A 72,089-nucleotide genomic window follows, 5' to 3' on the forward strand; every position below is an offset into this window, starting at 1 on the left:
GACTAAAAGGCTAAAAAAAAGTTTATGAAGAAAAATAAAGAGAATTTGCATTTTCAAATATCAATTCTAACCAATAATAATTAAAATGGTATGATCTCTTCACGGGTCTATACCAATTTATCATTAGACTAAAATCCAGAATCCAGAATTGAATTACTAATCAGTACTAAATTGCATATCATTTGGAAAAGTAATTAGATCCCTGTTTTTGGCCACATACAAATAAATTATATTTAAATTAATAATATAAAAACAGGAAAAGCAAGTCAAAAATTTTGGGGAAATATAAGGGAACATTTTTATGCATTTGATGGGAAAGAGTAGGGGAGAATTTTATGCAGCTATATGAGAAATGTAGGGCAGTATTGCCTGAACAAGACACACACAAAAATAAATGACATCATTAACTTAAAATATATATTCTGTACAATAATAATCACTAAAGCAAAGTTAAAGATGATTCTCTTTTTGGGAAAATATATTTTAATGACAACAATTGACATAGAATTAGTCTCCACAGGAAGAACCTCTTACAAATAAATTAGAAAAATGCAAATATGCCAATAAAATTAAAGATCAAAAAGTATAACTTGGCAGATCACACAGAGCAAACTTGAAGCCAGGTACACATAAAATCTATTAACCATATCAGGGATCAACTGAGTGAAGGACTTGGGTTCTGAAATCAGACTTTATAATTTCCAAAGATGTTCAACCACTTATTAGCTATGTATATTTTGGCATGTTGCTTCCATTTCTCAGGATCCTCTTTACCAAAAATGAGAATAATAATAATTCCATAAAACTTACATATTTATTGGAAGAACTAAGTGTTGTAGAATAGGCAAAAGATGAGAAAGAACAGCACTTGGCACAAGGAGGCAACTCAATAAATGGTGCCAGTTATTTCATTGTCAGGGAGGTAGGAACCACAGGAACAAAGCCTTCAAAAAGGTAAACTATGGAAATTCCAACCAAGACGGAGGCATAGATAGAAACCCTTCATTTCCTCATACAACTAAAAGATGGATAACAATCATTCTAAAATCAGTAAACTACCAGGAGTGCCAGAAAGTCAAACTGCATGGAATTCCAACAACCAAGGAATTAAAGAAACAGTCAACCAGCCCAAACAGACCTGTAAGACTGTGGACGAGGAGAACCCTCGGCCAGGTGGTGGACTGCACAGGCAAAACTGACTGAATGAGAAACTGGAACTCAGAGCTGACTATGGTGGGGGTTGCTGTGGTGGAAGAAACTCCCAGTCTCATAAGAGGGTTTGTTGGAAACTGTGCTAGAGCCCAGCAGGCGAGCTGCATTGTTCCCTGTCTGGCCCCTCCCCCACAGACAGAGCAGCAGAACAGCTAGGAGGTTTGCCCTGCCTGGGTGAATACCTAAAGCCTCACCCCCTTATAACTTAACAGGTATGCACAAAGAAATATGACCCAAATGAAGGAACAGAACAAAACTTCAGAAAGAGAGCTAAGCAGTGAGGAAAAAGCAAACCTATCTAATGGAGAATTTAAAGCCCTGGTAATCAAAATGCTCACAGAACTGATTGAGCTTGGTCGAAAAATGAAAGAACAAATGAAAGATACCCAAAATGAAATAAAGCAAAATATTCAGGAAACTAAAAATGACAGGAAAAAAAGACTCAAATCAATGATTTGGAACAAAGGGAAGAAATAAACATCTAACTGGAACAGAATGAAGAAACAAGAATTCAAAAAAATTAAGAAAGACATAGGAACCTCTGGGACAACTTGAAACATTCCAATATCTGAATTATAGGGGTGCCAGAAGGAGAAGGACAGCAAGAAATTGAAAACTTAATTGAGCAAATAATGAAGGAAAACTTCCCAAATCTGGCAAAGATAATAGACTTCCAGGAAGTCCAGGAAGCCCAGAGAGTCCCAAAGAAGTTAGACCCAAAGAGGAACACACCAAGGCACAACATCATTAAGTTAACCAAGATTAAAGATAAAGAGAGAATCTTAAAAGCAGCAAGAGGAAAGGAGACAGTTACCTACAAAGAAGTGCCCTTTGTAGGTATCAGCTGATTTCTCAAAAGAAACCTTGCAGGCAAGAAGAGGTTGGTAACAAGAATACAAAGTCATGAAAGGCGAGGACCTACATCCAGGATTACTGGATGTAATTACTCTATCCAGCAAAGCTTTCATTTAGAATGGAAGGGCAGATAAAGTGCTTCCCAGATAAGGTCAAGTTAAAGGAGTTCATCATCACCAAGCCATTACTATATGAAACATTAAAGAGACTTAACTAAGAAAAGAAGATCAAAAATATGAACAGTAAAATGACAACAAACTCACAAATGAACTTAAAAGAAAAGAAAAAAAACAATTAAGCAAACAACTACATCACCTGGAGGGTTTTCAGTGGGGAGAGGGAAGGGAGGAATATCATGAAAAAGGTACAGAAAAAAGAAGCATAATTGGTAGGCATAAAATGGATGGGGAGAGGTCAAAATGGTATAGAAAACAGGGAACTCAAAGAACTTATATGTACAAACCATGTACATGAACTGAGGGGGGATGATGGAGGGTTGAGGGAGTACAGGGCAGAGAGGGGTAAAGGGAGAAAATTGGAAAAATTGTAATAGCATAACCAATAAAATATACTTAAAAAATATAAAGTATACATTTAACCAAAAGTATATTTAATAGAATACAACACATTGGTGAGGAATGGAAAACTTGTTTGGAGGAACAATAGTCTAGGAAAAAAACATGAAAACAATATATGAAAGATATCATTCATTTAAAAATTTTAAATACATAAAACTTTATGTTGTGTTGGAGGATACATACCAACTTCAGGATAGCAGCTATCTCTGAGAAAGAGTGGAGATGAATGGGTTAGGGAATAAAATTCAATTGTATTTCTAAAAAAATAAAAATAAAAAGACTTACGATAAATAAGTCAAAGTGTCAACATTTGCTAAATCTAGATGATGGAAACACAAATGCTTATTATTCATTGAAATATTCTGTGTATTTTAAAATATTTCATAATTTCAAAAATATTAATGGGTTGAGGATAGAGCATTATTTTTATATGCCAGTTGGAGATATTCTTGCTTTATTTTATAGTTATTTATGTACATATTTTAACTCTGCTACTAAATATAATCCCTTGACAACACAAGCAATTTCTTTTCTAAATTTTATCCCTTAACTATGAACACAGTGTTTGATACATAACAAACATGCAATAAAACTTTGATGAATAAATGACTGAATGTTTTACTGGGCACTCTGGCATTTTAAATTTTCAGTACAGACATCTATAAATAATTCACAGAAAAACCTACAAAGTGCCTTATTTAACACCAAATCAAAATTTTAATTATTGAAAATTTAGTTATAATATTGGAAGAAAAATAATTGTGTATCCAAGTGACTTCTCTTCACTTGCTTTTTATTTTAAAAGAAAAACTAAAGGTTTTTAAAATTTATTCATTAAACTCTGTATCATACTTTGTAAATTCTGACTCACAAAATTACTAGTTGTATTATGGATATATGCTCATAATTCTCCAGCCCTATCCACAAGTAATCACAGGAAAACAAATTAGATGCTGACAACAATAAAATGTTTTTTAATTCTTTAGTGAATAATTTATATTTTTCTCTGAACAGAAGCAAAGAATGTAGCATTTTATCCCAGGATCAGTCAGTTAATTATTTTTTACTCAAAGATACTTGCTCAGTATTATATTTTACTGTATGCTCATTTGTTCAATTTTGGGAGGTATGCTCCCATGGTATAATCATGAAAAACTAATCAAATGGAAAAATATCTTCCAAAATGAACCAGAGCAGGAGTAAGGACTATTCTTGGAAAATACATATTCCATGTTGGCTAAACACACACACACATGCATGTACACACACACACACTTAATTTAATGAGAGACACAAAACAATTGGACCTGACCTAAAGATTTGTTTGAGGAATAAGGAGTTAAGCTAATTCCTTTCTATTTTAATTCAGAGTATGTGTTCTCATTCAAGTCAAATATATGAAATAATCACTTTAGCACTAAACATCTTGCACGCAATCTTATTTCATCTTTTAATTTCTTCTTAGTGAATACATGAACTGATTTCTCTCAACTTCTTTCTTGCTATTCCCTTTCTTCACTTGTTCCGCCATAATATGTAGAAATTCTGTACATTTTTTATCTTTTGCATAATTTTATTTACTTATTTATTTTTATTTTGCCTTTTTAAAATTGATGTTCAAATACAGTTGTCTCCATTTTCTCACCACCACTTTCTCCCTCCCTACCCATGTCTACCCCCTACCCTCAATCCCACCCCGCCTTGGCTCCATCCATGGGTTCCTCATTCATGTTTATTTACATCCCTTTGCCTTCTTTCCCACATTATTTCCATCTTCCCTCCCCTCTGATTACTGTCCAAAATCCTGTATATTTCTGCATAATTTCTATTAATGTTATCCTTCATTTACTTTAGCATCACCTAAATTTTGATATTTCTTATCCCCCAAATTATCAATATTATTAAGAAAAACATTAAATTTAATTAACACACTGTTACTGATGACCTCATAAGTTGTTTGTTTGTTGTTGTTGAAACAAACAACATGCATGTGTAGTCTCATAAAAAAAGCAAAACTATATCAAAGTATTTTTAGTAAATCTACAGGAAAAATTCAAAGAAAGATTAAAAGATCAATCTTACAAAGATTATATCTTACATAGAAATTTTCTCCATTATTTTGTTTGAAGATTTTATTTATTTATTTTTAAAGAGAGGGGAATGGAAGGAAAAAGAAAGGGAGAGAAGCATTAACATGTGATTGCCTCTTACCTGGCCCCCACTGGCAGCCTGGCCCACAACCCAGGCATATGCCATGGCTGGGATCAAACAAGCAATCCTTTGGTTTGAAGCCCATGCTCAATCCACTGATCCACACCAGCCAGGGCTTCATTCTTTTTTTTTTTTTTTATCTTTAGAGGGGAAGGGAAGGAGAGAGGGAGAGAAATATCAATGTATGGTTGCCTCTCATGAGTCCCCTGCTGGGAACTGGCCTGCAACCCAGGCATGTGCCCTGACTGGGAATCGAACCGTGATACTCTGGTTCGCAAGCCCGAGCTCAATCCATTGAGCTACACCAGCCAGGGCTTCATTCTTTAGTAATAAGTTGCAAATTGCCAAAGGCAAATCTGAATTCAGGAAAGGTATATGAAAAAATAATATAATTCATGTTGTTTCTAATGTAATCATAAAATATACTCTACTTTAAATCTGTAGCTTTATTTTACATACATAATTCAATTTATACTTTTATTCAGTGAATAAATACTGTATGTATTTAGCATACGTGATGTGCAAGTCACTGCTAGACCTGGAATAAGAAGACTTCAACCCTGTCTCTACTTCAAAGAAAGGACAAACAAGCAGGATGTAACACTATAAACTGGAAGAGGGCAAGGACTCTGTGTATCTTCTTCATTCACTACTACTTACCCATGCCTACCATATACCTGACACAGTTGATATAGGTACTTGGTGAATTAAAAGAACAAAACATCTAGTAAGATAATGTCAAAGCAATATAAACAGAGAGAAGAGAATGATTAATTCTGTCTATGGTTGTCAAGAAGTGACATTAAATTAAACCAAAGGAGAGTTTCATATCACAAATCAGTTGAAGAAGACAGCTCATTTTTCTTTGGAAATAATGCATATCCCCCTTACCATGTGATTTTATTGGGTATACCAATCATAAGAATTTGATAACCTCTTAACATACATACCTAACCATCCACAAATGGACACTTGTTCCAAAATCAAGTAATCAAACGCAGTTTGGAAAATTGACCCTATGGAAGGCAGGTAAAACTGACATTAAAAAGTGATATTTTGACTTACAGAAATTTTGGTTTTGATCAACTAAATTAGGGACACAGTAGCAGAGAAAAGACGTGGCAGCATCACCAGAAATTCTAACAAGTCTGTTTTATCTTCTTTTTGGACACTATCTCATGATAAATTTTAATGTTAGGACATCATAATAAAACTTAATTAAGTGATTTATGGATTAAAAGCCCTTTGCATTTATTACCTCAAGGAATCTTTGAAAACATTTATGATATATTTCTAACAGCCCTCGAAGATACAATCTCTGTTGTTTATTCAAGTGTCCTTGGCCTGAGCTGTGGAAATAGTCCCCCTAGCCATCTGCCTTCATGATTCCAGCCCTCCCTTCCAAATTCCATTTCTTGAGCATTACCAAATTCTCAAACACAACTTATATCAAATTGTTTGATGAATACTCATTGACTACAGGTAAAGTCTATATGATTTAGAAAAAGCATCATCTCTCTAACTTCTGCTATAAAATTCAAGTGTCATATATTCTGAATTTTTTTTAAAAATTTTATTTATTTATTTATTTATCTTTTAGAGGGGAAGGAGAGAGGGAGAGAAACATCAATGTATGGTTGCCTTTTGTGTTTCCCCTGCTGGTAGTTAGCCTGCAAGGAACTGGCCTGCAACCCAGGCATGTGCCCTGACTGGGAATCGAACCACGATCGTCTGGTTCGCAGGCCCGCGCTCAATCCACTGAGCTACGCCAGCCAGGGCCTGAATTATTTTTAAAAAAGAATTTCACAAGCATACTATGTTTTTAAAAATTTAATTTCTCTGCATTTTTATGGATTGTATTTTCTCTGCCCAGAACACTTAATATTTGTCACAGGGTAGTGTAATCATTTATTCACTTGTTTAACTATGATACTGGATGGAACAGCTTGAGGATGAAACTATGTCTTACCTCCTAATGCCTGAACACAATGATAGTTGTGTCCAACAGATGATGCTTTATACATGTTTATCAATTATGGCTTGTTTTCCTTCATGATGAGTTTCAGGGAGATGAGATAACTTGTTCAAGTCTCCATAAATGAGGAAACAAATATTAGAACACAAGACTTATGATTCCTCATTGAAACTTTACTTCCCAAACATTAGGGGGCCAGAGGGAGGCCTCAGAAACTAAGGCAAAGAGAACTGGGAATAGCTTCTGAGGAGTTTAACAGACTCAAGTCATTTGTCACCAGGGTGGAGGGAAGGACTGAAGAAGGAAAATGACCAAAGTTGTGGCTCATTGTGTCATCAGTTTCTGTCTAGCATTTATATCAGTAGATTTATATTAATTATGAACAAATAAATATAAACTCATTTTTAAATTAGCTTATAGTGCAATAGATGAATACAAATGCCAGACAGTGAAATTAACCTTATTTTTTCCCCATTGACCCAAGCTTCACTATTTCTTTATTGCATTTTTCTTATAAATAAGGTTTGTGGGTCTTAACAATTTAACTCATATGTCCTACATAATATCTGAATGCTGATATTAATTGTCAGTAGAATGACCTGGATTGAGTTTATATAGAAACACATACCAATTATGTACAGATTCTTTGGATCAGGAGATCTTGATCTCCTTTGTCAGATTTATTTTTGTCCTTGGCAAATTTTGAGTCTACAGTTTTTCTTGGATATTATGTACCCAATTGCCATTCTTAATTCAAATGAAAATAAAACAAACAACCTTGAAAAGACTAACTAAAAAGTATCTTAGTTTTAATTTAGTTGTAATAATTCCTGAACAGTGAAAATTAAAATATATTAAATTTATTGACAACAGAATGACTTATAAAGACATTCTAAGTTTAAGCATTTTAATAAATTTCTGCATTTTACAGATCTTGATGGCATGATTATTAACAGAATCCAATGCATGTTATGATGCACAAGAACATAATTCATTGCAGAGATAAACAGGAAATGATACTGTTGGGGATTATATTGACTATGGTTTCTTATTTCTGTATTCTTGATATTCTGGCATTTAAGGCCTTGATCTTGAAGAGACTACCTCTCTGACTGCTAGTTAATTTAGAGATAGCAAACAAACCCCCTGCCTGCACACCTATGGTAAACCGACAACCTCACTCACAGCCCATATCCCAACTATCTCCTTTATGAAATCCTCACATACACCAAGCCTTAAATATTCCCCTGCCCTAAATCACCCCAGGACCAGTTATGAGGCAACTAGAGACAATCCTAAAGGACTAGAGGCTGCTGAAACTATTCAAACTATCCAACTCTAAACATATTCCACATATCTGCTCATCTTGCCTTCCTCCTTAAAACTACCATAAAGAGCTATAGGCTGTGTTTTCTTCCCTCACACTTCTACCTACTGACCATTCTTTGTCCTTCTCCATGTGACCATGCATGGTGAATCATGCCTCCTGTTTCTAAGGACCTGTGAGTATAAACTTATTCATTCATTACAGTCATTTCTGTGTCTGTGTGTCTTGTCAAACATGATTTAAATGAATCTTGGTTACCATTAAAACAGGGATGCTTATTAAAGGAAACCTGTGGTAGTTTAGCTAGTATTCTAACAGGTGTGGGATGATATTTCTTTGCAGTTTTGATTTTCATTTTCCTGATGACTAGTAATGGTGATCATTTTTCATATACTTATTGCCATTTGTATATTGTCTTTGAAAAAATGTCTATTCAAGTCCTTCACCCATTTATAATGGAATTATTAATTTAGTTATTGAATTATACTAATGCCTTCTATATTTTGATAATTGATCCTGTATCAGGTACATGGTTTGCAAATATTTTTCCTACTCTGTAGGAAATAATAAATATTTACACTGTTGATTGTTTTCTTTGCTGTGCATACGTTTTTTTTTTATTTTGATATAGTTTTTAGTTCAATATTGGCTTGGAGGAAAAGTGCTTTTGGTCATCTGGGTGAAGTAGAGGAGGTTATTTTTGTAATCTTCTCACCTCCACTGATTCCCACAACACACTCTACCTTACAGCTTCCCCACCACTGTCAGCAGAAAAGACTGCAGAGGGACTCAGATGTCGAGATCCCCATCCCCTCAGTTCTTGCGCTCCCAAACAGGTCCAGAGTTCACAAGCCAAGTCACCCTGTCTCACACATCCTTTTCTTTGTCCCCAAAGTGACACAAACATCATGAGTTCCTACTATGTCTTTTGTAGAAAGAATTTAAAAAAGAGGCCTTTGGGGACAAACAGTCTTTAGTAGAAGAAGTTTGATGTTTAACCTTAGTGTGATTTTGTGGATAGTTTTATACTGAGCAACAATTGTCTACATCTACTCTTGAGATAATTAAATTAAAACTGTATCAGTTAATAGAAGACCCAGGTATTTCTTGGGACATATAATGTTAAAATTGACATTACATTGAAATTTTATCAGATATTTACTAAACATATCACCAAATCAAGATAACTTTCAATTTATAAATAGATATATCTGTTATGATTATGAGTGAAAAGACTCTAAGAGACTTCCACCAAGATGGAGGCATAGGTGGAAACACTGTGCCTTCTCCCAAAGCCAAGTTTGAATACAACAAAGGTTTGGAGAACAAAGACACACCCAAAGACCAGAAAATTGAATTATACGGAAGTCTGACAACAATGAACCATTCAACCGGGACGGTAAGAGGGGTGGAGCCAGCAGCGGAGCAGGGTCAGGCAGGACAGATCCCCCGACCTAGGCGCATAGGCAGCCCGGAACCAGTCAGGGTGTGGGGCAGACTGACCGCAGTCACACATTCAGGCACAGTGAGATGGACCACGCAGGCCCAAGGGGGTGAACCCAGTGGTGGAGGGCTGACGGCAGTGGCACACTCGAGTGTAGTGGAACGAAATGCATGGGCCTGTTGACTGTGGCAGCTGCAGCGCTGGTGGGGGCCGAGGCAGCAGGTGGCAGACGGGACACAATTGTTCCTCTTTGACCCCACCCCCACATACAGCATCACAACCCAGCAACTTAGTTGCCCTGCTCTGGTGAACACCTTAGGGCTCCGATCCTGCTACAGAACAGGCAGGAACAGCCCAAAAGATGGCTCAAGAAGAACTCAAAGTCCCAGAGCCAATAACTCTCAGCGACCGAGAAATTGCCAGCCTCTCAGAAGCACAATTAAAAACACTGTTTATCAGGATGCTCACACAACTGGTTGTTTATAGTCACAAATTAGAGGAACATATGAAGGCTAAACTAATTGAAATGCAGGGAAATGCACAGGAAACCAATAGTGATGGAAAGGAAACTGGGACTCAAATCAATGGAATGGACCAGAAGGAAGAACGAAACATCCGACCAGAAAGGAATGAAGAAATGAGAATTCAAAAAAATGAGGAGAGGCTTAGGAACCTCCAGGACATCTTTAAACGTTCCAACATCCAAATTATAGGGGTTCCAGAAGGAGGAAAGAAACAGCCATGAGTGGAAAACTTATTGGAACAAATAATAAAGGAGAACTTCCCCAGTCTGGCAAATGAAATAGACTTCCAGGAAATTCAGGAAGCTCAGAGAGTCCCAAAGAAGTTGGACCCAAGAAGAAACACACCAAGGCACATCATAATTACATTAGCCAAGACTAAAATGAAGGAGAGAATCCTAGAAGCAGCAAGAGATAAGGGGACAGTCACCTACAAAGGAGTACCCATCAGACTGTCAGCTGATTTCTCAAAAGAGACCTTACAGGCAAGAAGGGGCTGGAAAGAAGTATTCCAAGTCATGAAATGCAAAGACTTACAGCCAAGATTGCTTTATCCAGCAAAACTTTCATTTAGAATGGAAGGATAGATAAAGTGCTTCTCAGATAAGGTCAAGTTCAAGGAGTTCATCATCACCAAGCCCTTATTATATGAAATGCTAAAGGGACTTGTATAAAAAAGGAATATGAAAAATATGAACAGTGAAAGGACAGCAAACTCACAGTTATTAACAACCACACCTAAAACAAAAGCAAACCAAGAGGACAGCTAGATCAGGAGTGGAACCATAGAAATGAAGAACACATGGAGGGTTAGAAACAGGGGAGTGGGAGGAGGAGAAGGGGGGAGAAGGCACAGAAAATAGCATAGATGGTAGGTAGAAAATAGATAGAGGGAGGGCAAGAATAGTGGGGGAAATATAGAATCTAAAGAACTTGAGACATGTGGTTATAAACTAAGGGGGGGAGAATGGTGGGGGAGGGAGGGTGCGGGTGGAGGGGAATGAAGGGGGGGAATAGAACAACTGTAATGGTATAATCAATAAAATATATTTTAAAAAATAAACTGAAATGTTATAATACCTAAAAAAAAAGACTCTAAGAGATTTTACTACTTTAATGACTGCATATAGCATTGTACTACAACAAATTGAATCATATTAGCATTTATACCTAAGTTGTTATTTGGAAATAAAAGAGAGAAAGAGAGAGAGAAAATGAGCACTATTCTGTTCCAACCCAGCTGTTTCTCATCCAAACACACCATACTGTAAGTCCACATAGTTTTGGGCACCATGTACATCCAGGATAAACATCTGACACTGGAGATATGTAACAAATAACCCATAAGCTTGGTTTAGCTCTCAAATTTTGATTTCAGGGACATTATAAAATGTATTTTATGAGATTCAAGTTAACCAAAAAGAATACACAGTGGATCTTGGATTCTGAAATAAACATACAATAGGCTAGACAGAAATTGTCAGTCTGTCATTATAATACTGGCTGTTAACAACCACAATTAAGGCAGACTGCATATCAATTATTATTTGTCTGGAACTTCAACTTCCTTAAGCACAAAAGGAAGGAAGGCAGTCTGCATTACTGTCTCCCCTCTTCAGCTAATTAGTACCGTTTGTAATGGCTTCATCTGTCCAGGATCAGTTGTCTAACAGGAACAGAGTTCTGTCAGTTAATAAGGTGAGGAACTGTAGAATGTGATTATGTCTGCCTCCAAAATAGCACTTCAAACAACACTAAAATAATCATGTGAGAGAATAAATAGACTAATGGCCCCAAGTTGTATTTTTAGTCTAACTCTTGTACAAGCAGTATTCCATCCAGTAAAATTCATGAAAAAATTAAAAAGAAAAAAATGGGAATGAAGGGAGACTACAAGACAAACACAAGAATATGCACATGTAAATGTTCACACACACACTCTAAAAATTTAGCTGAGAAAGCAGAAGTTGCATAAACCGGCATTTAATGAGCATTACCATAAAAAATGTTGATGTGGTAATGAACCTTATTTTCCAAAAATGCTTTTTGTAAAGTAAACCATTCTGTGTTTGTGCTGATTGTAACCTAAGCTATGTTCATTTTCCAGTCACAAAATACAAGTCAGTGAAGAAATGGGTAGTTACAGAATTTATTTGCACTCAATTGGCATTTAGCACCTCTTATCAGACTTATATAACAACTTTCATTTGAGTAAAGGTACTAATCAATAAACTGCCCAATAAAAACATCTGTGAATATGATGCATGATACATTTCCTAACAGATGCAGGCTTGACTCACAGAATGAGATAAATGACAGAAAGCAGTTGTGATCCTGACAGGTAGTGTGTACAGTGGGGTCAGAACATGGTATCAGGACTCTTGAGCTTAAATCCCAACACCACATCCTGCTAGCTTGCATAACTTGGGTGAGTTACTTTACATTTCTGTGACTCACTTCCTTATTTGTAGAATGGGAATGATCAGAAATAGGATTTTTATGAAGATTAAGTAAATAACTCAGAAACTGAGAGCACAATCTGGCACAGTAAAAGCATTATAGAGACTTCAGTTATTATTAGAATTACTAAAAATAGTTTATTTTGAGTTGAACAGACCGACACAGACCAAAGTCTTTCTTAACCCAGTCACGCCCATCATGCTGCCTCTGACAGCTTACCAACAATGCAAGAACAGTCTGATTGACTCTAAACATTTTACACCTTGAAATACATCAATTTTCAAGAACTGTGTTTTTCAAAGTGTTTTCCCCAAAGTAGAGTATCTGCATTACTTAGGAACTTTTTTTATACATGCAAATTATCAAGCCCCAATGAGGTTCTACTGAATCAAAAACTTCAAGGATGGAAACTAGCCGTCTGCTTTCTTCCATATGATTCTGTTGCTCACAAAGATTCTAGAATTATTGGGCTAATAAACCCCCAAACTCCAGATGTGTTCCCCCTCATGGAGAAATTGATAATTTCTAAACTACTGAAAATAGTTTGAGTTATTCCTCAAAATAACTGAGATCTAACCATGAATTCATGTTAATGTTATATATTTTTTAAATTCTAAAAATAATACAAAGTTATTAACTAAAACCCCTAGCTTCAGTTTGAAAAAAATAACATCATGAAGAAAAAATGTTTAGAAAAAAGGAAAGAGCTAGTTAAATTATGAAGAAATAAGACATTAAAGGTGAGAATCATGAAAAATACTACTTATTTTTACTTTGAAAGCTTGCAAGAGATAAATTATTCTATATAAATTGGTTTAAATAATTCTCATACCTAAGATTTTCTTAGCTTTTATGAAGGTATTTAACACAGCTTTTAGAATGGTATGATATAATATACACATGTCTGTGACAACTCAATACTTATTGACCATATCTGCAATTGTTTTACTTAGTCTGAAAAATGTTTTGAAATAAAAGAAAATTCTTATAAAAATTGGAAATACCTGCTTCTCTCGAAAAACTGTAAGATCCAGCAATATTGGTACTAAGCTCCTCTAGGGCTCTAGTAGTGACTACTCTCTTGGATTTTGAGTTTGATTGCTGTTAGCTCAGTTGACTACACTCAACTTACCTATATGGGTACTGCAGGCATCTGATGTACATCATCCTAAAACAAGCCTGGCACAAAAAATATTCTCAGCAAATGTTATATCTCTTCCCAGGCCATCAATCTTTCCCATTTCTCCACTTGTGAAATAGCAAAATCAATCACAGTGGAATTCCAATGGCTTTTTGGGAGTGGGAAGTACAATGTGTGGATACATTTTTAAACCTATGTATTTTCATTCTCATTTTGTATATAGTCAACTAGTGAAGCTATTATATCTCTTTAGATAGCTTTGAGCCTAGCAGAAAAGAGAGAATTGGTGCACAACTGAAAGTCTCTTACTAGAGTTAATGTCAATGTGGGGATTCATTTCTTCAGAGTGAAGTCCTAGATTTTACACTTCAAAGCTAGAATTTTAAAAATGAGTTCCTTCAAAAAGATAAGTTAAATCCAAATGTGTTAAGTGTAATGCACAAAATAGATTTTTGTCAAGACTTTTTTTAAGCAAACAGAATTATTTGCTAGAAATAACGATTTAGATAGCTCTGGAAACCTTGGTCTTAATACTGATCCAGCTGTGAGTGGCTCTGTGGATTTGAGCTAGTCATTTAACCTCTCAGGCCCTCAGAGTACTCTTCTATAAAATGAGGAGGCTGGGCTCAGGTACCTTCCAGCTCTTGAAGCCTATTCTGTGATTCTAGGATGCTGGGTACAGACAATTCATTTCAGGGTTTTTTATTTTTTATTTTTTTGTATAAATGACATCCAATGTCATAAAATAATGTATCAAGAGCAGCAGCAGGGCCTTTCTATCCTGAATTTGATTTGAAGCCAGCCGATAGGGTTGCTCGAATTCATTTTCTTCCTTTGGTGAGGGGATAGGTTTGATGACCTAATAAGGCCTTTTCCATCTCTTGTATCTTTGATGAGGCTACCAGGCCTCTGTGTTGGAAACTGCAAAGAGTTACTGTGGTGCATTCTCCTTTGTAGTGATTTTCTCTTTTTCATCATGTTTGACATTTTTGCAATTGTACTTTGATTCAGGTTATATCCACTACATAGCTCAGTGTGCTAGTGAGCTGAGACCTTGCTAAGATATAGATGCCTAAGTACAGAAATTAAAAATGACAAGCTCAACTATTGCTGCATGCTGTTTAGATATATTATTTGAAGTAACAGGTTGTGGTTCAGTGAGTTCCACAGTGGTCATAAGGACTACAACAAATTATAGTTATGTATATATATACATTTTTCTGTGAAGCATTTACTAATAAATTACTACAATGTCACTTTTCCTCTTTTTCTTTCAACAATTCCAGAGATGTATATTTCCTTACAATTATCCCATAAAATAAAAATAAATGTTTTATTAAAATTGACCATAGTTGTCAAAATGATTTTTAATTAAGGCAAAAGAAAGGAAAATGATTCTTAATTCAGTACTTCCAGGAAATAAAGTTCAGGAAGAAAGCAATAAAATTTGCTTTATACACTTCACTGTTAAAACTCACCTTCTATAGCATTCTAAACAGTGGAGAATGAGAAATCCCACAAAGATGGGCAATTGTCTAGAAGCTAGAGTAGAATCTCATATAAAAGTTCTGACATTGTCTATCAATTTTGAAAATTATACATATACATTTGTACCAAACCCATTATGCAGGCTTGAATTTTACATATTGTTATAAACTTTGTAATTTATAAAAATATTAAATTTCTCCCATATTTCAATCATTTTCAAAAACCAAATGCAATGCATAAAAGTTGAAATTGAAAGAATAAGAACACAAAAGGGGACACTTTAAAGAAAACAAGAAAGATTGAAAAGTTATTAGTACCTATTCTCTTAAATGACTCAAAATTAGGACTTCCAGCCAAGATGGAACCTTAGGTAGATACACTGTACCTTCTTGCACAACCAAGAGAAGGAAAATAACGAATTTAAAAACAAAAAATAACAATAACTGCCAGAAAATTAAACTGTATGGAAGTCTGACAACCAAGGAGTTAAAGAAGAAACATTCACCCAGACCAGTAGGAGGGGCAGAGATGGGCAGCCAGGGTGGAGAGGACTTGGGGCAAGGCAGCAGCTGGAGGAATCAGGTTGGGCAAGGTGGTGGCTGGTGGACTGGCAATCCCACATTTGTGTACAGATAAACTGGGAGAAACAACTAGGGAGCGAGACAGACCATGCAACCCAGGGTTCTAGCGCTGGAAAATAAAGCCTCAAAACCTCTGACTGTAAATACCTATGGAGGCTGTGGCAATAGGAGAAACAACCAGTCTCACAGGAAAGTTTGTTGGAAAGATCCACAGGGTCCTAGAACCTACACAAGCTTACTTACCTGGGAATTAGCACCAGAAGGGCCCAATTTGCTTGTGGGTTGTGGTGGAAGTGACTGAAAGCCAGCCAAGAGCCAAACAAGCAGCAATGTTCTCTCTAGGACCTCTCACCCACATACAGTAACACAACCCAACATGTGGGTTTTTCTGCCCAACACCTAAAGTTTTGCCCTTTACTACATAGCAGGTGCACTGAGACAAAGAAAATATGGCCCAAATGAAAGAACAAATCAAAGCTCAAAAAATAGTACTAAGCAATGAAGAGATAGCCAACCTATCAGGTGCAGAGTTCAAAACACTGGTAATCAGGACACTCACAAAAATGGTTCAGTATGGTCACAAAATAGAAAAAATAGAGAAGGCTATATGAAGTGACATAAAAGAAAATGTACTGGGAACCAATAGTGACAGGAAGGAAACTGGGACTCAAATCAATGATTTGGAACAAAAGAAAGAAAGAAATATTCAACCAGAACAGAAGGAAGAAACAAGAATTCAAAAAATGAGCAGAGGCTTAGAAATGTCCAGGACAACTTGAAACATTCCAACATCCAAATCGTAGGGGTGCCAGAGGGAGAAAAGGAAGAGCAAGAAAATTGAAAAGAAAGAAATTGAAGAGCAAGAAATTGAAAAGTTATTTGAAAGCATAATGAAGGAGAACTTCTCCAATCTGGCAAAGGAAAAAGACTTCCAGGAAGTCCAGGATGTTCAGAGAGTCCTGAAGAAGTTGGATCCAAGGAGAAAAACACCAAGACACATCATAATTATATTACCCAAGACTGAAAATAAGGAAAAAATCTTAGAAGCAGCAAGAGAAAAGGAGGCAGTTACTTACAAAGGAGTTCCCATAAGACTATCAGCTGATTTCTAAAAAGAAACCTTTTAGGCAAGAAGAGGATGGAAATAAGAATTCAAAATCATGAAAGGCAAGTTATAAAAAATAAATTCTAAGGCACTCCAAAACCAATAGATTTGAAAGCAAACGTACTAAAAAGTATAGAATAAAAATAATAAAACTATCAAAAGAATAAAAATAAAATAAAGTAGTTTAAGAGAAAATGGCTAAAATATAGTGTAACCAAAAAAGTATATACAATGAAAGATCTTGAAAGAGAAAAACAAAACAATGGGAGAGAAATAATATTTTTAAACTATAATCCAACTATATTTTCTGTAAATAAAATGAGAAATAAGTCAAATATTGAAAGGGCCATATTGGTATCTATGCTATATAATAAATTAGCACAAAATTAGCCACTTAAAACAACACCCAGTTATTGTCTCGCAATTTCTGTGGGTCAAGATTCCAAACATAGCTTAGCTAGGCCTTGAGTCAGGGTCTCCCAAGGCTGTAACAAAAGCTGAGTTGTATTACTTGTTGCTATGACAGTGTCCCAGCTTTTTCATTGCTAGCAGAGGGAGTCTACTCTAGGTTTTAGAGACCACTCACAGTTGCTGCAAATGATATTTCCATAGGCATTTCATAGTATGACAAGAAATACTAACAAGGTTGCATCTTATATACCACAGCAAAATCATGGCAGTGACGTGTTGTCAAGTTCACAATATTCAGTTGATTAGAAGAAAGTCGCAGATCGCACCCACATTCAATGCGCATAAATATTAGAAGGCAGGGGTCATACGGGTGGGGTTGCCTTAGGGCCTGTCACAAAAGCCAATTGAGTCTAAGAGATTGAAACAATAATCTGAATTAAGCTAAAAGTTCCTTTTAACTTTGTCTTTGTAATTCATAGTTTCTTCATAAGAGAGATGTTATTCAAATAACTATAAAATATAAATAAATCAAGGATTCAAAAGTGAAGTTAAGTAAAAAATAAAATAAAACTGAAAAATAAAAACATTAGAATTAAAAATAAAATTATATATCATAGTATTAGGACATATAGGTAATAACTTTTAACCTTTTTGTTATAACCAGAATTGCCATTCTTCTTTCCACCATATTTTCTACTTTCAATTTTTCTGTTACTTAAATAATGCTTAATCAGCAAATATATGTTAAATATTTGCTATGATTCACTATGTAATGGGCACTGTACTAGCCATGACTTCATGATGAAGTTTTAAAAATACAGTATCTCTATAGACCTAGAACCCTCCATTTTTAACTGAAAGTACATTCCACACTCACATTTAAGTAAAAATAGAAATTTTAGGAAAGCAATCTAACATTCAGCCCTTTGTATTTGTTACACTCGTATTCTTTGCATTGTTTGGTGACTTTGATACCTGTTTGCAACCCGCCCTACACTCCACCACCTCATCATTCAACTCTCATTTTTCACCCTATAATCTCTATTTCTAATCCATCTTTTATCTTTGCTCTCTACTCTGGATTTGCCATATACCTAGAGCCATGGGGAAAAAACTTTTCCAACCCAGCCTTTTCAAAACCTCATTAGAATGGGAAAGCCTCCTCCTCAACTCCTATTATGGGGAAAGGAAGATTAATTTTAGCCTGAGCAAAGCTAGCCTAGCTTATCAACATCTCCAATGCATTTCTTACTGCTTCAATCAAAATCACCTTCATTATCATTTTCCCCATCATCCTCATCAATACCATTGAACATTTGTCATGCAATCCCAAATATTTACATCAAATTAAATGCTAAGTACTTTGTGTACATTAAACTATCCAGCTAATTAAAAAATTTATCCAACTAATCAGATAATTATCTCTTGAGAATTTATTACCACAACTTGAGAACAATTGAACAGCTTCAGTGACACAGAGATTAAATGACTTGTCCAATATGTGGTTAGAGTCAGAGCTGGGTTTCAAACACTAGACAGACAGTTAACCACTGTGCCCAACTCCCTCCCATTATAAATTTTTATTGAGGACATAGAATGTGTTACAAGCTTAAAATTCCACTTGTTCCATGCGATAGTTATAACAATTTACTGCAATTTATAGATATATATATATATAAGGTTTAGTATATACATTATTGATTTAAGAACACTCCCCTTATTTTAAAGTGGAACTGATTTCTGAAACATTTATAGAAAGCATTCAACTCATAAAAGCTTAAGAGTCACAAGGTTGTAGATAACAGAGGAAAATAAAATGTCACTGCCACCCTTATTGAAAAAAGTTAAATCAGTATATAAATCTGGAAATCTATGATGATAGAAACTGAAACTATTTTATTATTAAAAGTAGTTGCTTTCCTGAAATTATAGAAGGCTGTGAAATAGGCAAAATTATTTAAAAACTGATACAATTTGATGTCATAGAAAACTCTTTGGCCTCTAAAATAATAAAGAGCAGAAGTAAAAGATAGTTTTAAAGCTCAATTGAAGATTTCAACTCAGTGAATAATCAAATGAGAATAGCTATGTGCCATGCACATTCAAAGTGAATGAGTCATTCCTCAATGATAGCAGTTTGTTGACGTGAGATAACCACTGGATAAAAAAATGGGTATCCCAGAACTAGCCATGAAATAACTCAACTTCTTTCTTTCAAAGGAAATTTGATCATCCTACTAAAGGAAAACCAAAGAGGAAACCCAGATATTTAGAGTAAATGATATATGGCAACTTGGCCTAACAATTACCAACATGACAGTCCATATGGAGATTTCTCCAGATGCTAACACTCAGACCACACTGGATCCAATGTTCTATGATCATAGGCAGAGGAATATCCAATCCACAGGTTAACTTTAGTATGTTGTATATTTTATAGATTGTATAAACTTATTGTTTAAGTCACTAATGATTAATATGAAGCTATGTATACACCTGTGTTCTTAATACTAAGAGGCCAGTCTAAAAAATAAAGACAGGTCAAAGAGAAAAGGGGTATAGATTAGAGAAGCATATATAAGCAAGCAAAGAAGTTAATGTGTATTTGTCAGGTGACCCTTATGCCCCAGATGGCTAAAGTGTTGAAGTAACATGGTTCTGGACAATCCTGCAGGACAGGACAAGTGGCGAGCAGTGAGGATGCAGGGCCTTTAAGTGGTGATCTTCTAGTAGTCAGATAGTATGTTGAATATGCTATGTGAGATAAGGCCTTGATTAAGTATGTAAGCAAATACAAACCAAAACTAGAATGATAACTGAAATTATTTAATGATTGAGATTATGGAAAAATTTAGAGCATAGATACACTAATAGTATATTTTGTGGCTTCATTTCCTAGGCCTCCTTCAGAGACAGATAGCTGGGTTATCTATTTTTCTCTCTTTCTTAGTATATATCAATTATAAGCATAACATTTTTTACTTGAAATCCTTATTGTACAATGTAAAAACTAGCAAGTAATAACCATTCAATAATTTTTTACTATGAATAAGATTATGGCTTAACACATGATGAATAAGCAATACTAAGGTTTTGCTGTAGAACATCAGATTGTATCCACCAACACACAACTTCAACTGAGCTATATCAGAACATTTATGAGGCTGCCCAACTGCAGGAGTGCAGGACAGAAAGCACCCCTGAGCACATGTGGGCTTAGAGCAGTGAGGCTTAGGAGAACTAAGCTATGCATACCCATTTCTTCTCTCAGGCTCACCAACATACTAGGTCATTATTCATTTCATGGGGAAAAACAGAAATTGGTAGAAAGGTAAATCATATGTTGTTACTCTAGCCATGAGAATATGAGGAGAGGAAAATGTAGGTTTACCTTTAATTTTTACCACTAGATGTTGAGGCAAAGCCAGAAAATGAAGTGAGATCCAGCTGTGTTTTTTCTTCTGTCCACCTGATTCCCTTACACATTGAATGGAAAAGATTTTTTTAAAAGGTACAGGAATTGGATTAAAAAGAGAAGCTCAAAAGCAGAGATGTATAATTGCATTCTGATTTCAATTTAGTAAATTCCCAGACCTACAAAAGCACTGCTGAAGCAACTGTAAAATATCACCATGTTAATCCAGCACCAGTCCACAGTAAGAAAGGCTTAAGTGCCCTTTCATACAGCAAACAGCCCAAAGTCTCCCGTATTATAGAGGACAAGAATATGTACTGTATGCCTAATAAACTGATCTCACAGCATAAGTGACTAAGAAATTCCTGCTCTTACCAGCACTAATATAGTTAGTACTATTAAACTCATGTCAAAAAAAGAAATATGTCAGCAAACATTAATCACCATAATTAATATAAGGGAGCAAGAGATGGGTGAAAAAATAAAGGAAATTTAAAAGAACAAATTTTCAGTTAAAATAAATAAGTCATGGAGATTTAATGTGCAGAATAGGTAATATGGTCAATAATATTACAATAACATGTTATGATGTCAAAGGTTACCAGAATGGTGATAAAATCACTATGTTGTATACTTGAAACTAATAATATTGCATATAACTGTAATTTTAAAAGGAACCAAAATTCTCATCTTACTAAAAACTGATGAAACTGATCTCATCTAGTTTGTGATTTTTACAAATATTTGAGGATGGGAACAGTGAGGGGTGGGAAAGATATATTTTGGCTTCTAGGACTGTAATGGGTTGCCGAGTGTGTATCCTCTGAAAGTAGGGGAACAACTCTCACAGGCATAACTGAGTGAAAGGGGAAGAGTGGAAGGTGCAGCATTTAGGCACATGGCATAACAGCAGGCAAGTTAATAGCTGTGCCTTCCTGAAATGAAGATCTTGGAAGCAGCAGAGTTGTGTATTCAACTGGAAGAATGTGCGGGACTCAAGATGTAGCCGGGGGAAAGCTCATACATCACCTGTGCAAGAGGGAATGGGTGGATGCCAGCCCCAGAGACTGCTGCATCACTGGGAACTCTTGCCCTGACTAAAAAGGACAGTCAAAAGAAGAGCCACTGGGGCACTGGTAAAACTGTCAGACACTAATGCACTATAGGAAGGGCTGAATAGGAAATCACAGAGGAAGTTCTGAGCCAAGCATTTAAATGAGGGGGGCTAAAGGTCAGGGGAGAGCCTTGGGGGTCTACAGTGAGAAAGGGGGTCTGCCAGAAGGTCTGAAAGTCAGAACAGGGAGAGACAAAATGTCAGAAATGTCTGCAGAGGAGGTCTTCCAGAAGGTTTGAAGGTTAGTGAGTCTGCCACAGGTTGGGAAGTCTGCCTGGAGAGGATGGGGGCAGAGCTGCAGGGAACCTACCTAACCACCCAGATTCATGAGAGGTGCTTGGAGCTGCACTTTGACTGAGAATGCTGAACAGCAGACTTCCTGCTTTTTTGAAAGATGGTAGGTACCTCCAAGTGGCATGTTCTGGAGCTTGCCTGGTTTGACAGAGGTAGGCAGGACTATCCTTTTGGAGTGTTTTTAAAGGAAGTGGGACTTAACAGCAGAAATCTGCCGCTGTTCTAAATCTGTGTAATTTTTAAATAACCCCTTTCCTTTTTCCACTTAATTCCTTCATTGGGAGTCACACTTCTGGGCAGCGGGCAGTTGAATCCCACAGATGATCCAGAATACCAGTGGCTGTTCTGTAATAGGACTACAGTCTCTAACTCCAGTTCAAATGAGAGATGACATTTACACTTACCCCCATCCCTGTCACTATAAACTGCTGACTTCAATTCTGGCTAAATATCTCTGAACCCAACTAACCAGGAAAGTCAAAAGCTTCCTTAAATAACAGAACATTGACAAAAGACAGATTTTGTTTCTTTTGGAAGTCAATTAGTAAAACAAATAAACTATAAACTTTGTGAGAAATGATTAACTAAAAGGCAGTATATAATTTCTCAAGTTAAAATGACCAAGAAAACAGTTACATACATTTCTCTTCAAATATAGACATTATATATATATATCTCGATTGTATATGTCTATATTTGAAGAGCAATGTGTATATAGTATATATATTTGAATATAGTATATATATGAAACATGCATATAGTTCTTTTTTAAAATACTATTATTTATTTTTAGACAGAGGAGAAGGGAGAGAGGAAGAGGGAAAGAGAAACATCAATGTGTGGTTGCCTCTCACATGCCCCCTACTGGGGACCTGGCCTACAGCACACATATGTGCCCTGACTGGGAATCAAACAACTGACCCTTTGGTTCACAGGCTGACACTCAATCCACTGAGCCACAGCAACCAGGGCTATAGTTCCATTTTTATCAAGTGTCACTTTAAACAACTATACTTTAAATATTGTCATATTGATGAATACCTTTAAATGGGAGCATGTACACATTTCATTGGTTGTTTTACTTCTTTTTCTCTATTTTCATTCTTAGAAATTACACTTCCAAAATATATTTAATTACTTTAAAATTTCAACATTTTCTTTAAATTTCTTTAAATTTGCTAAAGGTCATTACTCTTTTCTGTTTGTTGCTAATAAAGACAGTGAAACTGTTGCTGGACAATGAAAGCTGCACACAAAATAGAAAAATTAATTAAAATTTTTCTAAAATAAACTATTTCAAGAACAAAAAATATTAACATTTCTAATGCGAACAAACTGAATCACTAGTTATTGCACTGATGCAGTATAAGAAAATGCTGTAATGAGCATTTAAGATAACTAAGAGAAGCTTTAGAAATCATATATCTTGAGAAATATTATATTTAATTTTTATTTATTGATATGAGAGAGAGGAAGGAGGAGAAGCAGACAGACATTGATTTGTTGTTCCACTTGTTTACACATTCAGTGGCTGATTCTTATGTGTGCCCTGGTGAGATCAAACCTGCAATCTTGATTCTCTTACCAACAGAGTTACCTGGATAGGGCTGATTGTCACATTTTTAACTCAGGAAAAGTTCACACCCATTTCTTTTGAAATCTGAGGGGGAAAAAAACTTTCTCAATGAGCTCACTTACAAGGTTGTTTCCAGAAACCAGTTGCTTAAGAAAACAGATCTTTCAAATTTGAAAATGGATGGTTTAACCCAGCACACACTTGTCCTTTCTGATATAACAGATTAAGGCAAGTACTCAAAATATTCTCTTCCCTACTATTCCCCTCCCTGTGGTTTAAAGGCACATGGAGCCCTTTCAATTTTCTAATAATCAGAGCTAATATGAAAGAAGAGAACAAAAAACCACATTTCACTATTCTGTTGCATTTTTTCCTAATGAGCTTAACATTTCATAATATGCGGTTGATAAAGGAAGATTGCATTGTTGTTGTTTAGCATAAAAGGATCTCTTTCCTTGCTGATTGTAAGAATGGGTCTCTCTGAAGCACCAGAACGGTGCCATCTTGGTCACCTAAGTCAGCCACATGAGCTCCGTCACCACCCACCATGGGATTCTTCTCCTTCCTCGTGGAGCATTCCAAACTCTGAGGATCAAAGGGAGTCTAAATCCACACTAAATTGGTGTGTGTGTGTCTGTGTATAAGAAATGTGCTTTTCCAAACTGCAAAGATTCCTGAAAGGCAGAGTGAAAGCAGGTTACATCTCAGTGAGACTTCCTTTCCACTCCCCAGAGCACAATAAGAGACAAAGAAACAAAGTAACTGAGGACATGATTTCTAGGCAGAAGATGTGAGGATACCCTATTATTTTCTCTCCTACTGAGCTAGGTAACAATCCCTAGTGTTTTATTAGGTACTCAAAGAAAAATAATTAAGACAATCACCCTGGTGAAACTTCCCTTACAAAAATGTAAGTCTCTCAAAGATAACAGGAAGTAGACGAGCTGCTGCTTTTGTACTTGACTGCAAGTTGAAGAGATTTTATTCATTCAGTCTCCTTAGATATTCTTATCACTGGCTTATTTAAAGAGCAATGAACTTCCATTCTTAAAACTAGATTCATCTTGCCTAATGAAAGTGAGTCATTAGAATGGTTTATATCTAGAAAGATTTTCTTTGAGAATTTTAAAAACCACATAAGTAATGTGCTATTATAGTTATAATGCAATCATCTTTAAAATTGGGAAATGTTATAAAATAATAATAAAAACCTTAATATATAATTGCAAGTCATTTGCATATCAGTCCTGTGAGAAATGCATGGCAGTGTTACTGTGCTTATTTTGTAGAATTATATGGCCCTACAAGTAACAAAGTCTTGTAGGGCCATAAACTTGTCTATATCCCTTGTCTTCCATTTGTAAATCTACCTTTTGCCAAAAATTAATCTTGAGACCAGTTTAATATCAGAAAGTCTTATCAAATACAATAGAAAATTCCTCTTTGAAGTGCTCTAAAAATGGAATTGTATCATTTATTATTGAGTTAAATGTAAAGTGAGCAGTGAGAAAAGGGTATGGGTAGATGAGAACAAAGACTAAATGAAGTTCCCTTTCAGTCCAAAGGAGGTTTATAATTTTAACTATTTTCAAATGGGGCTAAAATAAAATTAAGTGGAGTTTATAAAACAGCCAAAACAGAACAATAACAATAAACTTCTTAATGAAGAAATAGAATGAGATGTTAATAATGGTTCCAGTTAAAAACAAAAACTAAAATGCCTCATGTTTTGAAATGCACTTAATATGAACAACACTATTTTTTTGTTCATTTTTTATTGTTGTTCACTTACAATATTCCTCATTTTTCTCCTGTTGCTTTCCCCTGACCTGTCCAACCCCTGTTCCCAATGACAAGCCTCATCCCACTGTCCTGGTCCTATAAGTGGAACTAATCAACAAAATAAATGAGCAAAAAAGAACAACATTATTTTTGAAATCATGTTGTTTATTTCAGTAAAATTAGGTATGACATCCACTAACATTTATAATATCCACTTAAAATTACTGAAAAAAAATTTTTCATCTGTACATCCTTTACCTTCTAACCAATTATTTACTGTTGTTGCAAAAAATTGATGATGTAAAATACTTTGTCTATAAATAATAATTATAATTTAGGAAAAAGTGTGCTTTTAAATGTAGACTAAGCCAAAGAACATCTTTGAATGATTTTTGTCAGCCTCTAATGAGGTTTATAATTCCAATGGTTATATTGCCAAAAAGTTTAAGGAAAATATCATTTTCTAGGATGTTTATTATTTACTGGGGAATTTTTTCAAAAGTTACTAACTTCATCAACAAGATTATATTCATCAAAATATATTGAATATGGGCCATGTGCCAAACATTATGTTTCTTATTGAACTGAGCAGACCAGGTCCCATCCACCTGTCACCTTGGTGAAAGATCCCACAATTAAAGCTGATAGAAACAGACTTTATTTACAGCATTCCAACCTTGGGAGAGCTTAGAGTACCTCAGCTTGAAGCCTTCCTTTTGTTACAGAACAGACAGTGGGGCACAATTACTGGCCCGCCCAGGGATGCCAAAAACGGTTACAGAACACAACACACATACATACGGAGCCAAGGGGGCTTCACCATACACTATAACTGAAAGGACCCCTTCCCAGGTTCGTTACGTCTGCCTCCAGATAGGAAAGACATCTCTCAATGCCAGAGATTTGTGAAAAGGAAAGGAAAGATTGATTTAATACTGTACAGACTTAAAGTAGTGACTTAACGTCTTCATTAAAATATCAAAGTCCGTTTGGATACCCACAGACACCCACAGCACTTCCGTCTTCCCCTGCTCTAATTCGGGGTACCATAACTCTGGAAAAGAAGCACATGTCCGTGTTTCAGGCCACTGGCACCATCAGCTGTATCACTTTCCATGCAGTATCTCCAATTAATCCAAAGACATGTGGCACCTTCTCATGGCATCCTGGCAAGAAAGGGTTATTTCACCCTCCTCCCAGGTAAAGTCTCTCCTGCTTCCCAGGCCACACTACCAAAGGGAGCACCCCAAATCTGCATGGTCCTCTTCTACCAAAGCTTCAGGAGTCCCCACTCTGGCCAAAACTGCATGGTTCTTCTCTCTACCAGAGCTGCAGGGGTCTGCACTCTGGCCAAACTGCATGGATTTCTCCTCTCCATTGTAGGAGGATGCAGCCAGGGGGCCCCCAAAAGAAGAATCTGTAATGGGGTCCAGAACTCAGGGTGTCCAGGAAATATTAAAAAATATGGGATGTCCTCACCCCCACAAGTCTGAGCTGGGGGCCATGAGATACACGGAGCAGGGTCATTGAGTTGTTTTGCATAGCAACATTTTTTTGCAGATAACCTCTAGAATGATCATTTAACACATCTATAACCTTTAACTGGTTTCATAGATATGTTAAATAGCTGTGGCCATGCTTTGAGCCAGGGAGAAGGGAATGACTTCCACCCAAGATGTAACTGGGAGGCAACTCCCCCACCCCTGTTACCACACCTGCATGAGAGCTTGGAGTGGACTGGCTCCATGACATGGGACCACACCTGCCCAGACTCACTATGGCAGCCCAGTAAAGCTGGAAGGATATGGGAGTCCTGGCAAGTGTAGCCGATTGTGGGAGGAGTCAGAAATGGGGCTGCAGAGGAGGATTGGCAAGGGGGTTTAAACCCAGATGCACAGCCATTGAAGAGAGAACTACATACTTTTGGCCAGAATGGGAACTCCCAGAGACATGTAAGAGAGAATCACCACGTAGCTTTAGCAAAAAAAGCCATGCACTTCTGGCAGAGTGGGGACCTCCACAGCCTTGGTGAAAAAGAACCACATGGCTTTGGTCAGAGTGGGGACCACCACAGCCATGTGAAGGAGAATCACACACTTTTGTCAGAGTGGGGATCCCCCTGCCCTGCAACCATAAGAAGAATAACCACTTGCCTTTAGCAGAGAACCATCACACGGCTTTCTTTCTCTTTTCCTGAGATATGGTACCTCAGACTGGGCAAAGGGAGAAAGAAGGACTGTGTGTGCTTGTGGGTGTTTTAAGGGACTTTAGGATTTTGATGGAGGCATTAAGTCATTACTTCTAAGTCTGTATAACTTGAATAAACAATTCCTTTCCTTTTCACCAATCTCTAACATGGAGAGCTATAATTCTCTGGCAAAGGGAAAGGTGAACCTAGTAAAGGGGGACCCCAGGAGAAGGGGGGTCAACTAGGTAACATTGTGGGACCCCCTTCCATGGCAGCCAATCCAAGAAAACCATAGGAGACCACACGTGCAGTAGCTTTAAAGTAATACAATTACTTGTACATGCACAGTGAAAGCCTGCCAAAACTAGCCAGGAAGGATCCACCCTTTAAGAACAGAGACCCTCCAGCCCATGAGGTCAGTCTCTGCTTGGAGTTGGCCTGCTCCCATGTTGTCAGCTATAAACTCTGGGTGTTTGGTTCAAATCTTTGTCCTGATCACCAAGAACCTGGTTACTTGTGCCCACCTGTGACACCTCCGAAGCCCGTGAAGGGAGGGGGTCCCACAATGTTACCTAGCTGACTGTGAAGGGAGGGTTGCCACTCTGCCAAAGCCGAGTGGCAGTTCTCCACTAAGTGCATGCTGATTCTCTCTACCCCAGTTGCGGGGGTCCCCACTGTGGCAGAGCACATGGCTCTCTCCTTAATGGCTGCTGAGTCTGGGTTTAAATCCCCGTGCCAATCCTCTGCAGTCTTATTTCCGGCTCCTCCCACAACTGGCTATACTTGCCAGCATCCCTGTATCTTTCCAGCTTTACTGGGTTGCCATCGTGAGTCAGGGTAGGTGTGGCCCCATGGCATAGAGCCAATCGTCTCCAAGCTCCCATTCAGGGTCACCTAGGGGACCTGCCCCCAGTTACCTCTTGGGGGGGGGAGTCCCTTTCCATCCCCCTTGCTCAGAGCATGGCCACAGCTATTTAACATATCTATGCAACCAGTAAAGGTTAAAGATATGTTAGATGACCATGCCATGGATTAGCTACAAAGCTGAGGCTGTACCAAACAGCTCTCAATCGTGCTGCTCCATTTGTCCCTTCCCCAAACTCAGACCTGTTGGGGAGGGCGAGGAAGAGGTGAGGACATCTTATGTGTCTTTCTAATATTTCCTAGACACCTTGACTTCTGGACCCTATTCCAAACCCTTTTTGGGGCCCCCCTCTTAGCTGAATCCTGTATCACTTTCCCATGAGACTCAGCATTTTCCATGCTCCCCACCAGGCTACTAGCCAAAAACATGCCCCAAAGTTTCCCATATTCTTATTGGTTCTTAATCCAGCTGCACGTCCCTCTGGGAGGTACCAAAGGCACCATCCTCGCACAGCAGCTCTCTTAGGATCTGGGGTACATGGTCATTAGCCTCCATACAATAGTTCAGAAAAGGCACAAGTCCCAAGAGTCCAGGTAAAACCCAGGGGTAGCAATACAGGATCTTTTAAGGAAGTCCTTTGCAGCTCTGGAGTCAGCCAGAGCAGGCGTGATCACAGCAGCAGCATCTCCTTTCTTTTTAGTCCCGGCCACATGGCCTCCTTCCTCACTCTAAACTGCATAACTGCTTGCTCTTACGCTCTCTTTCAAACTGCATGGCCAAAATCCCTTACTACAGACACCATGCCTCTTTGTTCACTATTACCCCACACATGGCCAAGAGCCATATATGAAAGAGAGAATGAGAGAGAGCACCTGGGAGTGAGAACGCAGGAGCAAGGGAGCCTCATGGCTGCTTCGTCATCAGTCCTTCATGGCTCTTCTATCCTTCGCAAGTAGCATATCTAAGAGCCTGAAGGAGCTGTACCTAGTTTAAATCTTGACCTGGAGCTTCTGCTGTACCTCCATTTCTGATTCCTCCCACAATTGGTTACCTCTGCCCCTTCTCTGTATTTTCTGCCTTTCTCTGGCTGCCATTTTTAGTTCAGGTAGGGCTACATGATAAAGAGCAAACCATCTCCAGGCTCTTATGCAGGTGCAGCAAGCTCTGGTTATATCACAGGTTAAAGTCACATTAATTTCTCTTGCCCCCAGTACAGCAGGCTCAGCTATTTAGCATAACTACAAAGTTAGCCAAGTTGCTAAAGATATGCAAAATACCTCCCAATGGCTGCCCTGCACTTTTCTATCCCTTAAGCTAAGGGATAGAAAAGAAGCATCCAGTGTTCTTTCTGAAAACTGCTTTACACCCTGTATTATGCTAAGAACTAGTGACTTAACAGAAGTGTCATCAAGAGTTACTAATTACCACAGATGATTAATTACCAATTGTTTTATACACATAAACCCACTGATGCTATGTATATGTAATGATACCTTCTTCCTTCAATCACCTTAAATTCATAGAGTGAAAAAAGTGAGACTGCAATGAAGATTCAGTTAACTATTTTTAGCATATTTATAACAAATTATTTTGTGTTCTTTTATATTTAATACTGATTATTAATTATAAAATAATTTTGCTACACAATATATTCAAACAAGGTTGATTCAAATTGAAAAATATGTAAATAAATGCAAATGGTCTCTCTTGCATACCGTGTTCTATTATTCAAACCTGTATAAATTACGTATCTCCATTAGTGTCAGTTTATGTGTTTAGAACACAGGTTGTTTTTATGAAGAAGGTACACCAAGCTGAGACTGATTTTTAAAATAAATCTTCCCATGTGTTAGTGATACAGGGTGCAGCCAAGGGGGGGGCCCAGAAAAGATTTAGAATGGTGTCCAGAACTCAAAGTGTACAGGAATATTGGAGGAAATATTAGGATGTCCTCACCCCCCCCCGCCCCCCCCGCCCCAGGTGTCAGTTGGGGGAAGGGACGAATGGAGCAGGGCCATTGAGAGCTGTTTTGCATAGCAACAGTTTTGCAACCTCTGGAATGGTCATTTAACATATCTATAACATTTAACTGGTTTCATAGATATGTTAAATAGCTGTGGCCAAGTTTTTGGGCCAGGGAGAAGTGAGTGGCAGCGAACCAGGCTAGAATTGATGGCTGCTTCTCTGAGAGAGTGCCTGCAAGAGAGGCATGTGGCTTTAGCAGAGTGAGGATCCCCTCTTGGCCAGGTGAGGGGAAGAGCCACGCTGTTTTGGAAAGATGTAGACCCCTGTAGCCATTAGGAGGGAGAGCCACGCGGTTTCAGCAGAGTGCAGACCCCCCTCTTGGCCAGGTGAAAGGGAAAACCACGCAGCTTTGCCAGAATGGAGATCCCTGCCGCTAGGTGAAGAAGAAAGACGTGCGCTGTTGCATTCACCAACCGCAAGAACAAATGTCGGAGACTTTCGGGGTTCCAAAGATGTTACTTTATTGGCCAAGTTTAACCTGTGCAGGGGCGAACTCTCCAAAATGTCCGGAGACACGGTGCCCGCAAGGGCTGCAAATGAGAGTCTCGCCAAACGCTTACAGGCTTAGGGTTTTATGGAGGCGCACAAACAAGCTGGATACAGAAGCAGATGTGGCGGTTAGCGGTTGGCTCAGCAGCACAATAGGGTCACTGATTATTGGTGAGTTAACTCGTGCACTGGCTCGTGCTCCTTTACTTGATTGGTCAGTTGAGCTCGTGCACAGGGGCAAAATTTCCCTCCCTAGTGACGGTCCAGATGGCTCTCTGCCTGACTAACCTTTGCTCTTAAACCACATCCTGGAACACACCCTGCTCTTCGGGCGTGTCCCGGAGCCTCTTTGCGTTAGTTAGTAAAACACCTTTTGCTTCCTTACAGCTATGTTCTGGCTAGTTCCCCTTTGCCCTCAACATGCGCTTTTGGTGGAGTGCGGCTTTGGTAGAAGAGGCCCACGCAGCTTTGGCGTGCTCCCTCTGGCTGAGTGGCCTGGAAACCAGGAGAGACTTTGACTAGGACTTGGTACAAAGAACTCTTGCCAGTGGAAGGTACCACATGACTTTGGATTAATTGGAGATCCTGCCTGGACAGGCAGGCGACACAGCTCACGTGCCAGCGGCCTGGAGAAAAACGGACGTGTGCTCTTTTCCTGATTTATGGTACCCGGAGTTGGGACAGTGGGAGAAGGGAGCACTGTGTGTGTGTGTGTGTAGGTGTATACCCTTAAAGACTTTTAATATTTTAAGGAAGGCATTAGGCCTGAATAGCATTAAATAAACATTTTGTTTCCTTTTCACAAATCTCTGGCATTGAGAGATGTCTTTCCAATTGGCGGCGGACAGAAGAGCCCTATAGATATTAGTGTATCGTCCTTGGGAGGGGCCCCTGTTTTCTGAAGCAGTTTTTGGCATCCCTCAGTGGGCCAAGTATTGCACCCCCTTCGGACCCTTTGTTCAGTAACATTAGGAAAAAGAAAAAAGTTTTCTATTAGAAAATAGGGACAAAATTTGTCAGGATTATGAATTGAGAAAATTGTCATAATCTGAAAGAAAAATATGAGCAGGAGATCAGAGATAAGTTCACAAGATGATGTGAGAAATGTGAGTGACCAGCACTCACTCAGCAGGATGGAAACATCATCTAATATAGTACCCACTACTCATATGTGGCCACTGAAAACTTGAAATTTGTCTAGGACCACTGAGTAAATTTTTATTTTACTTAACTTTGATCAATTTTATTAGAAATATAAAAATATCTGTTATTAGAAAACATTTAAGTATTAAAAACTTTATTTTAGACATTTCAGTATTCCCTCCTCCTACTATTTCTGTTATATCTGTTACATCAACATTCAGGAGGAAAGACTATCAAAGTGTTAGAGCAGAAAGTTTTAGATAAAGAGAACAGGTAGAGAGGTACTTGAGGTACAGGTAGAGGTAGAAGGAGTGAGAAAGAGTGAGGGAGAGAGAGATCCCTAAGTTTTCCTCTCAGGTGTCTGTGTTTGCATCCATGCCTCCTGTAGCAGTCCGCTAAACCAATGCTGTGTTGCCCCAGATTACTATCGGCAAAACTTCTTCCATGTTGCACTTCCGTGTTCCTCTCAGTGATTCCTGTGGCATTTATAACTACACAGCACACTTTCTGAAGCTTATGGGCTACACTGGTTGTGGGAAATTCTACGGAACTCTCTCTGGTTATTTGCTACTTATACATATTATACACTTTTTTCCTTCACTTTTATAAATCTGGGTATCTCTGTCTGCCTCACAACTGGGTTCAAATTCTGGCTTCACACTCTGGCTATGAGAATGTGACAGACTACCTAACCTTTTGTACCTAAGCTTACTTATCTTCATTAGATATTAACAAAAATATATACCTTATAGTCTTGTTTTGAGGATTTAAAAAGTTAAATACTTATACAACTTTTAGAGTTTTGTCCTAGACATTGTAAACTCTCATCTGTCAACTCTCACATCTGATTTCCAAGATCCTTACTTATGTAAAATAACAAGTTATGTTTGAGTGATTGAGAGTTTCTCATCAAGTCTTTGTTGGCTTGTTGGTTTATTTAACCCCAGCATAGGAAGTAGTGCTCAAATTTATCTACAGTATCTAGGATAAACTTAATTCTGCCTGTGATTACTTCAGGTCAAAATAAATATTGTTAGTAACACTCTCTCACACACACACATCAGCAGCCACCTTCCCAACAGACACAAAATTGCAGTTATAAGGACCAGATTTTTTGTCCTTGAGCTCCCTGTGGAAAAATCTCTGCTGGTCCATTATCTGCTTTACCTTCTGTGGCAGCCACTGCAGCTTAGCAGAATCCACTTTGACTTCCAGACCCTCTCTCCCTTGTCTACCTCCATTTTAGAGAATTTAACAGCCAGCAATTCACCAGCTTTCCCTTCAGCAAGATAAATGTGACACAGTATAGGACACAGCAATATAAGAAACACTTTTCTAGTTCTATTTCTTCCCTGTCTTTGGTGTTGCGGTTTGAGACAGAAACAAGTGAAGGGTACAGAATCAGCAAGAATTCTATGACAATGAAGAAAACAATCTTGTGATTTCTCAGGAAATTTGTTTATGATGAGAAATGAAGAATAGAATAAGTGGAGAAATATTTCTTGGAGAATCATTAGCATGTGTAATGGATATGAGGCAGATCAGCGATAAAAAGATTTCCTAATCTCTAAACTCAAGAAAAGATAGACTATTCTCAGAACATTTCACTAAGTTGTGAACTATCAACCACTAGAATTTAGTTTAAATCTGTCCCAATCTAACTGTGACCATGCCTTTGCTTCAGTAACAGGGCCTCTGAATACCAACCGATCAGCAGCAGTATCACTATTCTGAAAGCCAATCAACAGCCCTTTCCCAGGGCTTACTTGTGAAAGCCAATCACCTGCAATCCTATTTAGAAACCGCGCTTCTGCTACCAGGGGAGACCCAAGTCAGGGGACTCTCCTTTGGCCTGGGTTCTTGTTTTGCTCTCAAGAGATAAATTCAAATGAGAGACTGTGTGTATGTTGGTAATAAGATAGCAAGTTTATTTATGAAACACATATGAGCACAAAGCTGCAATTAGGCACCGGGCTAATCTGAATGCCCCACATACAGAGGAAACAAAGTTGTTAGTAGGTTCATTTGTAAATTTATTCTATACACTTGAGCTGAAACTACAAGTGGAACTCAGATAATGAGTGTGCCAACTATTGGGGTTCGGTGGTTATATACATTAGCCAATTTCTAGGTTCCCCCTCCTTTTTCCCCTTCTAAATCTTAAGAATAATATACAGCTACACAGCCTTTTATGCAGACACCAGCCTGCAGTGTCCACGTCATTATGGATGAAATGAGACATTCACACGGACTACCGAGTCCTGTGGAGGAAAAAGGCAGGCAGGGCTTTTCTCTCAAGGGGAGCAAAAACTGAGGCCCTTGTCATGCCTTCTTGGTACATTACATGATGGTCCTCATTTACTATGCACATTTTCCCTTTAAGTGGTTACCTTTTACAGAAAACAAAGGAGAGGATGTTGCTAATCCATCACAGAAGAGGGATATTTGCCAATGAAAAGGGCAAAAGTGGCTGAACCGGTTACAATGATCCTAGGAAGTTTTAGCATGGTTTTTAGGAAGTTACTTTGCAATAAATGTTTGCCACAAATCATAGTGAGGAGGGGGTTTTTAGCAAAAAGCAAAACTCAAAGTGGCCTAGGTGCATAGCAGGCCTGATCCCCAACAGGAGAACCTCTCCATGGGCGTGGTCCTGTGCATCTCCGAGTGGGAGCTGGGACCATGGCATGCAGAACAGTCTCCTACAGCCTTTCTTTCTCAGCTAGTAAAGGCTCTTTGCCATAAGTAGTGAAATTGCTACGGAGCCTCCCTTTATCAGAACAGAATCTCAAGGACTCCCATCCTCGTGTACTACCCTTGTTTGTGATATTCCCAAGGTGCATCAGTCTTATCAGACCAGGCTTAGGACTGCTGAGTCAACGGGTGAGACATGTCTCCCTTTGCTCCCTTGCCTTTGTTTACTACCTATACTACTCAGCAATTCCCACCTCCAGCATTCAGAACCCAAATCTTTGGGGACTTTGGGGCAATGACCATTTTTGGCTACTTCCTGATTTAAAAGGGACATTGATATTTCCTTGGGTTTCATCCTGATACAGGGTGCAGCCAAGGGGGCACCCAGAAAAGATTTGGAATGGTGTCCAGAACTCAAAGTGTGCAGGAATATTGGAGGAAATATTATTAAGATGTCCTAACCGCCCCCCCCCAGGTGTCAGCTGGGGGAAGGGACAAATGGAGCAGGGCCATTGAGAGTTGTTTTGCATAGCAACAGTTTTGCAACTAATGTCTAGACTGGTCATTTAACATATCAATAACCTTTAACTGGTTTCATAGATATGTTAAATAGCTGTGGCCAAGCTTTGGGCGAGGGAGAAGTGAGCGGCTACCCAGGATGGGATTGGGGGCTGCTTCTCAGAGAGAGTGCCTGTGGGAGAGGCATGTGGCTTTAGCAGAGTGAGGACCCCCTCTTGGCCAGGTGAGGGGGAGAGCCATGTTGTTTTGGAATGATATAGACCCCTGTAGCCATTAGAAGAGAGAGACACGCGGTTTCAGCAGAGTTAGGACCCCCTCTTCTAGCCATGAAAGAGAGATGTGCGGTTTCAGCAGAGTGCAGACTCCCTCTTGGCCAGGTGAAAGGGAAGACTACACAGCTTGGCCAGAATGGAGATCCCTTTGGCCAGGTGAAGAAGAAAGACGCACCTTTGGTGAAGTGTGGCTTTGGTAGAAGAGGCCCACACGGCTCCGAGGCGCTCCCTTTGGCCGAGTGGCCTGGAAAGCAGAAGAGACTTTGACTGGAACTTGGTACAAAGAACTCTTGCCAGTGAAAGGTACCGCATGACTTTGGATTAATTAGAGATCCTGCCTGGACAGGTGACACAGCTCACATGCCAGCGACCTGAAAAACGGACGTGTGCTCTTTTCCTGATTTACGGTACCCGGAGTTGGGAAGGGAGTGCTGTGTGTGTGTGTGTGTGTGTGTGTGTGTGTGTGTAGGTGTATACCCTTAAAGACTTTAATATTTTGAGGAAAGCATTAGGCCTGAATAGCATTAAATAAACATTTTGTTTCCTTTTCACAAATCTCTGTCATTGAGAGATGTCTTTCCAATTGGCGGCGGACAGAAGAGCCCAAGAGATATTAGTATACCGTTCTTGGGAGGGGCCTCTGTTTTCTGAAGCAGTTTTTGGCATCCCTCAGTGGGTCAAGTATTGGCCCCCCTCGGACCCTTGTTAGGTAACAATCCAATTACTATCTGTCTGATGGGGTGGAGGGATGTGCCTGTCCTTTGCTCCAAAATAGGTGTCCGGAGCCCAGGGTCCAAGAGGCTGATAGTGATTGTTGTATCCCAGCAGCAACAAATTTGACACAAAGGTTAGTGGAGTGGACCTGGAATTTTATTTGATAAGTGTTAAATTTCATAGTGTTAGAAAAATTCCTTTCTGGGTGGGGGGAAGTGTTACTGAGCAGAGGTCCAAGGGGGGCAATATTTGGCCCACCCAGGGATGCCAAAAACAACCTGTTACAGAACGGATACACCGGGGCCCCAGACTCCAGAGGATGGTATACTAATACTGTCCAGACCCCCCTACTGGGCCCAATCGTCTGTTGCCAATTGGAAAGACATCTCTCAATGCCAGAGATTTGTGACAAGGAAATAAAATGTTTATTTAATGCTATTCAGACCTAACGCCTTCGTTAAGATATCAAAGTCCTTTAGGGTATACACCTACACACGCACACACACGCACACACACACAGTGCTCCCTTCTCCCCATGTCCTAACTCCAGATAACATAAATCAGGAAAAGAGCACATGTGTATGTTTCAGGCCACTGGTACTGTCAGCTGTGTTGCTGTCCAGGCAGGATCTCCAGTTAATCCAAAGTCATGTGGCGCCTTCTCACGGTCCACTGGCAAGAGTTCTTTGTATCCATTTTTCCAGTCAAAGTCTCTCCTGCTTTCCAGGCCACTCGGCCAAAGGGAGAGCCCCAAAGCTGTGTGGACCTCTACCAAAGCTGCAGGGGTCCGCACTCCACCAAAAGTGTGTGTCTTTCTTCACCTGGCTGCAAGGATCTCCATTCTGGCAAAACTGCATGGTTTTCCCTTTCACCTAGGAAAGACGGGGTCTACACTCTGCCAAAACCATATGGCTCTCTCCCCAATGGCTGCCATGTATGGGTTTAAATCCCTGCGCCAATCTTCCTCTGTACCCCTATTTCCAACTTCTCCCATGATCAGTTACACCTGCCAGTATTTCTGTATTATTACAAGTTTACTGGGCCACCATTGTTAGTCTGGGCAGGTACGGCCCCATGTCCTAGAGCCAATCTTCTCCAAGCTCCCACACACGCACTATAACTTGGGGGGACCTGCCCCCCAATTACATCTTCATCCCCCTGGCTCCAAGCCTGGCCCCAGCCATTTAACATACCCAAGTGACTCGCCAAAGGCTATAGACATGCTACATGACCATGCCATGGATTAGCCACAAGGCTGTGGCTGTACAAAACAGCCCTGCATGTTCCTGCTTCATGTGTCCCATCTCCCAACTCACACCTGTGGGGGGAAGGGGTGAGGACATCTTATACATCTCTCCAATATTCCTATCACCTTGAGTTCTAGACACCATTCCAAATCTTTTTTTGGAGGGCCCCCCTCTTGGCTGCACCCTGCATCAGAAGGAGAGAATATTGACAGGTTGGTTGAAAGGTGTCAGAAATAAGAGAAAGAGCCCTGGCTGGTGTGGCTCAGTGGATTGAGTGCCAGCCAGCAAACCAAAGGGGTGCTGGTTCGATTCCCAGTCAGGGTGTTACAGGAAAGACTCAGACCAAACACTGGAGAGGGCAAAGTGGAACCTTTATTACACATGGGGACCCAGAGGAGGCAGTCTCCAAATTCTGGGCCCCGATCAGTGGGGAGCAATTCCTTATATAGGGTGCAGGGCAGTCTCTCACTTAGATAGTTACTTCTGGCACAAAAACAAGAAGCAAAACATTATCTCAAGCACACGGGCAATCGTTATCTCTGGCTCACAGGGACAAGCAAGAAACAAAGGGGAAAACATGCCATAAACAAGTCATTTCCTGGGTGCTGTGCTATGTTTTAAAATAACTGCCAATTTCCTCTAACATTCCCTCCTTTTGATGCTGTAGGCTGTTATTGGCTACTTTAGCATCACCTATAGCTGGCTGTTATCTATGCTTCTAGACTTCAGTAAATTTTGGTACCTATATTGGTATTGTTGGAGGACAAGGACTTTTGCTGTGGTCCATCTAGTAACTGTGGCCTCTAGAGTCTGGATTATGGTCCACAATATGCAGGGCCCAAAGCTTATTCCTAGAAAGATAATAACTAGGGGTCCTAGAAATGGAAGCAGCCACTGGAGCCAGGCTTCAGGATTTATTCCCCAATTTCTCAAATTCCAACTTTCTATTTCTTTGGTACAGCAGTTTATGTTCTCCCTGATTTCCTCAACTTTCTTTGTTACAATCCCTGACTGATTTACATAGTAGCAGCATTCTCTCCTAGAAACATACAGGTCCCCCCTTTTTATGCAGTGAGGAGGTCTAGGGCCCACTGGTTCTGGAGGGTGACTTCTGCTAGGGAGTTAATCTGCTGTTGGATTGTAGTCCCAGCAGACCTGTCTACCCGGGGCCCATGAGGACGACACTTCTGGCTCTGATACCCTAAACTTCTGACCATAAAGCCTGTGTGGTGTAGCCTTCCTTCCCAGGTGCAAGTCCCCCTGCCCCTACACAGTCTGGGGGTATAGAGGTGCTTGACATGAAATCTCTTGGCTCTGTATACCAGCTCACTACATCACCTCCTCCTATTTTTACTCCTTTTCCTGGTGTGTTGTATTTGTATACTGAGTAGGCTAAGTAAAATATAGTAAATATATAGAGATACAGATGAGACAGAGATGTATTTCCCCCAGCACAACCCACTCCTTGGGATCCCATTCTTGGGGAGTTACAACTACCAGTCTAATTCCTAAATTTATTGTGAAGATGCCAATGAAGGTCAGGAATCCCCAGAAAGGCAGAAGTCCCTAGGAACAACAGTCTATTCGGTGGCTGGCTTTCTTCTTAATCTCAGGGTGGGAAGCTTTAGCGACGGTGGTTCTGGATCCTTGTCAGCCCTCTGGTCCTCGGGGTCTGCTGCTGCCTTGGCTCAGCTATAATGGATCCAAGGCGTGATTCCTGCAACTTTAAGGGTGGCTGGGGTAGTTAATATGACTAAATGAGGCCCTGTCCATGTGGGTCGGTGGGGCTCCTTTTTCCAGTCTTTTACTTTTACATAGTTCTTAGGTTTTATGTGAGTGGGCTGCCCCCCTCCTGGACAGGGTTCTTGGCCTAATCCGGCCTGGTGTATCTGGCTAAGTGTTTCCCCTAGCTTCTGGAGATACCTATTCTGCCCTGCATCTCTAAGAACTCTAAGCTCTCCCCTAGGCAGGGACAGGATAGCTGGTGGCCTGCCGTAGACTAGCTCAAACGGTGTGTACCCAGTGGGATTTGGGGCATTCTGAACTCTGAACAGCACTAATGGCAGCAAGACAGGCCAGGGTAGGTTAGTCTCTTGATGAAATTTGGCCAGCATCTCTTTCAGAGTCCGATTCCTACGTTCTGCTTTTCCTGAGCTCTGGGGGCAGTAGGCAGTGTGTAATTTCCAATTAAGCCTTAGCTGAGTTGCAAGATCTTGGTTATCACCTTGGCTATAAAGGCGGGCCCATTGTCACTCCCTATGGTGGTGGGCAGTCCAAACCTTGGAATTACTTCTCTGAGTAGAGCCTTTACTATGTCTCTGCTTTTCTCTGTCCAAGTGGGGAATGCCTATACCTACCCGGAGAATGTACAGACCATCACGAGGAGGTATTTGTATCCTTTGTTAGGTTTTACCTCTGTAAAGTCTATTTGTAAATCCTCAAAAGGCTGTAATCCTTTGTATTGGACCCCCATCGAGGTCTTTGGGTGACCTGCTGCATTGTTCCAGGCACAGGTCAAGCACTGTGCTGAGGCTGTAGCACATTGGGGCCATAGCTTAGACACATTGGAAAAGTAATAGCATCTCTTAAGCAGTCTCTAGGGACGTTTTTCCCAGGTGAGTGAGGGCATGGCATTGCCTGACCAGGTCGCTGGCTTGGCCCTGTGGGATGTAGAACAGCCATCTGGCAGCTTCCGTATTCCAGAGGCCGTTTGCAGGCAGCCCTCCTGCACTGCCCACTTATGTTCCTCTGGGGTGTCAGGGGTCTCTTGCAGAGCCCGCAGCACCTCTGGGCCTGTTGCCACTGCTTTTGCTGCCTGGTCAGCCCTCTGGTTTCCCCTGGCTATTTCTGTTATCAGGGGTCCTTGTCATGAGTTTATCGGCTTCTTGCAGGAGGGTGACTGTATCTGCTACGGCTCTGAGGCAAGGTGGCTAGCCTGCTGCTACATTGTCCAGTTGTTTGGGTAAGTAAGCTTAGAACTCGCTTCCCTTGAGAGATGATACACCCCAGGTATTTTACTTGAGTATGGCATATTTGTGCCTTTTTTTATGACACCCGGGACCCTGTCCTGATTAGCAGTTCCAGCAGCCAGCAAGTGCCCTCCCAGCACAGGTCTCGGGGCTGTGCGGCTGAAAGGAGGTCATCTACATACTGTAGTAACACTGGGTCAGTCTCCCTCTCAGTGAACAGCTTTAGGTTTCTGGCCAGGGCCTCTCTGAAGAGAGTGGGAGAGTTTTTGAAGCCTTTCGAAGTCTGGATTGTAGGCACCTGTGACCCTGGTTGCTGTCGCCTGCCTGTGGGCTTTCTCCTTTTTCTTTTTTTCGGGGGGCATTCTCTTTTCTAGTACCCCTTCTCTCTGCAGTAGGTGCACTGGTCTGAGTCTATGCTCTGGTGTACCGGCCTATTTCCTTTCACAGACGGCTGCTTCCCTCTTCTTAGGCAATCTGGTGGCTCCCCGCTCCCTGATCAGCATAGCGCACTGCAGCCGAGAACTCCTGGGCTCAAGCGATCTTCCTGCCTCAGCTTCCAGAGTAGCTGGGACTACAGGCGCCTGCCACTGCTCCCGCTCCCCGCTGTTGGTGGAGATGCGCCTTATGACTTTGGTATGGGGACTATTAGTAATCTCTGTCTCATAAGGGGAGGTCTCCTCTTCACTTGGTTATTGGTGATGAATATACAGAAGGCATCTGGTTCCCCAAAGGACCCACTGCCAGGGCCGCCAGCGCGGGCGGGCTCACCTATGCTATACGGCCGTGAGGGGTCAGCTCCACGGGCGCCGGGGTGGCCCAGGAGGTCTGCACCGCTCGGTGGTCGGCACCTGATGGCGTGCTTCAGGCGAGGTGGTGTCTCGGCCGTTTAAGTCTCGAACAGCGCCACCCCTACCTCGGGCCACCCTGGGCCACATTGTGCTCCCAGCTCCTTCACCTGGGGCTGGGCTGAGGTAGCTTGTCTCGTGTCCTCCGCCACGCCGTTCAGCAGGACCAGGTGCAGGGGGGCCATGCCGGCCTCGGCCGCCCCCTGTCCCTCTAGCAGGGGGTCACTGCCTGCAGCCTAGCTGGGCGGCTGCTCCGTCGTCCTGGGGCGTATTTAAAGAGGCTGGCCCTTCTGAACAGGATCTGTACTCCACCACCAGAGACCGGCAGGAGCCAGGGTCCAGGTCACGGAGGTGGGTCTTTGCTTCCCGGGATCTGGCCGAGAGTTCCCGGAGCACATGGGGTAGGCGGACCAATAGGCGGCTCTTCCTTCGGCTCTTGTTTGAAAATGGGGGGAGCCGCACCGTTTCTCTCGACTGGGTGACTAAAACGTTTGTCTTGACTGGGCGACTAAAACACTGGATTGCGCCACTCTTCGCCTACCGCCAGCCCTTCCTACCATCTTAGGCTTCTGACCTGCACACTGCCAGAGCCATGACGGCATGTCCTGAGCTAATTCCTGCCATCTGTCTATGATCTGGGTGTCCTGGCTTGCCTGTGACTTTCAGATGTACTGCCTGAATTATCCTTAAGTTCAGGGTTCCCTCGCCTACCCCAAATGTTGGCCACTCTGATGTACAGACAGTTTCTGTTTGGTCTCAAGTCATGTTTGAGTCCTGGCTCCGAGAGCGATCGAAGTTCTGCAACATGCAGTCTAGTACTGTTGAGGGGCCTGCGCCCATGATGTTCCTCCCACAACGGCGCAGACAAGCAAAGGGATGGGGTTTTCAGTTTCGCCCACCTGGCCTCTCCTCTCCCGAGGGACTTGGGTCTGTCTTAGCTAAGGCTGCCCTCGTAGAATCGGGTTAAATGCCCAGCCATTATGCCATATGACAGACCCAGGAACCGCAGGTTGGGGCCCACTCAGACTCTGTAGGTTTTTTTTTTCACCCATGGAGCCACAAACACAGTCACTCACACAAACACACAGACAAACATCCGAGAGTTTAATACAGTCCCGCCCTAGTAAAACTGCCCTAACCAAGTGGGGATACGTTTTCCCTACCAAGTGGCCAATTGGCCTTTAAAGGACTTAATAAGGTTAATTGCCTGCCTGAGAGATGATCAGGCTCTCCTTCCACCCCAAGGGGTCGGTCTAGTCTCAGGTCCTAGTCTCCGGGGCACTTACCAATCCTAAGGCTGCGCAGCTCCCCAAGCTGGACCAGTTCGCTCCCTCTCCAGCCCAGGTAGAGAGTGGGTCTCACCTGCAGCTAACCACAAAGTCTGGGATGAGTGAGGACCCAAAACAGCTGGGGCGTGCGCTTCCCCTCTATCACAGGGCTCCGTGGAGCACCTGGGGCTACCTCACCGGAGGCAAACGCCTGCTTGTGTGAGTCGTTTCCCAGTCAGGGAACCAAAATGTTAGGGGAAAGACTCAGACCGAACACTGGAGGTAGCGAAGTGAAACTTTTATCACGCATGCGAACCCAGAGGAGGCAGTCTCCAAATTCTGGGCCCTGATCAGAGGGGAGCAATTGCTTATATAGGGTGAGGGACAGTCTGTCACTTAGACAGTTACTTCTGGAGCAAAAGCAAGAAGCAGCTTACAGAAGCAAGAAGCAAAACGTTATCTCTAGCACACAGGGGCAATCGTTATCTCTGGCTCTCAGGGACAAGCAAGAAACAAAGGGAAAAACAAGCCATAAACAAGTCATTTCCTGGGTGCTGTGCTATGTTTTAAAATAACTTCCAATTTCCTCTAACAAAGGCACATGCCTGGGTTGTAAGCCAGGTCCCCAGTTGTGGGCTCAAAAGAGGCAACCGCACATTGATATTTTTGTTCCTGTCTTTCTCTCTCCCTTCCCCTCTCTTTAGAAATAAATAAATAAAATCTTTAAAAAAGAAATATGAGAAAGAAAATTATATTAAGGTCTAGTGGTTGTGTTACTTATTTGTAAAAGGTTTTTTTTAAAGAGGAGTTTGAGATTTTCTACCAATGCTCAGGAGTAGGTAGTATTGTCCTGCTGTTTTGAGAGTCCTGAAGGAGTCAGCTCCTCCCATAGTCTGACTTGAAAGTGATGTGTCTAGCTGGAGATGTCAGGGACCTTGATGGCTATTGGGGAAGATGTACACACAGGGAGGGATCTTTTCCACTAGGGTTGTAATAGAAAACCAGGGGAACTGTCCTTTCTAACCTTTATTAAAACCGAGGTTCCCAGAAGATACAGGAGAGCAGTTGTATTTCGACTCGATTTTTGCTGTGGGCCAAATTCCTGAAGAACAGTTTGGAATTGAGCTACTGTTTGCAAATAGGCCTCCAGGGAGGAAGCCTCTGTGTCTAGCAGGAGTTCTGAATATAGAAAAGGTCAGCCATATAGTATCTCAAGGGGACTGAATGTCAAACGAGCCTTGGGGGCTACCCTTGTCTGAAGTAAAGCGATTGGTAAAGTCTTTTTCCAAGTTAAGAGAGGTTTCTTGTGCGCTTTTTCTAATGGCAGTTTATGTAAATTGATTGGCCCTTCTTAACTGTCCTGATGACTAAGGGCACCAGGCACAATGGAGAATATATTCTATTTCCAGGGTCTTGGAGATCATTTGAATATGGTAAAAGTAAAGGCTACCCCATTATTGCTTTGAAGAGAGCAGGGTAACCTGAGCCTAGGAATAATTTCATGTAGGAGAGTTTTAGCTTCTTGAGCCCTGTCAGTTTGGGTTGAAAAGGCTTCTATCCACCCCATAAAGGTGTCTACAAAGACTAACAAGCATTCATTTCCTTATCTAGGGGGGCATTTGGGTGAATTTATTTGCCAAGTCTTCCCTGTATAGGATTCCTTATGTTGGGCAGGCTGGGCCAGCAATGGCGTAATTGCTCCATGGAGGTTATTAAAGAGGCAGGTGGGACAGAAGGACACTACTTGATCGATGGTCTTGGAACCTTTCCTTTCCCATGAAATACACTGTTAATAAGAGTGGCTAAAGATTTCCTCTCCAAGTGGGTTGATTCATGGAAGGATTTAATTTTCCATTGTATATTTTGGGGTAGAATTAAAATAGTTCCTTGGCTGAGCCATTCTGAGGGGAGAAATTGAAACCTTTCTCTGTGTTGTCTAACACCGTTCTTCTTCAGTATAGGATGGCAGTAGCAGGGACACCTGAGAGATGAGAGCTCCTGTAGTGAGCGGGTTACTGGGAGCCTGTGTATTCTGAAGGGCCCCCTGACTGGCAGCAGTGTCTGCCAGATGATTGCCCTTGGCTATTTCAGAATTCCCCTTCTGATGTCCCTTACAATGAATGACTGATATTTGCTGAGGCCTCTTGAAGAGCCTCAAGGAGATTTAGGATTTGGGGTCCACGTTGGATAGGGCTGTTCTTGGAAGTGAGGTAGCCCCTTTCCTTCCAGATTGCTGCATGAGCATGTAAGACCTAGAAAGCATATTTCAAATTTGTGAAAACATTTGCCCTTTTCCTTCTGCTATTGTAAGCACTCGGGTTAGAGCTATTAATGTTACTAGTTGAGCCAAGGACTTGATAGGGAGTGCTCGTGCCCCTGTCATGTGGTAGAGAGAAACTACTACATGCCCGGCCTTTCTTTGTTTCTCTCTAGAACAAAACTGCTGCCATTTGTGAACCAAATAATATCTGGATTGTGTAGAGGCCAATTGGAGAGATTGGGGCAAGGGTTAAAGGAGATAGCATTTCAGAGCAGGAATGGAATGGTAAGTCCTCCACTGAGGTAGGAAGGAGGCTAGGAAGGAGATCCTGCAGGCAGAGATAGTAATATTAGGATTTTCTGAAAGTGGGGTCTGGTATTCTCAGTATATTATCTGAAAGCCAACAGTGACCCTTAGTTTGTAGGAGTTTTGGGAATTGAAGACTATTATATGTCTGAATTAGAACCCCAGGAGCTAATTTAAAGGTGTGTGCACTAGAAGGGTGTCAGGGTGTATATTAGAAGGCAACCAATCATTGTCTCTCTTTCTCTCTCTCTCAAAAAATAAATAAATAAATAAATAAACAAAAAAGTCCTCAGGATAGGATAAAAAGAGTATAAATGTATTCTGAATGTGATGAGTTTATAATGCCTTTAAAATATCTATGTATGATTTCAAGGAACCACTATGCAATACGTAACTTAGAGCACAGAGAAGAAATCTAGGCTGAAAAGACAAATATAAATTTATCCACCAATAGAATTCCATATATTTGTGGTTCAGAATAAGATGCATCTAAAGGAGAAAGAAAAAAGATACAAAGGGAATGGTCAGAGAGAAGAAAAAACTGAGAGTTTGGTGTCATGAAAGCCAAATAATCTCTCAAGAAGGGAGTGTCAAAAGTGTTGGATGCTGCTCAGAGGTAACATGAGATAAAACCTACAAAAATGGTCCAAGGAATTAGTGACCTGGAGGTTACTCGTGACCTCAGCAAGAGCTATTTTGCTGGAGTAATAGAAAACAAACTAGATAGGAGTTTAAAAAGTAAGGAATAGAAATTGAGGAAACAGAAATGAAAAACCACAGGGTAGCCAATCTTGTTAACACATTTCATTGGGAAGAAAAAGGCCTGTCTAGGGAGAGGGCTGATACAGGAATATCTGGCCAGATTGCTGGGCCATTCACAGAAGGGCCCAAAAGTGTCACAGAAGAGGCTGCATTTCCTGGGTAAAGGGTAAATAAACTAGTGTGGCAGTGTCACAGTGCCTTGGCAACAAAACTAGTGCAGCACCTGATGACAGATTCCCTGCCCTGGGAAGAGACATGGCAGGAGGAAGCCTTGCGTGAAGTCTACACAAGGCTACAATATGATGGACAAAGGGAATAGCCCTCCTACTCACTTCTGGTTCTTGATTGAGGAGAAAACCAGAGGTCACAGAGACACATGAACCTAAAGGTTAACATAGCACCAGGGGAAGGTTCAGACCTGATATTCAAGTCTCAGAAAAGAACAAGATTGGCTGTACACTTCTGGAGCACATGGAAGCTTGGGTGAGGAGATTTAAATGGAGGCAGGGCAGAGACTCCCCCCTTTGCCACTGAAAAAAACAGTGGGGTTCTACTGCTTGTCACCAACAGGTAAAAACTCTGGAGGCAAGTTCAGTGGAAGGGAAAAGGAATCTCTTATTCAAAGTCTATACAGTTTGAAATAATAGCAGGTTTCTGCCTCAGATACCATTTCCTCTAAAACACCCTAAGAAAGTCACACTGCCACCCTCTGCTAGCTCAGTTAAAAGTTGTGTCAGAAACCTCTTTTTCTACCCAAAAGTTTTTTTTTTTTTAAAGAAATATAGGTGGCTTAGCTGGTTTCCAGTCGCCATCTGGCTTCAGGGATCTTTCCTAGTCTGTGTGTTCAGGCATCCTGCTGTGGTATGCCATCCTTTTTCTCTGGCTGCTGCCCTCAGGTGTATACCACACAGCTCAGTTCCAGTTGCCACTGTGGCTTCCCATATGGGAGGAGGGGTATGGGGCCTGTTCCCCTGCTGCACAGCACCCAGGGTCCATCCACCTGGGCCTCCTCTCCTTTAACACCCCTCTTCCCACTGCACTACCTCCAGGACCAACACCAAGTGGTCCATTAAGCCTACTTAGGCTGGAGCAGGCAGAGCAGCAGATAGGAAACTGCTGCTGACAGGTCCAACCTGGAGGCACAGGCAGTGGGTGGGCAGTGGCCACTCTGGCTTCTCCTGTGGAAGGGGGGAAGTTCCTCCTTGAATGTTGAGTCTGAGGCCCTGCCCAGGCTGGATCATGAGGAGCAGCAGTGGCAGCAGGACACTGTTGCTGACAGATCTGCACAGGGGTAGGGTGGATGGCTACCACTGTGGCTTCTCATGCAGGGGAGGGACAGACGTCTTGCTGCCCAGCCATGCTCCCCAAGCCTGCCATCCTGAGCCTCCTCCCCTCTGCTCTAACCATTTTAGTGTCTGCTGTGCTCCAAGCAGACCCTAGAGAGCTTAGGGAGGAGCCCCAGAAACATTCCCAAACCATGCAGTCCCCAAGGCTGTGGGCCCAGAAACTCCAGCCCCTAGCAGCTGAGAAAGAGGGGAAAATCCAAGCATGTACTCACCCTTCTAAAGGCTTCCTTCCACCCCCTCATAGAATTTTCTGTAAGGCCAGCTGAGCATCACCCTGGTTGCCTGTGGCTACTGCTCATGCATTGTCCTTGGCACTTCCCAACCCCTCCCTTATTTCCAGTGTGCTGGGGTCCACCTGTTACAACTTTTCTACCTCTGGGATTTGTGCATGGACATGTGGGCCAGAGAATTCACTGGTCTTGAAAGCTGGGGTAGCCATGGGCGCTGGAACCCACAGACAGAGCCTCTGTACAAACAACTGCAGTGGTTAGCAGTGGTCAGCAGTGGCTATAGGCCCCAGGAGTGGGAAGATGCAGTGTGGTGATGGTGCCATTTGCCCTACACATGTGGACTCCACAGAGGGAGACTGAAGCTGGAGACCCATGCATTTAGTAGCCTCAGGCTACAGATAAGGGTGGAATGGCGTTTCTGGACACTGTTTCTTGTTCTGGAGGCAGCTGGGTTTTGTCTGTGTGAAATCAGCCTGGAGCTGGAGAGTTACCTGTTCCTCCTTAATTATGCAACATTTTAATAAATGCCTTCCTCACAAAACTTTGTTTCATGCCTGTGTTTAAGAGTGGGCAGAAGTTACCCAACTTCTGTTCACTAAAACATCTAGGGAGAAAAAGCGGAGGGAGGAAGGGATGGTATTTTTAATGAGAAGCTCCCAGTGTGTGAAAAGCATCAAATTTGCATTTTCAGTAAACTCTATTAACAATTACATTGTAGTAAATTCTCATAGTAATATTATTTAAAATATATATTCTCTGTAAAGGTACTTTCTGCACTCCATTTTAAACTGAAGCACTCAAGTATAAAGGACAGATGGAGAATAACAAGGGGGGGATGGAAACTGGAGGGAGGTGTGGATGGTGGGGGGAGGGTTGGGATGGGGATAAAAGGCAGAAAACTTGAACAATTAAAATAAAAATAAATAAATAAACTGAAGGACTTCATGTACAATTAGTATTATAATCAGAGTAGCCAATTTAATTTTTCCACCTAGTGTATTTTAAATTTTTTCAGCCTAGATGGTTGACTTTGAGTTCATAATGATATATTTCCTAATAAAGTTTTGCTTTTATTTCTTATTAACTGTTATTCCATTAACAGTTATACTGATAAAAGATTTGCACAGCAGGCAGCAGCTACATTTAGACACACAGATTAGCATGGGATACCATAAAAATATTGTAAAGTGAACTTAAAAATATATACTTATTGTTTTTGTGTTTTTTTTTATTTCTTCTTGGCAGCATTGTTCATTGGTCAAATTGCTATTCTATAGAAATGTAAGCTAGAGTAAATAATTGCTTTTGAAGCAAAATATAACTCCAACACAGTTCAACGGCCATTTTAAAATAATGCTTTTAGATAGTAACAAGGCTTTAGATAGTAACCGGAGAATTGATGACAAGAACTGGAAAGAGAACAAAGGCACTATGTTCACTTGCATAACTGGCTGGGAGGAAAGAGCCACTAAAACTGAAGGCACACAAAAGGACTTGTCACATTTGCATGACCATAGAAATGCTTACTGTTTATCCAAGGTAATGAATGGAGGAATCAACAAATGCAGCTGACCAACCAAGGAGTAGCATTAGTTCAACTAGAAGTCATTGTAATGTGTGTGCTTTTTTAATACTTTGCCAAAATACATCTGAAGCTCTCCTTCCAGTAAACAAGTATTTCAACACAAGGAAGGACAGCAAATTCCCCTTATCCCACTGGCTTTGTTCCAGAGAAGTAAACAAGATCAACAGAGTACTGGAAATACAGGGAACAAAGGATTTTATAGCATTCTCAAACCTTTCAGGCCTGTCAGAGTTTAAAGATAAAATCGGATCATACCACTGAAGCATCCTATTGGGCTGCCTGTCTCCATTGATAAACCTCAGGATCTGCCAGCAGGACTCATTCAACTGGGAGATTAGAACAGGGAGCCGGCTGGATATCTGCTCTTGTCTCAGACATACTGCCGTGTGTCTAACCCCACACAGAAGTATGAAACCCTGGACCATACCATCAGTATTAACTGCTTTCTCATTAACAAAACCAATAGCTAACAGTTACTGTATGTAACAAATTACACTGTTTTCTTCCTATATATTTTCTCAGCCATTCTCCTAAACAAATTAGGTGGTTGATATTAAAATTATTATCCCTGTAAGAGACTGAGCCAAAGAATAATTAAAGATATTTTAAAGTTCATATAGATAGAAATATAATAGAGCAGGTATTTAAAATCAGGCCCTCTAACTTCAGCATTTTTAAACCATAAATTTAGAAGGAATTGTTAGTTCTATTATAGATAACATTATTGTATATATTATTTTATCTTGTAACAATGTTGCCTTTTCCATACTAAAATAATATTTTTCGAAGTTCTAATACTTAAGATTTAATTCCATATATATTATTACACATTTATTTTTACTTTTCTGATATTTTGTTTTGTTGAATTTATATAAATATTTTAATTCTTTAAATTTCACTAATAAAAAACTTATTTTTAGTCTTCATTTTTTGTTTTACCATTACTATGCCAAGCATTTTGGATTTTATTTTCTACTTAATTTTTATGTTAAACTGAGTTTATTATGTTTCTTATCTCTCTTTAACACCTAAATAATTTAATGATATTGATCTATAAAAGATAGACAGCCAGATATTTCTCTAGCAAAATGGATTTATTTGGGAACAACCAAGAATTGCAACTTGAGAAATTGATCTAATAGCAAAATACTGTAAGTACAGAGAAACAGAAGAGAGGAAAGGTCCCTTTTTAAAATTTTTTATTGATTGATTTTAGAGGGGGGGGGAGAGACAGAGACCTCAGTTTGTTGTTCCACTTATTTATGCATTCATTGGCTGATTCTTAAATGTGCCCTCACTAGGAATCTAACCCACAACCTTGGTGTATCTAGACTATACTCTAACCAACTGAGCTCCCAGCCAGGGCCAGGAATGCTCTTTTATGATCTTGGGAGGAGCTCTTTGTTGTAAATGAAATGTCTACTACAGAAAACTGAAGTTCAAAGTATAGTGACTTCTCATTGGCTGAGCCATTACTGGGCAAAGAGGACTGTCCTTTCTCCTACTAAGTTAGTAAAGCAGTACCACTTCCTGCCAAAGATGCAGGTACAAAATTTCCTATCTGGTTTAGCAACATGTGTTGAGTGATACATGGGTGAGAGTTGTTTTTCAGCCTCCTCACTTTGTTTTAAGTGAAGTTTCTGTTTTTTAATTTTTATAATAATTGTGTTTTTTCCAATATAGCAAACTAAATATCTAAGGATATTTATAACAATAAATCTTTGTAACAATAGAAGAGAAATGAAGCAAACATCCTTTAAACTGATTATATTTTTATATTGCAAATAAAAAATGTAATTTTCCATTTATAATAAAAGCATTTAAATAATAAATAAATAAATAAATAGCATTGCTATTCTGTTATAAAAATAAGAAAAAGCCCTTGGGCATAGAAAAATGAAAAGGAAATAGAAATCATATATGAAACTGAACTATGTGTTTCTTGGGGACAGAACTATTGATTCCTGAAACCAAAAGGATTGAACATAAAAAAGCACAGAAAACAGTCTCAGGCCTATTTCACATGCACTATCAAAATACAGACTCACACACAGTGTGAACCCTCTGAGAAACAGGGGCTAGAACTTCAACAACTGCTTTTGCTTTGCAACAAGGCCAGATAACACACTACCAGTGCAACTGAAGGAACCTCAAACTAAAAAAAGCCAGGTTAATAAATCTTTACTAGAGAGACATCCACTAGTGTGTTGTGGAGTGCTCTGCCTGGTTTCAGGAATTGTAACTCTACCCGCTATGGCTAAGGATGAGCTAGTGACCTCTGGAATTCGAGCCACAGGAGACAAAGCTTGTCTCTGGTAGCAAATGTTGCCTCAGTTTTCTCTCCCTGCCCCCAAATACCATCATATGGTATTTGTCTTTTACTGCCTGGTTTATTTCACTTAGCATAATGCTTTCCAGTTCCATCCATGCTGTCACAGAGGGTAGGAGCTCATTCTTTCTTTCTGTTGCATAGTATTCCATTGTATAAATGTACCATGGTTTTTTGATCCATTTATTTACTGATGGGTACGTAGGCTGCTTCCAGCACTTGACTATTATTAATTGTGCTTCTATGAACACTGGGGTGCATAGGTTCTTTTGAATTGGTGTTTCAGAATTCTTAGGGTACAGTCCCAGCAGTGGAATTGCCTGGTCAAAAGGCAGTTCTATTTTTAGTTTTCCGAGGCAATTCCATACTGTTTTCCACGGTGGCTACACCGTGGAAAAAAAAATTCCTACCAGCAGTGCACTAAGGTTTCCTTTTCTCCACAACCTCGCCAATACTTGTTTGTTGGTTTGTTTATGACGGTCATTCTCATTTCCTGGTATTTCTTTATCTGCTTGTGAGGCAGCCATTAGAAAAGAGCCATGGGAGGAAGGAGGAAGGGGGAGAACCACCCTTGCTGACTCAGGTCAAATAGTTGAAATAGTTTCAGTTAACGACCCCTGTTGTAAAATAGCAAAATTTCCATTGAGGTTTTACTCCTCCTTCCCTTTGCCCACGTGGGAAGTCAAGGAGAAATATGGGAAAGGGCATGCACAGAAGAGACTAAAGTTATATGACCAAAGTATCTGTCAGTCAGTTTAGAACCCTTCCCCTATAACACAATTATGCACGTTCACAAGGCAGCAGACTCAGGAGACTCACACTTTTCTCACCATTCACTGCAGACACATTCTCTCCCTTGAGGATATGCTAATAAAACTCTTACTTCTTACACATCCACTTTTGTCTTGCTAATCCATAATTCTTTACTGTATAAGTAAGAATAACCAAGCTTTGTAACACCTTTTGGTACTGTAAGTCAGATCATTAGATCTCCTCCATAATTTTTCTTTCACCATGTTGCCATGCAGCCTTGATCTTTTCATGCTCTTTTATGATTCCTGGCCCTCTTCATGGTCAGATGGCAGGCCTACCGTTTTTGGTTTTCCTGAGAATATCTTGCTATCTTCCTCTCAAGAAATTGCTGCACCCTGCAAGCATGGGTCAAGCATTTAAAAGCCACTAGGAGGCTCACTGCTAGAAGATTCCCATGAAAGGATAAGCTTATCATGGACTAGGGAAGGGACACTAGGTCCCCGGCCAGCCACAAGCAAACATCCATGCAACAAGGAACATTGTAAAAACAATCACACTCCCACCCCTGTGGTGCTTTCCCTATTTAGGTTTAATTCTGGAGAAGAGGAGGCAAGTATATAACCTTCAGCAGAAAACTGTGGCCTTTCTATGACCCTTTCTTATAACTATGCTTTTTTGTTCAGTTAACCCTGCTCATAAGTCTTTAAATTTCATTTTAGATCTAGTTTCTCCTGCAGCCTTTTGGCACTCTATTTATACCTCTATCCTCTCTGCTTATCCTGCAGGCAGGGCAGCTACTGCGTCTGCTCTCTTGCCAATCAATGGCCACACCTGGGGGCTGTGCATTTTACATCCTCAGGGGCCCCTTGCACACTTTTTTTTGAATCAGGGCTATTTCCAAAAGTAACTCAAAAGGGCAGAAAAGTTGGTGCAAACTTTTTCTCTGTGTGCCTTTGAGAGGCACAAGGGATAAATTTACAACCTGTCCCTCTGGTTCTTATCAAGACAGGGATCCCCCCCTTCCTCAGACATATCCTCTGATTAAGGCCCGAGGACCCACGAGACTGGGCCAGTCCAGAGCATTGGTCCTGAAGAATACTTCCCCATTTTGAAAGTCATTGTTACTGGATTAGTCACTTCAGTTTAGGCCTACAATCTGTTAGGACATGTGGCTAAAGACTCACTTGGTCCCAGCTTTACAGCTTTTAGCAGGAATCTAGCCCATAAAATCCCTTCAGCAAGCAGGCCAGATTCAATGTGACCAGATTCAATATGATTTCCATATTTTCACCTCCACTGTGCTCATACCTAGGCTCTACATGGCTCCACTCTTCCTATTTTCACCTTAGCCGTGTATGATTTTCTCTTTAATCACTGGTTGAGCCTCTTTGGTTCCAACCTCTGGTCAAGGCTTTTCAGCTCCCAGAAGAATGCCAGATCTGCCAAGACTCTTCCTATGAATGGTAAGCAGTCTCTCAGAGAGGGAAAGAACGGTTTGCCTCTGCCTCCACTCTATCCATGACAGAAAAGTCTGTTTTGTTTCCCAATGTCTCAGGAAACTCAGCTCTAGATCCCCATATTTTAGGATGCTGAAACCCTCAGTTTTAAACCCCAGGATGCTGGGCTCTCTAACCTCATGGTATCTCTCCCTTCTGGGTGGGAAGTCAATAGTCCATTCCTGCTGGCACCCTTCCAGGATGTATACTTTGTAGTTTGATCTCCAAACCCTGAAGAAAAGTCAACATATTTTTCTGCAACACTGTTTGGCCTAAATATTGGCTAGGAGATGGGGAGGTTTTGATAGGGGACTCTAAAGTTGGAAAATTTTAGTTTAAGTAATAGCTAATAAGCTTAGTAACCGATGCATGTAAAAGCTGTTATTCCAGGAACTTAATATTCCAGGAACCAAGTATTCCATGCAAATACTTGGTTTTCACCGAGAACTCTTGTCTAGGCCATCTCTTAAAATACAAATTTTGAGAGATAATTCTTTTTTTTACTAAGTATTATTTTTTATTTTTATTTTTAATATATATATTTTATTGATTATGCCATTACAGTTGTTCTATTCCCCCCTTCATTCCCCTCCTCCCTGCACACCGCCTCACCCACCATTCTCCCCCTCTTAGTTTATGTCCACGTGTCTCAAGTTCTTTAGATTCTATATTTCCCATACTATTCTTGCGCTCCCCCTATCTATTTTCTACCTACTGTCTATGCTATTTTCTATACCTTCTCCCCACTTCTCCTCCTCCCACTCCCCTGTTGCTAACCCTCCATGTGTTCTTCATTTCTATGGTTCCACTCCTGATCTAGCTGTCCTCTTGGTTTGCTTTTGTTTTACGTGTGGTTGTTAATAACTGTGAGTTTGCTGTCCTTTCACTGTTCATATTTTTCATCTTCTTTTTTTATTTAAGTCCCTTTAGCATTTCATATAATAACGGCTTGGTGATGATGAACTACTTGAACTTGACCTTATCTGAGAAGCACTTTATCTGTCCTTCCATTCTAAATGAAAGCTTTGCTGGATAAAGCAATCTTGACTGTAGGTCTTTGGATTTCATGACTTGGAATACTTTCCAGCCCCTTCTTGCCTGTAAGGTCTCTTTTGAGAAACTCACCAACAGTCTGATGGGCACTCCTTTGTAGGTGACTATCCCTTTATCTCTTGCTGCTTCTAGGATTCTCTCCTTCATTTTCATCTTGGCTAATGTAATTATGATGTGCCTTGGTGTGTTCCTTCTTGGGTCCAACTTCTTTGGAACTCTCTGAGCTTCCTGGATTTCCTGGGAGTCTATTTCCTTTGCCAGACTGGGGAAGTTCTCCTTTATTATTTGTTCAAATAAGTTTTCCACTCGTGGCTGTTTCTTTCCCCCTTCTGGTGCCCCTATAATCTGGATGTTGGAACGTTTAAAGATGTCCTGGAGGTTCCTAAGCCTCTCCTCATTTTTTTGAATTCTTGTTTCTTCCTTCTTTTCTGTTTGGTTGTTCCTTTCTTCCTTCTGGTCCACTTCCTTGATTTGAGTCCCAGTTTTCTTTCCATCACTATTGGTTTCCTGTGCATTTCCCTTCATTTCAATTAGTTTAGCCTTCATATGTTCCTCTAATTTGTGACTATAATCAACCAGTTGTGTGAGCATCCTGATGACCAGTGTTTTGAACTGTGCATCTGAGAGGCTGGCTATTTCCTGGTCGCCTAGAGTTATCGGCTCTGGAGCTTTCAGTTCTTCCTGAGCCATCTTTTAGACTGTTTGTGCCTGTTATGTATCAGGATCGGAGCCCTAGGTGTTCACCAGAGCAGGGCAACTAAGTTGCTGGGTTGTGACGCTGTATGTGGAGGCGGGGTCAAAGAGGAGCAATGGCAGTTTTGTCTGACGCCTCCTGCAGCTGTGGCCACAGGTGCCACCATCACCAGGGCCCTCGCATTTCGTCCCACTGCATGTGAATGTGCCACCACCATCAGCCCTCCACCACTGGGTTCACCCACTGGGGCCTGCGCGGTCCGTCTCACTGTGTGGTCCGTCTCACTGTGCGACTCAATGTGTGACTGCTGTCAGTCTGCCCCACACCCTCACTGGGTCTGTGTTGCTACCCCAGCTGCCTGCGTGCCTGGGTCCAGGATCTTTCCTGCCAACCCTGCTCCACTGCTGGCTCCGCCCCTCTTACCAGTCACGGTTGAAGGGTTCGTTGTTGTCGGACTTCCGTATAATTCAGTTTTCTGTTCTTTGGCTGTGTCTTTGTTCTCCAAACCTTTGTTGTATTCAAACTTGGTTGTGGGAGAAGGCACAGTGTTTCCACCTATGCCTCCATCTTGGTGGAAGTCCCTCTCTCGAGATAATTCTTAACAAAAAGGGAAAAACCCAAGCTATATCTGCACAACCCAATTTAATTTATATCAGTTACTCCTTTCTAAACTAGCCAATTCTGGTAAAAGTTATTGAATATCTAGGTATTTTGAAATAACATGAAATATGAAATGATGGATAAGTATCAAGTATCATCTGTTTTTGGCTTTTTATTACAAAGAGGCTGTAGAGTGGATGTGGAGCTGCCAATAAATGTCTTGTGCTTTACTGGAGGTGTTTTTTTATGAAAGTGAGAGTGTGTTTACCAGTAGAGGAACTTGTGTTTCTAAAGGTCATGGAATGTGTTTATAAAAGTCAATCTAGGAAATGCTGATTGCTACTTTTTGGTCACCTTTAGAAATTGAGGTTTTCTAACAGTTAAAAATTCAAGTTAAGTTAGAAAGATATTGTATGGTTTTATTAATAGAAAGGCATAAGGCATGGAGTTTCAATTTTGAAGGACAGAGATTGAAAGTGAGTTATTTTAAAGATGGTTATTCCTGAATAGATAGAAAAGTTTGTGAAAGTTGCAGAGAGGTTTGTGAAGGTTGAAGTTTACAGAAGTTTTGAATTTGTAAAGAAAAATTACTCAGGAAACTTCTCTCAATTGGAAGGAGGCTCTACCAATTGCCTTCCTCCAGACTAGAGTAGCCCCCATGCCTCAGCCAACATTCAGTTCCTTTGAGGCCTTATACGGCTCACTCTTCCTATATTCAGAACTCCTACTAGACACAGAAACTTCTTCTTAGAAGCGTATGTGCAAACAGTAGCTCAGTTTCAAACCTTCTTAAGGAATTTTGCCTGTGACAAAAACCTAGCCCGGACTCAGCTACCCCATTGTACCCACCAGGAGCACAGGTTTTAATAAAGGTTTGGGAAGATAGTTCCCTCAATTTCCAACTACAGCCCTCATGTAAAGGGTCTCTCCCTGCTCTTATGTCCTCTCCAACAGCCTTCAAGATCCCAAGTATTTCCAGCAGGATCCACCATTCCCAAATTAAGCCATTCCCATGGAAAGAGCCAGCCAAGGCAGCAGAATGACAAAATGATTCCACATATTCTTGTGAGCTGCTAGATCTCAAAATCTTCTTTTGAAAGCATCTTCCTTAGCTCATTAAGTAGCTTGCTCTCTTTTCTCTGTTTTCTTATTTACTCCTACCCCATCCCAACCTGAGTCTGATACAGGGTGCAGCCAATAGGGGGCATCCCAAAAAGGAGTTTGGAATGGGGTCCAGAACTCAGGATGTCCAGGAAATATTAAGATGCCCTTACCCCTGCCTGCCCCCACAAGTGTGAGTTGGGGAAGGGACAAATAGAGCAGAGCCATTGAGAGCTGTTTTGTACAGCAAAGGCTTTGCAGCTAACCTCTGGCATGGTCATTTAACACATCTATAACCTTTAACTGGCTGCATAGATGTGTTAAATAGCTGTGGCCATGCTCTGAGCCAGGGGGATGGAAGTGACTTCCACCCAAGATGTAACCGGGGGCAGGTCCCCTGAGTTATAGTGTCTGTGTGAGAGCTTGGAGATGATTGACTCCGTGACATGGGGCCACAACTGCCCAGACTCACAATGACAGCCCAGTGAACTTGAAATATAGAGGTATAACTGGTTGTAGGAGGAGTCAGAAATGGGGCTGCAAAGGAGGCCTGGCGTGGGGATTTAAACCCAGACACGGCAGCCATTGGAGGAGTACCACACAGCTTTGCAAGAGTGGGGACCCCGCAGCCATGTGAAGGAGAAAACCATGCAGCTTTGACAGAGTGGGGACCCCCGCAGCCAGGTGAAAAGAGAGAACTGCCACTCGGCTTTGCCAGAGTGGTGACCCTACCCTCTCCCCAGCCATGTGAAGAGGAGTACCATGTGGCTTCTGGCAGAGTGGGGACCCCCGAAGCCACGTGAGAAGGAGAGGGAACGATGAGGTTATGGCAGTGCAGAGGGAGAGCTACACAGTTTTGGCAGAGTGAGGATCCCCTCTTGGCCAGGTGAAGAGGAGTACCACATGGCTTTGTCAGAGTGGGGACCCCTGCAGCCAGTTGAAGAAGAAGCGGAGTACCACATGGCTTTGGGGTGCTCGCTTTGGCCATGTGGCCTAGGAAGCAGAAGAGACTTTGCCTGAGAAAAGGGTGAAATAACTCTTTGCCGGTAGAGCACAAGAAGGTGCCACATGGCTTTGGAGTAATTAGAGATCTTGCCTTGATGGTGACCCACCAGACAATGACCCACCAGACAGTGCCAGCAATGTGAAACACAGGCGTATGTTTCTTTTCCTGAGATATGGTACCCTGAATTAGGGCAGGGGGAAAGGAAGTGCTGTGGGTGTCTATGGTTATCCTAAAAGACTTTGACATTTTAATGGGGATGCTGGGTCATTACTTTAAGTCAGTATAGCTTTAAATAAACCTTTCCTTTCCTTTTCACAAATCTCTGGTATTGAGAGATTTCTTTCCTCTGGCGCAAACAGATGAGACCAGTAGGTGGTCAGGCCAGTATTAGTATACTGTCCTTAGGAGGGGCCCTGTTATTCTGTAACAGTTTTTGGCATCCCTGGGTAGGCCAAATATTGACCTCTTTGGGTCTCTGTTATGTAACAACACCAGCCAGGGCCCACACTCACCATTGTGTATCCCAGGATGCTACTGAGCACTAGCTAAAACAGGGGAGACCTTAGCATTCCTCCAGGATCAGACAAACTCTCTAGCAGGGGTTACCCTCCAGAATTGAAGGGCATTAGGTCTCCTCACTGCCTCTGAAAGAGGCATGTGGCTACCTCTCAAAGAGCTGTGTTGCTTCTATGTCAACAAATGACAACAGGACAAGTACAATAGAACAGTCAGGGTATCCTTGAATTACATCCAAAATTAAAATATCAACTTCATTTGGGTTTCAAGGTCATGGTTCATATCTCTATTCCTCCATTTTGGGGCTCCCCTACTAAATATCCTAATATACTAATGTTTGGATCAATGATAATTAATCTATTAACAAAATTTATTTCTTCCAGAATAAAAGCCATAAAATTACAAATGATTTTTACAAAAGAATATCAGCCTCTGGGACCACAGTCCTTGACCATCTATCATGGACCATTGGATGGACACTTCTCTTCATCTCTTCCCACTAACAGTTAGCAAGCATGGGAACCCAAGATTATGTCCAACTCCCATCTCCAGTGGGAAAAAGCCAGAGCCATCATCACCCCAGTAGTCCGCAAAGATTTGGGTTCTTATTGCTTGAGAGAGGAATGTTAGGCAGCAGTTAAAAATGATCAGCAGGTGGAAGGGTAGATCACTGCCCTTGTTAACCCAAGGCAAATAGTTGAAATAGTTTCAGTTAACCACTCTTGTTGTGAAATAGCAAAATTTCACTGCAGTTTCACCTATCCACCCATGTGGACAGTCAAGGAAAATTATGGATAAGGGCATGCAAGAAGAGAATAAAGTTGTATGACCAAAGTATCTGTCAATTAATACAGAACCCAGCCCTACACTAACACAATCACACATGCACTTAAGGCAGCAGACTCAGGAGACTCGTGCTTTTCTCATCACTTGCAGTGGACCCTTTCTTTATCTTGATATGCCAATAAAACTCTTATTTCTCACTCATCCACTTTTGTCTTGCTGATCTGTAATTTTTTACTGTGCTAGTATGAAGAACTGAGCTCCAGTAATATGCTAATCAACAATTCTTTATCTGAGTCACTGACATTTGCTTCCTGGAACACAATGGCTCAGATCAGATACCATCTCAATTGCTAGCAGACCCTCTGAACACAAAAGTTGAATTGCTTGTCAAGGGTCCTACATTCCAGTTCCTGGAATAACAGCTTTCCATATGCATTAATCAGGTAAGCCTTTTTACCTATAACTGAAGCTAATTTTTTTAGCTCTGAGGTCCCCTATCAGGTATACTAAAAGTCAGCAAAAATATATAGCTAGAGTTGCTCTCTGGCTATATTTATATGACACAAAATATACTTTAAAACCATGGATGTTGCCCAATATAAAGATGGCATCAAACGCAACAAAGGGGATAATCTGTCAAAAACACATGACTTTACTAACTGAGTATGTGTCTATTAAAAGAAGCTCTAAAATGTATAAAAAACTGACAGTTCTAAAAAGCAAATCCACAATATTAGTTGAAAAGCTCACATACTACTCTAGTAATTTATATACAAAGTACACAAAATCTGCAAGGTTAAAAGATATGAACACTGCCATTGATCAAACTGACCCAACTGACATTTATAAGGCAATCACCCAAGAAAAACATAATACACCTTTACACATGGAACACTGGCCAAGGTTGATTATACTAGTGGACAAAAAGTGGTCACATGTGAAACCTGAGAAGTTCAGGGAGGCCTGCATGACAACATTACAAACTCAAAAGATGGTTTGAAATGAAAACTTATTAACTAAGAGCAGGTCACGAGGGACGGTCATTGCCCTAAACTAGAATCTTCCTTGACAAAAAGTCAATCTTTACCTTAATCCAGCTTGTCTACTGTCTTTTTTGTATCTATCATAACATACCACTGGAATGTCAGGTAACTTCCCTTTTTTCCAAAACCCTGGGGCACAAAAACTACACTAGAGCAGAGACCACAAATCCCCTTAATGTTATTGTTATTGTGTTAATTGTTGATTCTTAAGTATCCTGTATCCACTTATGTAAAAAAAAGTATGTGTCTATCGTTTTACCTTTTTAATCAGTCTCAAAGGTTTCCCTGCTTTACTTTCTCCCACCTTCATAATCTATTGGCAGCATATTTCATGTAACCCCTTTATTCCACCTGCTTTGATTGTAATGAATAAATTAAGGTAAAAAAAACGTCATTTTCAAGAGCATTTTCTCAATCTGTGGAGGTTTTGCTTCCCAGCAATCACTATCAATTTGGCTCAAATAAACTCATAAAAATTCTTATAGGTTTGGATTTTTCTTATGTTGACATATTCTCAGCCAGAAAACAACTTTATAACAATTGAACTCAAAGCAATCAGATTTTCTGATTACAAAATGATTGAATAAGAACTCAATAACAAAGATAACTGAAATATTCTCAAATATTTGTAAATAAAGAAAGGCAAATTAAGTCCAAAGCAAGCTGAAAAATGAAATAATAACAATAAGAATACAAATCAACAATATTTCAAATCCATAAAATAAAATGCTGACTTTTTAAATAAATTTTAATTGATAAGCCCCTAGAGAGATTGACAAAGAGAGATGTAAATGAAATATTATCAAAGAGAGATGTAAATGATTACCACTATCAGGAGAATGGGGACTCAGGACTGATCCCATCAAGATGTTAAAAAGCAGTTACTGTGAACAACTCTATGCCTCTGAGTTCAACAACTGAAGTCAGCTCACTTTTTCTGCAATGTGCCACATGGTAAACATTTCAGGCCTGTGGGGTCCCCGCTGCAGCAACTCTACTCTAAAGTTGTAGCATTAAAGCAGCTGTAATTGCTACTATTTATTTATAGGTAAATAAGAAATTGCCTTCCCCCTAATATCAAGAAAAAGGCAAATGATGTCCATTTTATCATACCTGTTCACCATTTTACTGTACAGGTACTAGACAGTGCAATAAACAAGAAAAGGGTAAAAATGATAGGCATAGCAATTGGAAAGAAAGAAATAGAACTGCCTTCATTCAAATATGATATTATCATCTACATAAAAAAGCCAAAAAATCTATAAAGACAGGCAGTAGAATTACTAAGCAGTTTAGAAATAACAGGATACAAGGTCAATACACACGGAAGATTGACTGTACATCTATACCCTAGCTATGAAAACTTTGTCATTACAATTAAAAACACTATCTATGGTACCAACAAATAATTAAAATAAGGGTAAATCTAATGATATATGTACAAATATTATGCAAAAACTACAAAACATTGATGATAGTAATCAAAGAACATCTAGAGAGATATGCTGAGCTCATTGTTTACATATTAACACTTCCCAAGAGTATGGATGATGAATTCAGAGAAATGTCAATTAAAGTTCCAGATAACATTTTTTGGTAGGAATTGGTAAGATGATATTAAAATATATTTTTTAAAGTGAAAAGATTTACAATAAGCAAACTAGTTTTTAAACAGAACAGAGTTTGTCCTGTCTGGTGGCTCAGTGGATTGAAGGCTGGTCTGCGATCACCAGTTTAGTTCCCTGTCAGGGCACAAGTGGGGTTGTGGACAATGTTTTGCTCCCTCTCTCTCTCCCTTTCCCTCTCTCTAAAAATAAATAAAATCTTTAAAAGAAGAGAGAGAACAGAGTTGGAGGACACACAATCATTGATCTCAAATCATGCAATTGCAATAATTAAGAAAACGCAGTAAGGCAGATTATGTATATATTATATATACAGATTAATATGTATTGATTATACATATAAATTAATATATAAATTGGTATTGATTATATATATTAATATATATAATATTATTCAATGAAACACAATAGAATTTCTTAGACCCATACATGTATAATAAATTGATTTTGACAAAGGTATCAAGATAATTGAATAGCACAAGGATAGTCTTTTCAGTAAATCATGTTGGAACAATTGGATACCCACGTGCAAACTGTCAACCCTTGCCTTTCACCATATAAAACTTAAGTTGAAATAGATCATAGCTTAATCATAAATGATAAAAAATATAAAGTGGTACACTGGACTTAAAACATGAAAGTTTTGAAAGACCACTATACACAAAATGAAAAGATAAGCCACAAAGAGCAAGGTTACCTGTTAGATTTACAGCCAGGGAACACACCTAGGTTCCAGATTTGGCCCCCGCTGGGGCATGCGCAAGAGACAACTGATTGGTGTTTCTCCCACACATGGCTGTTTCTCTCCCTTTATTCCTCCCTCCCTTCTCTCTAAAAATAAATAAATAAAATCTTTAAAAAGGGGAGAAAAGATAAGCCATAGGCTGGGAGAAAATATTTATAAAATTTACATTCATTATATAATTTATATTAAAAATATATAAATTTACCACTCGATAATACATAAACAACATAATTTTTAAAAATATTTTATTTATTTATTTTTAGAGAGGGGAATGGAGGGAGAAGGAGAGAGAAAGAAAAATCTATGTATGGTTGCCTCTCAGGTGGCCCCTGCTGGGGGCCTGGTCCGCACACAACCCAGGCATGTGCCCTGACTGGGGATTGAACCTGCAGTCCTTCGGTTTGCAACCTGCACTAAGTCCACTGAGCTATGCCAGCCAGGGCTAAACAACATAATTTTTAAAGTGGGAAAATATTTCAATAGATATTTTACTAAAGAAGAAAACTACAAAAAGATGTTTCCAATGATGATATTCACCAAGAAATATGATTTCACTTATATGTGGAATATAATAAACAAACTGACAAAATAGAAATAGACTCACAGATGCAGAGGACAAATTGATAGCTGTCATAGGGGAGGAGGTTGTGGGGCTGGGTGTAAAAGGCAAGGGATTAAGCAAAAAAGGAAAAAAGAAAGATAAACCTAAAGACATGCACAACAGTATGTTGACTACCAGGGGAAAAGGCGGGGTAGGGAGATGAAGAGGAGGGTAAAGGGGAAATAAGTGGGGATGAAAGTAGATTTGGGGTGGCCCCACAATACAGTATAATACAATAGAATATACAGATGATGTATTATAGGGATATACATCCCTACGTATTCCAGAATTGTATGCCTGAGGCCTACATTATTTTATTAACCAACGTCATCCCAATAAATTCAACTGAAATAAGAAAGAAAGAAAGAAAGAAAGAAAGAAAGAAAGAAAGAAAGAAATGTTCAATTAAAAAAGAAAGAAAGAGAATGTCTGTTGAAACCACAATGAGATACTAATACATAGCTCCTGGAATGGCATAAAATCAAGAAACAAATGCTATGAAGAGCTTACAAAGGTGCAATGCAGCTGGAACTGATACACATAGCTGGTGGGAATGCAAAATGTTATAGCACTTTGGCAAATAGTTTGACGGTTTCTTCTAAAGTAAGATACACAGTTCTAGGTATTGATACAATAGAACTGAAAACACTGGCCCCCACAAAAACTACTATACAAATATTTATAGCAGATTTACCCATAATAGCCAAAAGCTAGAAAGAAGACAGACAGACATCCATTAACAGGTAAGTCATCAAAAAAACCATGACCCATTCATATAAGAAGATTCTCAGCAATGAGAAAACAGCAATAAATAGAAGTCAACTACTGTCCACTATGATGAGAGAAGCCAGATACAAAAAATCTACATACTAACTAATTCTGTTTTATGACACTTTACAAAAGACAAAACTATAGAGTTTAAAATCAGGTAAGTGTTCCTAGGACCTGGAGTTGAGGGTGTCAATCAGTTTTGCCTAGAGTGATATTACATATCTCATTTTAGGTCTGGCTTCTTTTGGTCTCCTTGCTGTATAGTATTCTAATGAAGAATTATATCACAATCTGCTTACCAAAATGACTGCTCTGTCACATTCACATATTAAAATTACAATGTAATATTCTAATTCACTAAAATTTTCATGTAAATCTTATTTGCATAATATTTAAAATTAAAAATTTTTATTTAAATCTTAGTTAAGCCTTATAAAATATAAATGAAGTTTTTCTTACCTAGTCACCACTTCAATATTAAAATTCAGTATGTGTCTATAAAATGTATCAACTTTTTTAACAAAAAATTTTTTTCATCATTTGGTCCATTTGAGCTCATCCCCAAACATTGTTACGTCTAGTTCATCACTCCTGTTTTCATTTCCTATGAGATTTTTTTCTCAATGTGTTTTCTAATTTATAGCTGAAGATACTTTAGCTTCCCACCTATGACAGTCATAATTTCAGAGTACAGTATTCACCTCCTAGATTACAGTAGTCTTGGCATCCTCTTCAAACGAAAAAGGTACTCACTGAAAGAAAAGGAAAAGGCAGTGTTGAGTGTGTGCTCAAACACAATCTAGCAGATTCTACCTCAAACAAAAACCATGGTAAAGCAAGGTACGTGGGATATAAGACAAAACTCTTGAGAGCATTACCTTAATAGATAATATAGCTAGAGCATGGGAAGGTGAGATCATCTGCTAGGGGAGGTTCTGTCATGAGTGGGACGAGACAGTCTGTGGGACCAGTCTACAGTGAATGTTTCTGAGTGTCAGAAACCTGCACATATCAGGGGAACAAAGTTAGATTTAAATTTGGTTGAACATTAAGCTTTTGCATTTTATTGTAGTGAATATCATGTCATGAATACTCAGTTTACTCCTACATATAAGGATGTCCCTAATTACTCTGTTACTCAAAAGACAGCAGTATTATGCTAGCAACTGCATTATTTTGTGACACTGACTAAAGCCCAAAGAAGCAGTCTCCTGTAGCCTAATTTTTTTAAAGCCTTTTACTCAGCAGGATGATGCTTACCTGGATCTTTGAATGAAAGGATATTAATGAAGCTGCAGTGCAAATGATTAAATTGAAAGTGATGAAGAATTTATTAGGAAGACAGTCATCATGGACTGTGCAGTATATGAGGCATAAAACTGCTACAAGTAATGACAGAATGTAGTTTGGGTAAGTAATGGGCAGCAAAGCTCCAAAAGGAGAGCATGGAGATATATTATTTAGTAATAAAGTTTCCATAAAAATTGAAATACGAGGTGGAAAGATTAACACAGTCATACAAGTCATCTTTATTGTTCATAGCCAAGTTCTGCCTTTTAGAAAATGTAAACTGAATTTATGCCTGCGACATGTAAGTCAAAAGCCTTATTTATACATTTCATGCAAATGACTGCACCTTTGGTTTGCAGTTACCAAAGTAACATTTAATAGCATTTAGATTTATTGCATTAACATTGGATCATGAGCTGTATTTCTACCTGTCAAATGACTAGCATTTGTCGGTCACATCATCAATAAATAGACTTTGGTTTATGGACTCCTGCACTGCTTGTAGCAAACCTACAAATGAAATATTTTGCATCTTTTCTTACCTTAACTGAATATAGATATGTTTCACTTATTCCACAATATTATACTATAATTAATTGCCACACATTATTTGGTCCCACGGCATGCCACTTCCACAGAGGGAATACATAGTGCCCTAATTAACTGTAAGTCTTCTGATGGCAGTAACCTGAACAAAAACCTTGATGGCCAGTGACCAGCTGGGTGACCTTGGTCAAATGACTTATCTACTCTAGTCTCATTTTTTACATCTATAAGATAGACGTAATAATGCCAATTGCATGGGATTATTATAACAAGGTATGTAAAATGTTTCTTGTCTGTAGTAACCAAATAAGTTATTAGCATTATAATTATTATCATACATTATGGGTATTTGCATATGGATAGCGGCATCAAAAATCTTTGAATAGAGACACAGCATAGTTTATTCCTCAGATAATCTCATTTCAGCTTTATTTCTAAAGTTAAAGGCCTGAAGGAACTCATATGTAATGATGTATGCAATTAAACTCACAGCCATTTATATTTAATACAACTGTTTTAAGAAAAAGATTGTCTTTCATGATTTCTCAAAAGTGGATATAAAATTGGATATAGTATAAAATTAAATTGAATTTTAAGAGAGAAAACATAAATATTTACAAAATATTTTATTTTGATGTTGAAATCCTTTTTATTCATTTACATAGAGAACAGAAGATTGCAATTTTTAAATAATGCAGTTATAGAAGATTGAAAGAGAAAGTGATATTGGGTAAATTCCTGAAAGAAGTGAGGATACAATCCACCTGAGACTAAGAGGAAAATGCCTTTTCGATAAAGTGAACAAATGGTACCTGCTCCCTAAGATGCAATGGCAGTAAGGGAGGCAGTGGTCAGTGGGAGTAGCTCACCATGGGTCCAGGCACTGAGGTGTGCCCTGTCTAGAGAAAATTTCAAAACAACAATAAAACTGATTACAATTATATTCTCACCCTGCATGGACAAGTATAAACAGTAAAATATTTTATTGATAAAATATTCCTCCCAGAAAATATTATCTATTGATCTAAATTCTAACCAGTTGCTATGGTTTCTACTGAGCCAGGTGGACTGCTGCCTCCAGCCCACCTGTGTGCCTCTCTGTGGGACCATACCAGGAAAGACTGGCAGGGGGCAAGTGCGCCTGGATCAGGTTCAATTAGAACAAGAGTAATAGGTATCAGGTCAAAGAACATAACATAGCTAAAATATTAGGACTTTGTAATAAGCTCTGTTTGGATTTGGGCTTTGTGACTCTACATGAGATAGGAAGGCACCAGATCTATGACAGCAGAGGACATTCAATATATTGTTTCAATACTCTGATTGTGGTGTTGAGAGCACACTATAGGATGGGAGGAGAAAGCTTGTAGCAGAGAAAACATTCATAGATGGTTATTGTTGTGAGTGGTGAAGGATGAATCCTCTCCATCAATAGTATGAAGTGGCTAGAGCATGACACTCAACACTGGACAAGATGACACATGACATGACACACAACACAAGACTGATGGTAGTTACTGGTCAGACAAACATGCAGCCCAGTAGAGGAGGACACCACACTCCAGGTAGGGCCACACAAGGGTTGCACTTTGGTACTAGAGAGGACCAGCAGAGGCTGTCAAAGGCAGGCTTTATAGTGATAAGAGTAGTGTGTCCTCTGGATCACATCTTGAGCATATGATTGGTTTGTTCGCATAATTTTGCAGGCTAGTAGGGAATTAAAACACATTAAAATCCATCTAGCATGTGGTTAAACTGTGTGTTGGGGGACTCTCAGATGGTATATTAAATTAAGAATATGAAGATTATGCCCTGCTGTAAGAGGAGGAACAAGCCACCCTCAGGGGGGTCGACAGATAGCTCCCTTCACTCCCAAGCTCCTACTTTGGAGAAGTGAAATCCTGGAATCATAACAATCGAAGGATTGGTTTTCAGAATTGTCAATTACAGATTGCAACAGAATAATTATCAACAGAAAATAATTACCAATCTCAGGCCCCCAAAGTAAAAGATATACATTGCATCTCCTACAAGAAATGGATACCCCAGCCACTCAGCCAATGACAAACATCTCTCTAAATTTCCACTTTTCTCCAACAAACCTCCATTCAAAACAACCTCTCTTTGCCCTGACTGGGTGGCTCAGTCAATTGGAACGTCATGCCATGCACCAACATGATTGCTGGTTAGATCCCTGTTCAAGGTGTGTATGGGAGAAAACCAATCGATGTTTCTCTCTTTCATCTGTCCCTGTCCTCTGTCTCTAAAATCAGTAAAACATATCCTTGGGTGAGGATTAAAAGAAAAAAAAAACAATCCTCTCTCAACTTATTTTTTCTCCAAAAAATGACATTAGAATGACATTCCTCTCCATTGTTGGTCTTGCCTATGCCTTTTGCTATAGCTACAGGAAGAGAAGCAGTCTTATTTACTCTTCCACCTGAAAATAATTGTGGAGGATCTGAGTGAGACTTTACCCTACCTGGTGTAGAATAAGTTAACCTGCCACAGTTTCATGGAAGTTGGCAGAAGACACAAGATTCCTGGTTCAAAAACACTGAACTCTATTACTCACTGCATAGAAAGAATCATAAACTCATGTTCATATCAATAATCCCTGCCACTCAAATGTCACAGGAACAGTGCAGTGTAGCTCAGATAGATGTTGTGTACAGGGTTAGTTGCAGCTCAAAAAACCCAAGATGAGAAACATCAAGATTAAGAATTTAAATCTCTACAATGAGCTGCAGGCAAACCTACTCTTCCCCAGGAGGGAATCATTACTTTTATTATATAACAAACTTTCCCTTTGTCTGGAGGTAGATGCTATCTATCTATTTTCCCAGGCTATTAGCTATACAAACATTCATGAAAAGATGATCTGAAATAAAATCTATCAGTACCTCTGCTTGCAAAATATGCAGAAACACAAAAATCCACAAAGAGTTATTGCTCAACATTGTCCCAGGCCTAAAACCATAGCTGACACATTGCAGTCATGTAAAAAATATTTGTTGAATAAAACCTCCAAGAATTTCTATTTTTGTCAATATATTCTATTTCCACAATTAAAATATTTTTTAAAACCTTGATTTGAGGAAATTCTTTAATATTGTCTTAGTTTGGGTTGCTATGGCAAAGTATCACAATCCGGGTTGTTTACAAACAACAGAAACTTACTACTCACAGTTCTGGAATCTGAAATCCAGCATCACAGTGCCAGCGTGGTGTGATCCTAAAGGCTCATTCCTCTTCTACATTGCATACTGCTGACTTTTCTATGTGTCCTCATATGGAAAAAGAGATGCAGTTAGCTCTTTGGCCTCTTCTCCTAAAAGCACCAATCAATCCATTCATAAGAGTTTCATCCCCATGACCTAATTACCACTCAAAGTCCCCATCTCCAAGTATACTGGAGATCAAATTTCAACTAGAATTTGGGGTGAGGGTGGGGGTGGGCAGCAAACATTCAAGCCATAACAAAACCTAAGAATAAAAACCAGTGTAGAGATTTGTGTGTAGTGGCTAATGGAAATTTTAAAACTTTATTGGTTTTCTCACTTGTAAACAGAAATAAAAAATCTACCTCTTGAAGAAGCTCAGTCATCTCTCCTATTTCTTTTTTGCTTCACTCAGAAAAGGAAGAAATGTTTGATCAGGACAAGAATATTTAGTTAAACCACATAGCTAAGGTGTTATTATACCTGTCTTTTGCAATTCCCAATTTCTGAAAAAGCAGAGAAGTGAGGAAGCATGTGATACACTTTTTTTGTGGGCAAATAGGTAAATATCCAGCTCACGTGTTCTCTCTCTCTTCCCTACCTGCCTCCAACACACATACATGTACACACATAGATACACACAAACATACTGTTCTTTCACTGTGCCTTAATCATAACTAAGAATCTACCAACCGTCCCTAACTTTTAAAATAGTAATGTACAAAATTAAGTTTTTTAGCCTTTAGGTATAAGTAGGCAGGGTGAAGCTTTTGGCTAGCTGTTTTCAAAGCTCTTTATATCAAAATTCTCTAGACAAAAAGGTCCATATACCAGGCTAGTCATGTACACTGTCATTCTTTCCTAGCACTCTGAGCTCTGGGGAAAATAAGGTGATTTTTATCCTACCCTTCAGGATTCTAGACTGAGATACCCATGTAATTTAAAAAAAAAACATACTAACAGGAGATAAACAGAAGTTTAATAACACATATACCTCCTGCATACATGAGGGATACCCAGGAAAACAGAGCAATTCCCCAAAATGGCTCAAGTCACTACCTTAAATAACATCTCAAGTTACTACCTTAAAAAAGACAAAAGATGCTAGAGTTGAGGGGAACATCCAGTGATGGGTGGTTACCAGGAAAAGCACAGTAAACAGGGTGAGGTTGTTAATGAGATTTAAGTCATTTCCTCCTGCCATGGTATGAGCTTCTAGAGATTCAGAGACATCTTTCTCTTTCTAGTACAGAAAGGGAAGCACCCTTACAAATGGATATTTACTTTACAGATATAAATGTTTCTAATAAAGGGTAATTGCTACTCAGTTTTCCAAGCTTCATGTGTGTCTGTGGTTTTTTAAAAGATAACCAGCTTAAAATAATCAACATTCCAGAAAGGCATATTCTGGGGTGTTATAATTTGCTTCCCATTCAGAGCCATACACCTACATGAGTATAAAATCTCTGTTGGTCTTGCTTTGTACTTTGAAAAGAGTAGCTAGTTAAGAACATAATCTGATTTTCTGGAACCCCAATTCTGTATAATACCCACCATATAGTAGATTTTTTTAAAGAACAAGTATAGAAAAGATTGCTTCTCAATCTGCAGTTATATTATATTCTACCTCATGAACTTTTAAACAAATAGAAAAAGCTTTGAGAGTTATTTGCATAATATAGTCACATACCAAACATAACACTTTTTTATTTTATATCTACATAGTTTCATTAGCAAGAATATTATGCCATTTTCAGTTACAAATTGCTATATATATTTATATGGTGCCTTTCCTTGGTATGTTTAATGTGGGTGAGCTTCATCCAGCAAAGCTCCTCCAAACATCACAGATGAGAATAAGTCTACCAAGACATAATCTGCTTGGGGAGAAAAGGCTGACCAGTCTTTCAGAGGAGAAAAGGTCTTGAACCTGTTTCTCAGTCGGTTTTTATTGGGTTTAGTTTACATAAGAATATAGAGTGTATATGCAAAGCTCATTGTCATTGTCAGACAGTAATGATCAAGCAATAGATAACATTCAGAGAACTAGGAGGGCTTATTCTGAGTCAGGCTCAGATAGATAGAGTGATGTCAAAGGGCCATAATACTTCCCAAAACACTCATTTTATTCTGGGACCCTTATTTAAATAGAGGGCATTCTTAGCAAAGCAGGTTTCACAGGATTTTATGCACTCTTTCTTAGGCCTGATTGCCCTCCTGTCAGGAACCTCCTTTTGCAGCACAGGGCTGCACTACTCTCTGGCATCATTTCAGGACTGAATCAGGTGGGGGATTCTGGCAGCCAAGAGATTACGAGACCTTTTACAGATAGAATGAGGACTCAGGCTATGACAAAGCTTGAGTGATGAAGGTCCATCACTCCTTTTTCTATAGTCTCCTAAGTCCTTCCCTGAGGTCCCCTTCTCAACTATGCTGTCTTAGGTTGTCTCACCCTTGAGGAATCTTACCCATCATTAACTATCTAGTCATCCTCCAGGAGCCAAGCAGGTAAAGTAAAGGGGACAGAGGCTGCACCCTTGCCAGGAGGATAACTTTTGTCTCCTTAGTGGTTTATGGTCCCAAAGTCTTTTTACTCAGTATTGGCCATGGTGGGTTACAGCTTCTGAAACCGGGGGCAGTTCCCAACAGTTTATAATTCATATAATTTCAGTTGTTTACTTTGTTTTTATTATAGAACT

The 72,089-nt window shown here is 40.0% G+C and overlaps 1 pseudogene; it reads right to left on the reverse strand.

Annotated features, from left to right (window-relative positions):
* Positions 1–41,043: 41,043 nt before the first annotated feature.
* Positions 41,044–42,051, reverse strand: LOC118997771 (T-cell acute lymphocytic leukemia protein 1-like; annotated as a pseudogene).
* Positions 42,052–72,089: the final 30,038 nt, after the last annotated feature.

Source organism: Sturnira hondurensis, unplaced genomic scaffold (assembly GCF_014824575.4).
Source record: "Sturnira hondurensis isolate 20B ecotype Veracruz unplaced genomic scaffold, ASM1482457v3 Scaffold0013499, whole genome shotgun sequence".
Lineage (NCBI taxonomy): Eukaryota > Metazoa > Chordata > Mammalia > Chiroptera > Phyllostomidae > Sturnira > Sturnira hondurensis.